Source organism: Lolium rigidum, unplaced genomic scaffold, assembly GCF_022539505.1.
Source record: "Lolium rigidum isolate FL_2022 unplaced genomic scaffold, APGP_CSIRO_Lrig_0.1 contig_18504_1, whole genome shotgun sequence".
Classification (NCBI taxonomy): Eukaryota; Viridiplantae; Streptophyta; class Magnoliopsida; order Poales; family Poaceae; genus Lolium; species Lolium rigidum.
This window is the reverse complement of record NW_025899923.1, coordinates 237,436-307,782: the sequence shown is the minus strand read 5'-3', so window position 1 is coordinate 307,782 and position 70,347 is coordinate 237,436. Positions and strand designations below refer to the sequence as shown.

The 70,347-nt window shown below is 44.9% G+C and overlaps 2 protein-coding genes across 2 annotated transcripts; both read left to right on the top strand.

Moving 5' to 3' along the window:
- The first annotated feature begins 12,555 nt into the window (after window positions 1-12,555).
- Window positions 12,556-22,288, top strand: LOC124680518 (cysteine-rich receptor-like protein kinase 36). The gene is made up of 7 exons (XM_047215565.1): window positions 12,556-12,604; window positions 12,750-12,892; window positions 12,991-13,243; window positions 17,965-18,187; window positions 18,998-19,142; window positions 19,571-19,662; window positions 21,970-22,288. The coding sequence occupies exons 1-7, from the start codon at window positions 12,556-12,558 to the stop codon at window positions 22,286-22,288; spliced, it is 1,224 nt and encodes a 407-aa protein (XP_047071521.1).
- A 31,366-nt stretch (window positions 22,289-53,654) lies between these two features.
- On the top strand, window positions 53,655-55,108 carry LOC124680521 (protein PHLOEM PROTEIN 2-LIKE A10-like). Its single transcript, XM_047215567.1, has one exon. It carries the CDS (start codon window positions 53,670-53,672, stop codon window positions 54,792-54,794), a length of 1,125 nt encoding a protein of 374 aa, XP_047071523.1. The 5' UTR covers window positions 53,655-53,669; the 3' UTR covers window positions 54,795-55,108.
- Window positions 55,109-70,347: the final 15,239 nt, after the last annotated feature.

Below are 70,347 nucleotides of genomic sequence, written 5' to 3'. Positions count from 1 at the left end.
TATATATATATATATATATATATATATATATATATATATATATATATAAAAGCTTTTCTATTTTGTGTCTCCATGGAGGTGGCAATCATCACTCTTGAGGTTGCTTTGAGATTCGTTTTGGTGCCATGTGCCACTTCCTCCAACATATGTTTCTTGTGTTTAGTTGTGGCATTGGGTATTTCCTCTTTGGGTTGGGTTAGGTCCACACCATGACAACTTTTTAGACATAGGCCTGCCCCCCTAGTAGCTCTCTACCCGAGTAAAAATGTCATGCAGCCTCGATTTTCGACCCAATCAAGTGCTATTGTTACATAAGGTGCTGCACTCTTCTTCAAAATCCCGTTCCATAGTTAGAGAGTTCTCAACGTTCCTCGCTTCCTCCGTTTTGCATTCCGATTGTGGGGAACCGGTAGTTAGGAGATTTTCTACCGATCCAAGAGATCATGGGCGCCCTTTCCTTCGCTGTCCAGTGGGGTACGTGAGAGGGAACGAGGAAGATCTCGGTGGACGAGGATCCCATGGCGGAGAGTGTTAGTTCATCTCTTCTCGATCCGCATGATTTTTTCTCGCAAAACCACGTCCAAGTTCATCCTTCTTCCTTTCCGTGTTCTCAACCGCAACACATGGATGTTCGAGGAATCGCTCATCCGATATGCTCGCGAGGTCGAGCGGCTGTGCATCATGCAATCCGTCACCGAGGTCCATGACCCAATCGGACATGGAGAGAGCTCGTCATCGTTTTCCGGGCGTCTCCGCATTGAGAAGAGCATGAACACACCGCCCCGCAGGGTCCGTGCTCTCTACGCGATGCCGTTTGTCGCAGGAGTTGGTGCCTGAAGCATTATAGCTGCCCTCATAGCTTTGGCGTTCTTGTAGTTGTGTCCACCCAGAGCTGGATCACAGCCTGTATGTCACGGGTTGTTGTGTCCACCCAGAGCTGGCAGGAGCAAACATGGAGGTATATTTACTGCAGAGACGGAGTTGAATGTAGTTTTGAGTTTTACTACTCACAGGAAACGCAGCAAACATGGAGGTATATTTACTCTAGGCTTTATCACCCAGCTCCGAGTAGTTTTACTACTCTAGGCTTTATCCGCGTTGGACTCCGAGGGGGACGACCTCGGTGTCGTCGTCCTCACATTCTTAGTCTTTGGCGCCATGATATTCCTCCACGACGCCGCACTCTCCGCACACCTTCATCATCCTGAAGCGCGAGGTGAAGGAGGAGGCGCCCTCTCCTCCCAGGAGCCATGACCGCACTGGCAGCATCTTCATCCGTAGGGCGGCGCAGAAGCTATTGCCGTCTTGCTACCACATTCTCTTCCGCCAACCGAAGTAGGAGGTTCCAGTGAATACATAGTCTATTCTTGTTTACCAAATACAGTTGCCATGGTGTGTGATTTTTTTAGTGTTTCATGCATAGTCCAAAAATGTCACCTATGTGGCAACATTTTTTGCCACCGAGGTACATACGAGGTCATGTTTCAAGGGGGGTCTGTAACATTCAGGCAATTAGTAGGCAAGCCACTCAGCGAAACAGGCGGCTCCTTTAAATCCTACGCGTGGAACCATTCACATACAATAGAACGCACTCTTTGCTTAGACGCGCGGCTCTCGATTAAATTGCTTCGAAGCTCCCGCACTATAGATATCGGGCGATGTTTTTTGTTACGAATACGTCGTATTTTTTTCCAATGAACTAATTCGATGTAATGATTTGGGGGAGTAACCCCGATGTTCCCTATTTGTTGTTGTTAATTCCAGACAAATCGATGTCGTGTGAGTTTCCTTGCCGCATGCACCTGGCCAAATCATGCGTCCGTGGTTGGGAAATAATCATACAAATTAGTCCGCGATACAGGAGACCTTAAACTTACAGATACAAGAAATTCAAGCGAGGTGTAATTTATTAGTCTATGTCGCATGCCTGCAGGCCTTTTGGCTGGCAACACTCTGGTGCTGTGATGCACCCGTCAGCCAAACCCTGCATGTAAAACCCTACATCTGTGCTGTCCAAGGTTATACTGACTGCACACCGATACCAGCTGGAATTCAGTATCAGGCACACAAAGTGCAAACAGGCGTCAGCCAGTGCTCGAGGTCACAGCGTTCGTCTTCACCCCTCATGACCTTCCAACCGCGTGCTCTGCAACAGGCTTTTATCTGACGAACGGCGAAATCACCTCCACGGCGCAACGATTTGGAGAGACGAACGGCTGCAGCAAAGGTTAGAACATTGAACCATCACTTAGGGGAAGTTTTTTCAGTTTTCAATACTCATTGTCTAGGGGTAGAATCTCACCCATCCTTACCTCGCAGCACTATGAACTCGATCTCTCGGATGCTCGATCTCCACGACGACATCGCGCTGCGCATCCTCGTCCGCGTTTCGGAACACATCTGTCATATAGATACCATAGATCAATGCAGTACCATCTCCAAAAATAGGCATAATCAATGCATAGATCTTGCACGGTGGAAGAAAACGAGGCACTAAATGGAAGTTCCCGTTACGGTTATGAGAGAGAAGAAGAGGTCCGGCACGGGGATGGAACCTAACATAAATTAGCTCGAACCCATCACGTGATTCGAAAAAGGTGGTCACATGTCTCGAAAGAGGTGGTCACATGTCTCGAAAGATGTGAAAAGTTCGAATCCTATAGAGCTAGACTAGGCCAGGCTAGGTTGCCCACAATGATACATGTGTAAGAGGAAAGGTGCCGGTCCCCCTTGCTATTTTGGATTATGGGTGTGTAGAAACCAAACAAAGTGGATCCTTTTAGGTAAAAAAGTGCGGATCTCAATGCGAATGAGTGGTTCCGATTACACCCTCCATTAATTACAAACATAGCAAATCCACACTCTATATATATATATATATATATATATATATATATAGAGACGCGCTATTTAACTCCCTGGGGGCAGAATATTATTCTGCTCCCCGGCCGAACCATGCCCAGTACCGCGTCAGGCGCTGGTCACCAAGCGCGCCCGCGCGCATGCTCTCCGACCGATAGCACTCGACATAACTTCCTTCCATGTGACATAAGTTTCTCCGGCAGTCCGGCCGTGCGTCCGCCCGCGCTGCACACGTAAGAAACTTATGCCAAAGGTAATTTGCAGCCCATCACGCATTGTCAGCCACTCAGCCCTCCTCAAAAACCGATGCACGGATTTTAATATGAAGACACCGTAAAAGCAGAACCATTGCCACTGCCCACTAGCTCATCCCGGACGAGTCATTCAGCCACTATCGATATAAAAACTAATGGAGTGTTCCGAGGTAACAACAGTGACATGCTTATAAGAATCTGCCGGCCTGATAACACACCATAACTTAAGATACATTATGGTCCACAACGTAAGATATATTATGTCACTCAGAGAATTCTAATACATCATATCCAATAAAATTCTGAATACATTATGTCACCAAAAATTTCCAGGTGCCAATCTTGGCAAAAAGAAACATGTTTCTGACAACACGACATAGGAAGTCCAAGTCATGGAAGATAATATACACTGATGCACACACGTGTCTGTAAGAACTACCGTTGCAGCTACATTTGCATAAAGTTTATACTAGAATAAATTTGTGTAACAAAGTATACTCTCCCAATGGCATAATCATATGTGCAGTGAAAAACACTGACGTTTATACTATTAACCACTGACAACTTGCTAGTTCCTTTCATTTTGCCCTAAATGCCAGGCTTCCTTAGTTGAGAGCAGAAGCTATGCCTTTCTGCTTGCAATGGTGAGTAGTTGCCGCCTTCATGCCTGAATGGCAGAAAAATTATGTAAGAAGTATCTAAAATGGTACTGAATAAATGATTAAGATGAAAAGTCAAGCTTTAGTTAGAACATCTGGTCATGTAGCATCGATTTGGGGTCTCGCCTGTCAATGGAAAACTTATTCAGTTGCCTTGCCACGTTCACATAGCAACCTCCATATAGTCTTAACTTTTGAGACAAACTTCAATTTAGAATGGAAAGGTCATGCCACCGCCGACCCAAGCCTGGCGCTGGCACCCGTCGCCAAAAAGCCAGCTACAAGCTGAAAAAATAGACATATAATTATGAAGCAAAGTTTCAGAACTATTAACTCGCTTATTGACAATATGACAAAATGGAAGTGATGCATAGCAGATTGGATAAGCAATTTATGAAAAATCTTGGATATAAAAGAGTAGATGAACCAATTAAAAGGACCAAAGAAAAGATGTCTATGGCCATGGTAAATTTTCCGAAATTAGAAACTGACCATACTTGAATGTACAGCTCTACAAGATAGAAAAATGGGATGAAGATGAAAAAACCCAATGCCTTAGAGTACACATGAATCTGAACCAACAATGATATATCGATCTTCCTATATAAGCCATTTCTACGGTTTGTTTCACTAATCTCAAGCTTTAGCAGAATGTGAAAAAATTGACTTCTAGGATTTTGTCTTGCACTATTACTTTCATGTGATCTAAGTCTAGGATATGAACACATTAAAGGTATAATGGTGTCCTTGCTTAGATAACCTTTTGAGCTACAACAGTACAGGTTGTTCTATTAATCTCTTGTCATTTATGTCCTCTGCACTTTACATTTGCATCAGCATATGTACCTGTTATTTGCACAACTAGTTTAAGTCATGATTTTCCGAATAAATGGACATTCATTTCAATTCCAAAATCTATTTATCTCTTAGTCAAAGATTACTTAGCTTCACCTGATTCAAGCAAATAAAAAAGAAAATCAAGTTACATCAAAAGCATGACATAACTTAACCTTCATAGGGGTAAAGCAGTCTTAAACAAAGAAAATGATACAGCACAAAAAAGAAAATCTGAACGTCCAACAAGCAAAGCAGTATATTTCAAAAAAAGAATGTGAATTAATGAGGTATAATTTTCTTTCGATTTGGTATTTTGCATAGAACCTAGTTGAGCATGACCAACTAGCACTAGACTTAAAAAAGATGCAGAAATACTTATCACGGGATTCATTTTCCAAATCGACAAAATTACATCTGTAAAATTGAACAACCGCGGACCAACATGATGCACAATGGGAGAGAAAAATCGAGACTTCCTCGTCCAAATTGGTAGAGATAAGAAATAAGCAGCCGAGACTTTCTCCTTGAATTTAGAATATAAGCTTCAGATTTTTGACATAATCTTATTGGCGACTAGCTGACTAATTGGTTATCTATCATAAGTACTCAACAGTTTGTTTGGCAAACAAAATATCCAGGTAAATCATCCAGCTTGGTACCAACTTCTGTTTTTTCTACAATTTGGAGCAGTGGTTTCACTAATAAATCAAAAGTTGCATCAGAAATATTTAACATGCTTCAAAGCATATGAACTTACTCCTTGCTAGTTCTGAATGAAGAGATGATCAGAAAGGAACGGGCAACGACTGTACCGTACATGCAGTGGTAAACTTATTATACAGATTACTTTCTTCAAGAACATTCAAATTCTCAGTAATTTAATGCTTCTAAGAAGTACATTCAGTGACAAAATAATTATACAGATTACTTTCTTCAAGAACTCACACCACAATTGAATCAACGAATAAATCAACAGCACTAATCCATTTATAAACAGCATGCAAACAAAAGCATCTCATAATTTAAGTAGTACTGTCTACCATTCTAGTCTTAAGAGATCAAGACAACAGATAAATTAAAAGAACGATGATGCAGCTACCAAACAGATTTTCCATGGCAAAATACGCCAGCAGAAGCAAAGCAATCTCTACAAATAAACGACCTAGTGGAAAAGCTAGAGCAGGCAAAGTTTTCGGAATCGATCCAGAAAGTATGGTAACAGGCAAACGGAAAACAATAGAATCGATCCAGTGAAGGAATCCACCCATCGGATTGGGATTAATACAAAAATAAAAGTGAGGAGTGGGGATCCGCTGACCTAAATGCTTGTAGTCCTGGACGAAAATGGAGTCTCGAGGTACCCCTACGGCGGCCGTCCCCGCGCAGCTCGATGGTGGAGTTCGGTAGGGACTCCCACGGCCTTGGCGCCTTGGCGGCGGAGGGGCGCTGGCGACGGACACGGATGTAGTCGATGCAGGGGATCGGGAGAGGGAGCAGGAGGCGGTCGACATCGCCAAGGATACCCGCGCTCGCCGCTCAACACGCAGCCGACCGCCGCATTGTAGCTGCAGCCGCTCGCCGCCGGCCACCGGCCGCCATGTGCAATCGGTCGCCACCAGTATCCCGTCGAAATTCCAGAACCGCACACACACGATGAGATTTTTTTTTAGTGTAGCACACACACGATTAGAGGATGGTGGGGCTAGCTCCTAACCCAGCACCAGCAGCCAACGACCAGAAAAAGAGAGAACCGTCGATGTAAAAGTGGAAAAGAAACTTACGTTAACCGTGATTGGATCATAGGGACTACTTTGTGTTCGGCCGAATCGCTGCAGCGAGGCTGCTCCGGCTCGGTAATACGACTAGGGAGTAGAATTACTTATTCTACACCCAGGGTTCTAATAGAGTTTTCCTATATATATATATATATATATATATATATATAGTAAGAACTAACCCGTCGCACTGTAAGTCATAAGCACTCGGCTAGTTTACCTATATAGGAAGCTCAAATGGGGCACCATGGTGCCCAGGCACTATACATCATGACCGTATAATTACATCGTGGGTGTTAGATTGCATCATAGGTGTATAAAGGATAGAAAATCGCTTTCCAAATATCAGCAGGAGAGAGAATGCACTTTCCAATTATCAGAAACAGAGACAAATCACTTCCCAGTTTGCTTATATATATATATTGAATGAACGTGCACAACTTCTAGTAGCGTACAAATATATGCAACTTCTATTTTCGAACGAAAAAAATGAAATAACAAAGTGCTCGTGGCGGTGGTGTGGGGGAGGGTGTCGCACCCTCAAACCCTAAAGCAACGAGCGTTGTGCGCGCGCCACGTAGAGGGCCTTTTGTCGCGGGTGGTAATACCGCCCGCGACAAAAGGGCCTGTGCCGTGCGCGCCCCGCGGCTGCCACGTGGTGGACCTTATGTCGCGGATCGTAAGCGACCCGCGACAAAAGATGGACCCTTTTGTCGCGCCTCCGTTGTCGCGGCTGGCCGCCCGTGACAAAAGGTCCTTACCACCCGGAACAAAAGGCCTGTTTATCTACTAGTGATAGTTTGTCAGTTTGTATTTCATTTTAGGTATCCCTTGATTTTGTAGTAAGACTGTAAGAGAGAGTAAGTAGTAATGGAGGAGCGATTTCAGGTTTCCTCTTCTCCGGTCGTCTGAGGTTATCGTCCTAGGCATGCACGCACAGGACGCCTCGGCTGGCGGCGCGTCGCGCTTGGCAGAGCCGCAGAGGCTGTATCAAGTATCAACACACTCGACTCGGCCGACGAGTAGGCGCGCGCAGATCTCCACGGTAAGCAGGACGTCGCCTAGGCAGCTGGCGGCACGGGACCTCGATGGAGCAGCTCCCTTCGGCCTCGACCATTTCCTGGTCGGCGCGAGTCGGTTACAGTAATCCTCCTCCTCGCTCGCAGCAGAAGAAACCAGGATGCAGCAACTCCTTTCAGCCGGTCCACTAATCCAGCTCGGCCACGGTACATGATTTGTCTACTATCCTGTACTCCCGGTACATGTTTCAGAGCCGTTACCTCCCGCGTACATCTGGGCGATCTGTACCTGCGTACCAATACAGCCCCTCCCTTTACATGCATTTTCCTGGCATCTTCTAAAAAATGGTATCTCTGACACACGCAGTTCTCCAAGCAACACGATTGGTCTAGAGAGACAGGAGTATTTGGACTCGGGAGCCAAAACTCCAGCCCCAAAATTCTATCACTATATTTTTACATACATGATGTCATCTTAGAAATTATTTAAGAAGATTATTTCGACCATTACCATTCCTGGTGAAGGCTTCGCTGAAGTGCGTCTTGATGCAGCTCTCATCAACACTGTTTTGTACAAGACATAGAGAACAGTTGTCTATCCTTCAAAAAAGAGGCGTGGAGGGATTTTACATCGATGAGGAGGAGCTACAGGTTGTATAAGTTGCGCTTTTCCCAATGAAGACCACAAGGAAACCCAACCTGAACATGATATTCGTGATTCATATCATATAGAGTGGTCTAACTACCGCTCCCCTCCCCTAACCCCACCCGTGGCGCTCCCCAGGGCATCGCTGGGGGCCAATCTCCCTCCTTCCGCCGCCCCTCCCACCGTTTCTCTCCCTCCACCGCTGCCGTCGGCGCTGGCCACTGTGGCGGCGGGCCCCGGCGCCAAAGTGCCCGGGGGGTTGTTGGAGGCGGCGACCAGCGGTGGCGGCTGGGGCGGCGTCCCTGGATGTGCGGCGGTGGCTCCTCCTCCACGGCCTCCGGCGATGGATGGTGGTGGCGGCGGCTGTTAGATCTTGTGCCCGCCGAGATCCATCGTCGGCTTCTGCTGGCGGCGCGAGGAAGAGGGTGGCGATGTGCTGGGCGAGGATGGTGTGGTTGCGGCTTCCGCCGTCCACCGAATTCTCCTTCGTCATCGTTGGTCAGCGGATGGCGGCGTGGGGGCTTGTTCGTCTGCTTCGGGTTTGAAGGTGGTGGGCGAGGATGGTGTCGTTCTTCTTCTGTGAAGATGAAGACCTACCGGATGCTGATCCTTTTCATCTAGCCGGAGTGTTGAGTTCCGGAAGGCTACACCGGCAAATGCATCAGCGCATCTTTTGCATGTAGTTTGTTGGATCAGGTGGTATTCGGTCGCGCGCACCCATGCTTTTATTCCGACCGTTTGGTTCTGGAGGGAGCGACGCGAAGCTCTTTTTCTGTGTTGACATCAAGTGACTATGGATCCATGATGAAGGTCGGAAGAAGAGAATTTCATGAAGGCCGGATGGGAGGACTAGCTAAGGGAGGTTCAAGTCTCCGCGCTGTTGAGGGACTTGCTTGGTGTTCCGGGCTTCACAGCTGCGGTATGAAAGTGGGGGCGACAACATAGGTGAAGTTCAGAGTCCTACCTTTCAGGGTGAAAACCCAAGGTCTGGTCTTAACTGGTTGTGCCTGGCAATGACCTTGTTGAAGGCATTGTTTTGAGAGCGGGGACTATCTTCAGGGTGAAAACCTAAGATCTTTGATCGGGCGACGACGGTGTTAGAGCATTGTTCCCTTTTTGAAGGCGTCGTTTTTGGAGAGTCTGTATTTCAGGTTTTGTATGGGTGGTGAATGTATTGCTGTTATTAGGCCCGAGATACTGTAGCGGGACTTTTATTTCTTAGTTTTCTTTTCTATTTTTTGGCTTTGTGCATCCGTAGTGCCATTAGGGTGGTACGTTGTTGCAGAGGCTGGGTGTAATTGGTATCTTTTGATATTAATATATTTGCTTTATCGAAAAATATAGAGTGGTCTAGTTATTTTATGTCAATAAGATTTTTATGCATATTAGTTGCTGGATACATACGGCGAATGGGAGTGGTGTTTTGGAACATGGGAGCATATGCTCCCTATATTTTGAAATGCATCTTACACATATTTTAAATTTTAAAAAAATTGAAACAAAAAATTCACACGTACATCTTCATGTGCTACGCGCTCACAAAGTTGTTTCATAAAAAATGAACTTATCATGTGACGTGTGTAAAAAGACAAAATTCAGTGCTGAAAACAATGCTTTTCAGAGGATAAGTTTTCTCTTTTTTACATAGGCCACAAAAAATATTATTTTTTCGTGAAACTTGACGCATGCACATATATTATGGAGATGTACATGTAGAATTTTTTGTCAAAATTTTTCCACACTTCAAAATATATTTTGTTGGTAGAGGGAGCATACGCACCCAGGAGCCGAATTGAATTTCGGCGAATTATTCGGCAATTCTATCTAGTATCCACTTGCCTACCACAAAGTTACTATCCCAAAGTGTGTTAACACACTTATGAAACTAGGTTGTAACTTCTAAGATAAAAAAAAATCGAAGAAGAAGAAACAAAAGTGACATCTATTCTTGACCTGCAACTAATCTTTTTTAGGGTGGATAAGTTATGATCGACATCATAGATACCTCACGTGTTATAGGTGGGTAACTTTTATGCCCGGAAAAAGTCACTGTAACATAGCAATATTGGATCTATTTACCAATATCTCATTCGTAAATAAGGTAAATGGTTCGTCCTACATTTTTCGAAAAAAAAATCGAAGTTCACATTTTTTTTGAGAACACAGTACAACGCAGACGCTCACAAACACGCACGTGCAAACACCCCTATGAACGCACGCACACCCTACTCTTATGAGCACCTCCGAGGGACTGAGCCGACATATTTTGAGGTTGACGAAGTCACCACTGGCGCCTCGTTGTTGACGGGCACGTCACCTACCACTGAAAGTATAGCGCCGGTTAAATCCTGGAATAAATCCAGGTAAATGCAAACACCCATGTCAAGTCTAGGACTTGAATCTGGGTGGGCTGGTTCCACCACAAGGGACCTACCCACCAGAGCCAAGCTCTGTTTGCCGAAGTTCACATTTAATGCATATGAAATTAGCTTTTAAAAAAAATTGCATGCATGGGAAATGCATCCATCCAACCCGAGTATGTACGTGATGGGTAACTTATGTATTACAAGATGGGTAACTTACGTAGTACGGCCTGGATAACTCACATGTTTTTTTTTTTTGAACAACAAAAGATTTTATTACTTTAGCAACACTTTACAGAAAGGAGTGTGAAAGGTTCCACACTTGAGACAGCGAGACAGTTCCGCTCAGTACATGGACCTGTATCAGAAGAGAGGCATCTAAGAGCTACATGTCTATTTGAAATTTTAGTAGCTAACTTTGCTTTATGATGTGCCTTGATGTTGTAGCACCTGTTGATATGACTAACCCTGTTTCTCTTGAAGGAGGATGACGCCTGGATTGAAGCTATAATGGGCCTGATGTTCCAATGACCTGGTTCTTTGAAGATGGATGTTGATGCTGCTGCTGAAGCTAGGACCAAACAATCTGTGTAGAAGTGCGGTTGCTGGATGCGAAGTGAGTCTGCAAGCTTCGTAGCAAGAAGAAGACCATATGCCTCAGCTTGTAGAGGAGACGACGCTAGAGGAGACATAGCTGCTACATGTATCTGACGGCAGTGCTGATTGCCGTCGAGCTGTATAATAACTCCTATACCTGCCGGAGAGGATTGCATGTTGTCTTGTTTTGTCCAGGTTGCGTCACATAAGATTAGATGTCCTGTAGAGCATGGTGGTTCCTGTAAAGATATCTTGTGATGAGCTATGGCTCCCGATGATTGTTCTTGTCCTTCCATTATTTCTTCAATCTTGGAGCCTTGTAAGATTGCATTGGCCGCCAGGTATACCTGCGAAGGCTTACAAAATTTGCTACCAAACAGGGCATCATTTCTAGCTTTCCACATGCACCACAAGAATGTATATATTCTGGTTATATTCATGTGAGGGTGATTTGAATCTAGCAAAGCTTTAATCATTTGAGGGATAGTATGGTTGTGCATAGCAATCATTTCAGTTCTAATGTGCCAGGGAGATGAAAACCAAGCAGCCTTATAGAGGTGAGTAACTCTTGGGACGAAAAACTTCGTCAAAATATATCAACATGGAGTAGTTTCGAAGATCTGTCGATACTAGTCCAACATTGAAAATGGATCTAAATCAAATAGACAATTTAAGCTATAAAACTTTTTGAATTATCAGAATTTTTTGCATTTAGTGCTAATTATGTTATCAGTTTTATCATTTAGTTTCCTGCGTAGTTTTCAACAAGTTCATATGCGCGCTTGCACGAGAGTGGGGTCATTCTAACTAGATCATTATTGTAATGTTCGCTGGATTTGACCAGATCAGTCTTGGAACGTTTGCTTGATTTTGCAAACCGGCGGTGATAGGTCAGATTCATCGAAAACACTTGTTACCCGGGTCGTACTATGTATGCGTTATCTACTTGTCTTTTTGTTTTATCTTTCTTGGGGAATCCTTTCATTTCTGGTGATGTTGTGCATCTCTGTGCGTGGACCTCGGTATTTTTTTTTTGTTCATGGGACTGACTCATGAAGCCGTGTGTGCCTTGTTGCTTTTTGTATATGCTGGGTGTGGGGGGAAACTTCCAAGAAGCTGCTCGTTTCCGCTAGAAAAAAATAGAGGAGAGAAGCGCTCTTAATTAGATGAGCAGCTGGCTGCATGTATGCAGTGCATCAAAATCGATCGACGAGTAACCACATCTTTTATATATACTGATGATGCAGACAAGAGCCAAGCTGCCGTTATTTTAACAAAAATAAGTCTTCGGTCAACTCTAGGCCTATTTCATTCAAAATTAGTTACATGTTTGAGTTTGTGCAAGTTGGCAATTTGCAATGCAACCATTGAGAAATCCATGGCTTTATATAGATGCAATGTAGAAAAGGAAATCCCATACATGCAAACAAGCACCACCTTCTCCTCAAGTTTGCACGATTGATCTGTGCATATATCGGAGCAATATTCTCCAATCTACATCATCTTCCTAGCGATAATTTTTGGAAAAGGAAACTCCAGAGATATGTCTGACCGTGTACCGCCTAAGGGCAAGGGTCATGGATCTACATCAGGTCAGTTAAATCTCATTCCTTTCTGTTTTACTCATTCTTTTTGGTGTGTGCATGCTTGATCCGTGCAAATTAAGACCATCGAAAAAAAATCGATGCCTGTGTTCACCATGCATGATACGCTTTTCTCTTTCATTTTTGTGGCAAGATGCTTCAAGTGAAGCGCCAAGTCACTGGACTAAGCTAAGTGAAATACCAAGGAAATTGCCATTTGCATGGTTAGCGGACATCACGGATTATTTCGCCGATGAGCGAAAACTTGGAAATGGTTCGTTTGGTGTTGTCTACAAGGTATGGTGCATGGGCATTTGGTATTGTCTATCCTTCGTGCTCCTACTAGTTTTCTCTTTCCCTATTTTTATTTTAAAAAAGCACATTTTTATCAACAGGGAATACTTCCGAGTGGTCAGATTGTAGCTGTGAAGAGACTTATGAACATACTGGGACCGCAAGATGTGCAATTTGAGAATGAGGTGAATCATCTTATGATGCTCGAGCACAAACATATTGTAGGGCTAGTTGGTTATTGTCATGAAATACAAGTGAGGGAACACCGAGGAAGGTATATTCCAGCGGTAGCAGCTGAAAAGATTCTCTGTTATGAGTATATGGCCAATGGAAGTCTTGACAGCATGATCTACGGTATGACATGTCAAATTTAACTCGTATGTATCTTTCTCCGATTAGGAGTATATAATAGAAACGCTATTCAACACCTACGATGTAGAAAAGTTACTTTGCACCCATCATACTTTTATGTTGTTACATTTATAAATTTATGTTTTATATACTAATAATTATGTTTATATTGACTCAACAAAAAATATGACATAAAAAACACAGTGTAGGTGTTACTAGAATCTAAAATACATGATAAATACTCGTATGTATTTTACATCGTATTCTTATATGTCACGTAAACAAACAAAAAATCATATTTTGTTTCCGACTTTCTAAGTAAGAGAAATTTACGTGACATAAAAACCATGTATGGTTGTAAAGATAGAGGGTGGGGTGGAATAACTATCGCTTCCCTATTAATATTAGTTAGTACATTACACTTTATCGGAAAAATATATTTCTCCCTTCATTTAGTATTAACCTCTCAGGTAAATGTGGTAAGCCATCCAGTGTACCCTCGTCCGTCTTTACTCTAGTATATTTATCCTCTCAAGCAAATACATTTCTCTCTTCACTTAGGATCCATGAAGGTGGATTTAGAGCATCTCCAGTCGCGTCCCCCAAAGGGATTTGGGGCACCGGACGAAAAATGCGTTTCAGCCGAGTCTCCCAAAGCCCTTTTTTGTTCGGCGCGTCCCTATACGGTGTCCGGCGCCCCGAGCCCGTCCCCGTCCCACAGGGGACGCACCAGGGACGCCGGACACAACGAAAAGCGAGGCGTGGAGTGGCGGGGCCGACCCGTCAGCGGCACAGGAAGGCTAAAACCCCGTCGCCTACCTTTGGTCAAGCGACGTTAATGGCGTCCCTGTTTTCCCAGGTGACGCAGGGACGCGTCTCGTCGTGCATGGCCGTCCGCGCCGGAGTTATTGTGTGCAACCACCCGCTGCCGCCGCTGTTTTAAGACGCCCTGCAGTTCTCGCCGCTCATAATCCTTATCGTCGCCGCCGCCTCCCCCTCCCGCATCTTCTCCTCGCCGCTCAAAAATGTCGAGCTCGTCCTCCCGCAAGATCGCCGCGGCGAACGGCTTCGGCCGCGGCAGCCTCACCGTGGCGGAGGCGTGGGCGCCGTACCACGCCCGGTATCCAGCCCCGCCGGACATGCGGCCGCCAAGCGGCCGACGGCCGGAAGATGGCCGTGAACGGCATTGGCATCCCGCCGCCGCCGAAGCCGGACACGGATCAATGGAGGGACGCCATCAAGGCCCGGCGGGCTCAACTCACCGCCGCGAGCGGTTGGATCCAACGTGGGCGGTCACCAACAACGACGCTCGTGGACGACGTACTTCAAGGCGAAGTGCACGACGTCGAGATGCACAGCACCGACAACCTCGTCGGCGGCCCCAACAGCTCGGAACAGGGAAGGCCGCGCCCTGTTCTGGGGCGTTTCGGGGCGCACCCTCGAGAACGTCATCCGCGGCCTCCGCAATGGCGCTCCAAGGCTGGAGATGCCGTCGTCGCCGCCGCCGTCTCCTCAATGGCAGCCGAGGAGGACGACGTACTCGTCCTCCTCGCACTCTTCTTCCTCGGGACCGGCGCGATCGACGCCGTCCTCGTCGTACCGGTCGGCGCCCTACACCGTCCCCAAACGGGAGGTCAAGGAGGAGCCGGCGACGCCCGCCAACACGAGGCGTGGCGGCAGCAGCAGCGGCAGCCGGCGGCAGCAAGGGAGGAGCGGCGGCGCCCTCCTCATCCCGAAGCCGGAGGTGAAGGAGGAGCCGGAGGAAGCGTCGAAGGCGGCGCTGCTGGCGGACTACGAGCGGCAGCAGCGGCTCATCGCCAGCAGCGACGACCCCGAGGACTGCCCAGGGCTGCGGGCGGCGTTCTTGCCGTCCATGGACGACAAGGACGCCTGGAGGGGCGACCTGGACGCGGCGACCGCCATGTCCATCCGCGACTCCGACAAGCCGCTGGTGGACCTCACCGACGACGGCGAGGCAGGACCAAGCGGCTTGGTGAAGGACGAGCCCGTCGACGAGCCCGTCGACGAGCGCGTCAGCAGTGAGGTCGTCACCGACGACATGTACAACTTCCAGCAGTACTACGACGCCTCCGGCCGCCGCAAGTGGTTCTAGATTAGGTTTAATTTAAAGTTAGTAAAATTTCGTTCGAATCTATGTAAATTTGGACGAATCTAATCGAATCTAGTTAAGTTTAAAATTTGCGAAATTTTGTTTGGGGGACGCGACTGGGGAGCGACGTCCCCCAAACGCGGCACGAACGAAACACGTCCCCCAAACACTCAATCCGGCGCCGTTTGGGGGCTTAGACTGCCTTTGCGTTATGGTGGATCAAAAAATTGTATTTTACCAACTACTCCTAATTTATGTATTATAATATGCTCTAGCCTGTTTCTAAGTTAGAGATAGTGTAATAATATCAACAAAACCAAATAAGTAGTTGATGAAGAAAAAAATACTCATCTACGAAACCAAATAAGTATTTGATGAAGAAAAAGTACTAACATCTACAGAAGTAAATAAGGGACTAGGTGCTGGGATATACATTTCGGCTTACGGGTGCATATGAACCTACTATGTAAAAACACATTTCAAAATATAAAAAAATTCTGGAATAAAATTGCGCATGTACATCTAGACATCTATGTTCACACACAAGTTTTCGGGAAAAAATAACATTTTTTGTGTCATGTGCAAAAAGACAATTGTTTATGTTCAAAATATGATTATTCACATGACATTTTTTGTCTTTTTATATAGACCACATAAATGTTTGTTTCCCTGAAAATTTATGTGCGAATATAGAATGTCCATATGTACATGCTAAATTTTATCTCAGAATTTTTTGATATTTTCGAATTATATTTATTCTGTATTTTATATAATAAGTTTATATGCACCTATGTGTATGGTTTTAGAAAAGTCAAACTTGGTTTTTGTTGACCAATTCTCTAAAATAATATCAGCATTCACAATACAAAATAAGTACTACTTAGAGTATATGGTTGTATTTATTTATTTATTATTTTAGGTATCTATATTTTTCCTATAAATTTGGTCAAAGATAAATCAACTTTGACTTTTGAAAAAAATAAACTATACAAGAAGGAAAGGAGGGAGTATTATTTGAGACTGAGTGGTACATACATTGCCTAAAATAGTTCCACTAATATGTGAAATTATGAAACACGAAGCAAAATTTACAGCTAGTCTATACCAAGTTCAAAGTTTATGATGGGCTATTTTTTTTATAAAAGTTATCGTTAACATATATTGCTCATATGGAATCGAGCCAGTGGCAGATCCAGTAACTAGACTTAGAAAATGTACACTGATATCTAGTCAACTGTCTGTAATATAGGCCACGTAGAAAATTAGATGGCGAGAGGGAGAGAAAACAAAATACTGCGGAGTCTGTCTACAAATAAAGACGGTACCCTGAAAGTCGCCGCTTACAACGGACTATTTCCCATTTTATGAAGAGCGCGTCACTAATCATGGCTTAGATGTGATCTCCTCTTCCTCGCATGATTTACACAGATGGTTGATGTTCACAGACAGCTGAATAGACTCATTGGTGTACATTGTGTCCCTAGGCTATCTATACGCGTGGGAAGCTATTACAGACAACTATTGTGGAAAGGTTGCACATACCCTTAGGACATGTACAATGGTGATGATTTAGCTGTCTATAAGAAGCAGTTATTGGTGATTTTGGTGATGTGGAGGAAAGAGAATGAGGAGAGAGAAGGAGACTATTCTATAGGCTTCTTAGAGACAGCCTTCAGACAACATTTTTGTTGTTGTATAGATGGTGTCTATAATTTTACTCACATATAGCTATAGCCAAAAATAGACAACTTGCAAACAGACTATTGTATACACTATCTATATCATTGACTATATATAACGTGAGTAGTATTCCTCCGACACTGTAACCACTACACCCACGTTTGATGATTTGCCACCACAACTGCTCACTAGTTTAATCATTTAGATTAGAGCAAATTTCACAAAACCACAACTATTGGGTCTAACGTTTCAGAGAGCCGCAACCGAATGATATTTTATCAGAAACCATAACTTTTTGGGGTAAATTGTTTTATAGTATCCATGTGTCACAATTTAGTAAGTGTTCCACGGTTTATGATAACTCAGGTTCACAAGTTAGACACCATGTGGTAGAGGAGGCGGTTGTCTCTGGTATAGCAGACCAGACATGAACTAAACCGTACTTGAATGAACAAACTATTTCCTCTTTCCTTTTTTTTACTTTTGACAAAAAAAAGTTAAAAGTTCAAAATTATGGATTCAATTTTTCGGAAATGCCTCCTCTCCCATGTGCCACCTAAGTTGTGGGCCCATTATGTCAAACATACAAAATCATGAGATTTGGGTTCCCCAGAACAACTTACCCAAAAGTTTTGGTTTTCTGATGATTTTTTTACAGTCGTGGTTATGTGAAACCCTTACCACAATAGTTGTGGTTTTGAGAAACTTGCTCTTTAGATTACCTCATTGATGTACAAAACTTAATAAGTTGATTGAGCAACGTAAATATGAGTGATGGATTTAAAATAAACTATCTAGATCTATAAGATTACATCATTTTCTGTAGATTTTTGGAATCTGAACTTACGGTTTTACTCTATCTTTTTTCGTGCAAGTATAACAAGGGTTTTGAAGTTTCCACTTCTAACAGCTGTCTCCTTGGTGCTTCTTGCAGATGCATCTCTCAGGCCTGATTGGAACATGTATTGCCGGATAATTACGGGGATCTGCTTAGGCTTATATTACCTCCATGAGGCTCGCATTATTCATCTGGATTTAAAACCTAGTAACGTCCTGTTGGATGGTAGCATGCAACCCAAACTTGCAGACTTCGGTTTGTCGAGACTCTTTGGTGAAGATCAAACCATGAAACAAACGACAACTGTCGTGGGAACCATGTTAGCATACTTCATACTTCCTCCTTTGTCGAAATATAGTGCATGTAATTTTTAAGTAAAATGATATTTTTTTATCAAGTATGTAGATAAAAATATCAATATATGGATTATCGAATCAATATAATTAGATTACTTGGGATGTATATTTTAATATGGTATACATTCGACATTGTAGATATAGATAGTTTTCTTTTTAAGAGTGAATTCCACTTTTTACCCTGTAATTGTGCATTTGTGACACATATTACCCCGTTTATTGGAACTTTTACCAAAATATCTTATTTAGGAAACTTTAAACACGGTTTAGACCCAATTTATTATTTTACTTATTATTGTTAGATAGAATAGGTATGATACGTCGATATGGAGCAATAAAATATGTAAATATAGAAGGGCCTCATGGACGATTTATGCCCAAACTTTTTTAATTCATATGTTCCCTTCATCACTAAGGTTTGGATATTTTTGGACCCCGATCATCACCTAACACATTGCCCAATGGACACACACGGAAAAATAAGGGTACACAGCCTTTAAAATGGGTAATCTACACAAATTTTCACTCGGCGGGGTAATTAGTGTCATAAATACAAAACTACAGGGTAAAAAGTGAAATTCACTCTTTTCTTAATACATTTGGTCAAACTTTACATCGTTTGACTTCAGAAAAATTACTTGCACTACATTGTGGAAAGATGAGAGTATAATGAAACCCCTTGTTTTATCAGATCCCTACTGAAGAAAATTCTGTTGGTTTCAGCCTCATGGAGAACACCCGGAAGTAATGCATTTCATGTTGTTGTGTTGTAGAGGTTACATGGCACCAGAATACATCGGCGCTGGGGAAATCACAACCAAATCAGATATATATAGTTTAGGTGTGCTAATCCTTGAGATCGTCACAGGAGAGAAGAACCTCTCAAGGGATGTGTCCGGCCTCCAGTACATCAATAATGTAAGGGCAAGATGATCATCAGAGAGAGGATCATATTCCCTTATTCTGAAGTACATAGGTATTTATGCAGGGGCTAGTATATATATACTTGGCATGGCTCATTGTTCTAACTCCATAGGTACGTCAAAATTGGAAGAAGTCACGACAGGCATCAAGGTACCCATTACTGGGAAATGATCGCCTGAAGGAAGTAGAAGGGTGTGTTACACTCGGGCTACTATGTGTGGAGACGAATCCTTTAAGAAGACCAACAGCGCGCCAAGTAATCCGTATGCTCACGGAATTGAAGATTGCACAGGTAGAAATAACATAAAGTATAGATGCCATCCATCCTATACAATGGGAGGGCTACTTGAACTTGTTGTATATATCAAACCTTTTCAGCTGTAAGGATGGGAAATTGACTAGGTTTTCAATTGTGCATGCAGGACAATAATTACACGCTGCCAGCTAGGTCACTGGAGATCACCTGGTCGAACAATAGCAGCTACTGGAGATGGATCCGTATTCCGAACAATAGGTTGGTCGAAATTATGTTCACATGTTAAAATCTTTACAAACCTTGTGAAGCAAACTTAGTAGGTCTGCACTCTGCACTAAGATTTATGGTCAGCTTATGAGTTCACAAGATACCCACGGGTAAAATAGACATTTCGTGCAGATAAGTAGTTTTTTGGTTGATGGAGGTTAACGCATGGACCTTTCACTGTCATGCAAATTATTTTAGTTAGTGAATTGCCAATAGAGGCTAGTCCTCCTTAATGGGTTGATGGTCTACACAGTATTTCCACACATAACACATCATGCTTTTGAGAGGGGGACGAGCTCTTATTTTTCTATGATTTTTTAAGCATGTTACATGTTTTGTTCATAAATTTGGGGCACCGACGTGCGGGGTCCAATGTAAATGGTGGATTAGACTTTTCTGCGACTACTTTTTTCGATAAAGAGAATATATTAATATTAAAAGATACCAAATACACCCAGCCTCTGCAACAACGCATCACCCTAGTGGCACTACGGATGCATACAGCCAAAAATAGAAAAGAAAACTAAAAAAACAAAAGTCCCGCTACAGTATCTCGGGCCTAACAACAGCAGTACATCCACCACCTAGATAACACCTGAAATACAGACTCTCTAAAAGCGACGCCTTCAAGAAGGGAACAATGCTCTAACACCGTCGTCGCCCGATCAAAGATCTTAGGTTTTCACCCTGAAGATTGTCTCCGCTCTCAAAACAATGCCTCCAACAAGGTCATTGCCAGACACAACCAGTTAAGGCCAGACCTTGGGTTTTCACCCTAAAAGGTAAGACTCTGAACTTCACATGTGTTGTCGTCCCACTTTCATACCGCTGCTGTGAAGCCCGGAACACCAAGAAAGTCCCTCAACAGCGCGGAGACTTGATCCTCCCTTAGCTAGTCCTCCCATCCGACCTTCATGAAATTCTCTTCTTCCGACTTTCATCATGGATCCCTAGTCACTTGATGTCAACATTGAAAAAGAGCTTCGCGTCGCTCCCTCCAGAACCAAACGGTCGGAATAAAAGCATGGGTGCGCGCGACCGAATACCACCCGATCCAGCAAACTACAGCCAAAAGGTGCGCTGATGCATTCGCCGGCGGAGCCTTCTGGAATTCAACAATCCGGCTAGATGAAAAGGATCAGCATCCGGTAGGTCTTCATCTTCGCAGAAGAAGAACCCTAGGACCACCACCTTCAAATCCGAAGAAGACGAACATGCCCCCACGCCGCCATCCGCTGACCAACGATGATGAAGGAGAATTCGGTGGACGATGGAAGCCGCAACCACACCATCCTCGCCCCGCACATCGCCGCCCCCTTCCTCGCGCCGCCAGCAGAAGCCGACGATGGATCTCGGCGGGCACAAGATCCAACAGCCGCCGCCACCACCATCCATTGCCGGAGGCCGTGGAGGAGGAGCCGCCGCCGCACATCCAGGGACGCCGCCCTAGACACGGAGCACGCCGAAGCCGGAGGTCGCCGCCCCAGCCGCCACCGCCGGTCGCCGCCTCCAACAACCCCCCGGGCACTTTGGCGTCGGGGCCTGCCGCCACCGTGGCCAGCGCCGACGGCAGCGGCGGAGGGAGAGAAATGGAGGGAGGGGGCGGCGGAAGGAGTGAGGGAGCTGCTATGTATAGGAGGTCCTCATACCGCGACTACTTAGACGAAGAACTGGTGAAATATACTACAAGAATACTTAGACGAAGAACTGGTGAAATATACTACAAGAATATAGAGACTGGTAATATCAGGGTGGAGCTGCTATATATAGGAGGGTTGGGTTCAACTGAACCCAATGAAGTTTACCTAAACCCTTCTCAATTTAGTCTTTGACATGACTCATTAGTGGAAGATTACAACATCACTAGTGTAGCTGACTCCAACGATTTCTTACTCCAGCTTCGCTACTCATGTGCGAAAGAGGGACCAAACCGAGTGGAATGTGTAATTTCCTCTGGTTGTAACCCCTCTGGCTGAATTCCCCAACCAAACGCACCCTTATATTTACTTAAACAAGGTTACAATAGGCATATCCGGTCTAGAACACCTTTACCCGAGTAATTAATCATATTGTACATTTTTCATCATTTTTGAATAAACTTATTGTCGCCATTGAAGATCTCATTTGACACACACACACACACATGAATTGCCTGTTTTTGCCTGCAAGGTAGCCCAAGAAAAATGAAATGACTTTTGCCCTATGTATCTTCACCAGGTCTGGAGAATGCGCCGAGCTCTTAGATGTGTGTTGGCTGCACATCTGTGGCAGGATTCGCATGAATTCCACATTTTGCAGTGCGCCCTGCAAGGCATACCTTGTGTACAAGCTATCAAATCACACATATGGTCTCGACAAGAGGCTGGTGGCGAAGATCAGTATTGGCGGCACAGTCGTCTCGACCCATGCGGCATATCTGAAGTCTCCAGATGGCGCCCGTAGACGCGATGTGATTTACCCAGTTACCAGGGCCGATGGCTGGATGGAGGTCAAGCTGGGGGAGTTTGTGAACAGTAGTGGCGAAGATAAGGATTTGACCGCAATCATCAGTAACACTGACGGCTCTTGGAAAAGTGGGCTCATCGTTGAGTGCATGGAAATCAGACCTGTCAATTAACCAGAATGTGTCAATACTCACCTCAAACTTGCGGTGGCGGAGTGAAGGGCTCTACTTCAAGCTACACTGCTCCTTCAGTATAAACCTTTTATATTTTCTACCAAGAGTGTGTTACGTACTATAAACTATCTTATTTTGTTAATGTAATACAATTTCTTCTTTTTAAACAAGTTATTACGCGGGAACCAACTCTTCATTATCCAAAGATTAATTTTTTTTGAGAATTCGGCAGGTGAGCTGCTCGATATATTAATAGAAGATATAGCTTGTCGCAAGTACATCCGGCTACAACAACGATCCAAACAGGTTTAGCCAAACCCTGCCGGTGGGAAACTAAAACAGCCCAAGACGACTACTCGCGGGGTCTGAAGATCTTCGCGCCCACCAAGTCCCAAGCAGCAGCCTCGTCAGTGATCTTCGCCACCGTGGATTCCACCGTAGAGGTGTGATGCCTGAACGTGCGGGCGTTTCTTTCGAGCCAGATCTGCCAGAGGACCAGGAGCGAACACGAGATGCCTCCGCCGCCGGGAGCCCCGCGGAGAGGCTTGCAAGCCAATCCACGGATCTAGGGAACACACCCCAGCTGAGGGGATCCAGGGAGGGAGCCACGGCGACCGAGGCTGCCCTCGCCCAAATCCGGCGGGCGTGCGGGCAGTCGATGAAGAGGTGCATGCTAGTCTCCAGGTTGCGCATGCAAAGGGGGCAGAAGTACCCATTAGGCCATTGCCTAGCGAGCAACCTGTCCGCCATCATCAGGCGGTTCTGCACAAAGAGCCAGGCGAAGAAACGGCAACGCGGCGTGGCCCACGGCTTCCAGATAAGCGGGACAAAAGGGGAGTCCACCGCGCAACAAATTGGAGCAGGTAAGCCGAGGCCGCGGAGTAGGCACCATCGCTGGAGAACCTCCAGGTGAACCTGTCCGCCACCTCCGGGGAGAGCTGGGCGAGGCCCAACAAAGCGTGGAAGGTGACGAAGAGGTCAAGCAGGTCGGAGGGTACTCTACCTCGTAGGTCATGGACCCAAGCGCCGCCCCGCAGAGCATCACAGACGGACCTTGTGCTTACGCGCCGAGAGCTTGTAGAGAGCCGGAGCAAGGGACTTTGGGGTAGCCCCAAACAGCCAAGAAATCGTGCCAGAAGCTGGCGGTGGTTCTTGGCTGTTTGGGGCTACCCAAAGTCCCTCGCTCCGGCGACATAGGTGGGACTCTAGCGCTCGCTGGGCTCACTGGTAGAAAAAAGGGCTTTAGTCCCGGTTCGCAACTGCCATTAGTCGCGGTTGCGCAACTGGGACTAACTAAGCGCGACTAAAGCCCCCTCCCCTCCCTTTAGTCGCGGTTGCTTACGAACCGCGACTAAAGGTCCGTCCACGTGGGCGGCTAGCGTGCGCCTGGGCGAATGACCTTTAGTCCCGGTTTGTGTCCCCAACCGGGACTAAAGGCTATTTCGTTAAAAAAAAATTAATTCATTTGGGTTTCTAATTTTTTTTTCACTCCGTTTTTTTCTATTTTTTTCAGAATTTCTATTATTTCAGTTATTTGCATAGCTTAGTCTCTATCTACACTTATCTCTAGTCAAATTACTTACTCGTGGTCAAACTTCCCGCTCGGTCACCCATCCTCCCACTACTCCACCTCTAGGACGCTTAACTTCCGAGTTCCATTCCGTCCCGCATCCAAGTGCTACGCGCACATGTATGTGATACTAGTATCATATCAATCCTATTAACATTTTGGTCGATGTCACATTTTTTTATTGTTTGAATTTCAAAAAATTTGTTTTCATAAACAAAAATAATGATGTAATAATAATCGTGAATAAATAAATAAACATTAACTTTTTAATTTTTTTATTTTTTATTTTTTTAATTTTTTAAATATTTTTTTTGCCAAACCTAAAACCTAAAAATTTGAAAATCTTAAAATTGGGTAAAAGTAATAGTAATCTTTATGCTGGATCCAATTATTAATTTTTTTTTTTGAAAAATTTAAAAAATATAAAATCCATAATTTATAGGAAAAACTAAAATCTTCCTGCTTTCATATTTTCATTTGGAATTTTGAGAATCTAAAAATTGGCTAACCGGGTAAACCGGGTAAAATCTTCCAGGATTTTTTTGATATATTATACGTTTTTTTCCGACGTCGTATGCAAAAGTTATTGCGGTTTTACCATTTTTTTAACTGTTTTTGCAAAAAAAAGTGAAAATTCGAATTTCTTAATTTTTCTCCGAATAGTAGGTTGCATAACATACAAGAATATGAAACAATTTTTTTTGAATTTTCTATCATTTTCTTTTGTATTTTACAAACAAAAAAAAGGCGATCCACTGGGGGGGTGCAGGGTGCGTGGGAGTAAAAAAACTCGGAAAAACCTTTAGTCCCGGTTGGGGACACCAACCACCCTTTAGTCCCGGTTGGTGTCCCCAACCGGGACTAAAGGTTTTTTCGCCGGCCGCATCCCTCCATAGCCCTTTAGTCCCGGTTGGTGTTACCAACCGCGACTAAAGGGGTACCCTTTCGTCTCGGATGGAGCATTAGTCGCGGGTCGCCTCACGAACCGCGACTAAAGCCCCTTTAGTCGCGGTTCGAATATTTCCGGGACTAATGGGGGTGGACGGAAGCCTCTTTTTCTACTAGTGGCTCTCGTACAAGACTGTAGCAGGGTACTGCGGCACTAGCCCACCGATATACAAGGAGGCCACCCCACCCCACCCCCACCAGAAGCGGTCTAAACTCCAACCAAACCCATCGACATCTTCCTAAACCAATCAGCCCCGCACCTGATCCTCCAGTGATGTCTGCCATTACAGCGTCCGTGACACTGTGTGTAAGGTCTCCGTGTTAGCACGATCCGTTGGGCGGCATGAGCCCCGGGGACAAGTTGACGTCGCTGTGGAGGGCGCTGGTGCGGGCGCTGAGCCGTGCGTGCGGATACTGTAGCGGGATTTTTGTTTTTTAGTTTTCTTTTCTATTTTTTTTGTTGTGTGCATCTGTAGTGTCATTAGGGTGGTGTGTTGTTGCAGAGGTTGGGTGTAATTGGTATCTTTTGATATTAATATATTCTCTTTATCGAAAAATGTGCGGAGTATCACGGGCTGCGCGTGCTACGTCCCGGCCGACGCAGCCTTCGGCGCCTACCCGGTGCTCGTGCCCATCGCGCCGCTGCCCAGGAGCCATAGCCGTGCTCCAGTGCTCCACCCTCCCTAAACTTAAAATTGTAATTTAGTCTTTTATTATTAATTATTATTTTCTAATACTATTTTAGTTAGATTGGCACCCTCAGATCCAGATTCAAGCCGGTAAGATCCAAGTATTCATATACATGGATACGTGGATTGATCTAACCCTCCTCACACAAGGAGAGGCCAGCGAAGCCGAGCTGGCCATAGATGATAGATGCCAAACCAGAGCTTCGTTCCGTCGGCAAGAGAACCACCGGCTAAAAGATTTGTGTCGTCGGCAGGGCCCCTTTGCTAGACTGCAGCTTGGTGAGGTCTATGTCAGTGCCTCGTTCCGTACGTTCCGCACTGAAGTCTGTGTGGACTGCAGCACCTCACACAGCATACATGGAGGGCGGAGCTATGGTGATGATAAATGATGCGTGTAGTTGACACGTCCGTTGGGAACCCCAAGAGGAAGGTGTGATGCGCACATCGGCAAGTTTCCCTCAGTAAGAAACCAAGGTTTAATCGAACCAGTAGGAGTCAAGAAGCACGTTGAAGATTGATGGCGGCGGGATGTAGTGCGGCGCAACACCAGAAATTCCGGCGCCAACGTGGAACCTGCACAACACAACCAAAGTACTTTGCCCCAACGAAACAAGTGAGGTTGTCAATCTCACCGGCTTGCTGTAACAAAGGGTTAACCGTATTGTGTGGAAGATGATTGTTTGCAGAGAAAACAGTAAAAACAAGTATTGCAAGCAGATTTGTATTTCAAGTATTAAAGAATGGACCGGGGTCCACAGTTCACTAGAGGTGTCTCTCCCATAAGATAAAAGCATGTTGGGTGAACAAATTACAGTCGGGCAATTGACAAATAGAGAGAGCATAACAATGCACATACATGGCATGATAAGTATAGTGAGATTTAATTGGGCATTACGACAAAGTACATAGACCGCCATCCAACTGCATTTATGCCTAAAAAGTCCACCTTCAGGTTATCGTCCGAACCCCCTCCAGTATTAAGTTGCAAAGCAACAGACAATTGCATTAAGTATGGTGCGTAATGTAATCAACAACTACATCCTCGGACATAGCGCCAATGTTTTATCCCTAGTGGCAACAAGCACAACACAACCTTAGAACTTTCTGTCACTCGTCCCGGTGTCAATGCGGGCATGAACCCACTATCGAGCATAAATACTCCCTCTTGGAGTTAAAAGCAAAAACTTGGCCGAGCCTCTACTAGTAACGGAGAGCATGCAAGATCATAAACAACACATATGTAATAACTTGATAATTAACATAACATGGTATTCTCTATCCATCGGATCCCGACAAACACAACATAGAGTATTACGGATAGATGATCTTGATCATGTTAGGCAGCTCACAAGATCCAACAATGAAGCACAATGAGGAGAAGACAACCATCTAGCTACTGCTATGGACCCATAGTCCAGGGGTGAACTACTCACTCATCACTCCGGAGGCGACCATGGCGGTGTAGAGTCCTCCGGGAGATGAATCCCCTCTCCGGCAGGGTGCCGGAGGAGATCTCCGAATCCCCCGAGATGGGATCGGCGGCGGCGGCGTCTCGGTAAGGTTTTCCGTATCGTGGTTTTTCGCCTCGGGGGTTTCGCGACGGAGGCTTTAAGTAGGCGGAAGGGCAGAGTCGGGGGCCGACGAGGGGCCCACACCATAGGGCGGCGCGGGCCCCTCCTTGGCCGCGCCGCCTTGTGGTGTCGCCACCTCGTGGCCCCACTTCGTATGCTCTTCGGTCTTCCGGAAGCTCCGTGGAAAAATAGGCCCCCGGGTCTTCGTTTCGTCCAATTCCGAGAATATTTCGTTACTAGGATTTCGAAACCAAAAACGAGCAGAAAACGAGAACCGGCACTTCGGCATCTTGTTAATAGGTTAGTTCCGGAAAATGCACGAATATGACATAAAGTGTGCATAAAACATGTAGGTATCATCAATAATATGGCATAGAACATAAGAAATTATCGATACGTCGGAGACGTATCAAGCATCCCCAAGCTTAGTTCTGCTCGTCCCGAGCAGGTAAAACGATAACAAAGATAATTTCTGAAGTGACATGCCATCATAACCTTGATCATACTATTTGTAAACATATGTAGTGGATGCAGCGATCAAAACAATGGTAATGACATGAGTAAACAAGTGAATCATAAAGCAAAGACTTTTCATGAATAGTACTTCAAGACAAGTATTAATAAGTCTTGCATAAGAGTTAACTCATAAAGCAATAAATCAAAGTAAAGGCATTGAAGCAACACAAAGGAAGATTAAGTTTCAGCGGTTGCTTTCAACTTGTAACATGTATATCTCATGGATAATTGTCAACATAGAGTAATATAACAAGTACAATATGCAAGTATGTAGGAATCAATGCACAGTTCACACAAGTGTTTGCTTCTTGAGGTGGAGAGAGATAGGTGAACTGACTCAACATAAAAGTAAAAAGAATGGTCCTTCAAAGAGGAAAGCATCGATTGCTATATTTGTGCTAGAGCTTTTATTTTGAAAACATGAAACAATTTTGTCAACGGTAGTAATAAAGCATATGAGTTATGTACATTATATGTTACAAGTTGCAAGTCTCATGCATAGTATACTAATAGTGCCCGCACCTTGTCCTAATTAGCTTGGACTACCGGATCTTTGCAATGCACATGTTTTAACCAAGTGTCACAATGGGGTACCTCCATGCCGCCTGTACAAAGGTCTAAGGAGAAAGCTCGCATTTTGGATTTCTCGCTTTTGATTATTCTCAACTTAGACATCCATACCGGGACAACATGGACAACAGATAATGGACTCCTCTTTAATGCATAAGCATGTGGCAACAATTATTATTCTCATATGAGATTGAGGATATATGTCCAAACTGAAACTTCCACCATGAATCATGGCTTTAGTTAGCGGCCCAAAGTTCTTCTCTAACAATATGCATGCTCCAACCATAAAGGTGGTAGATCTCTCTTACTTCGGACAAGACGGACATGCATAGCAACTCACATGATATTCAACAAAGAATAGTTGATGGCGTCCCCGAAGCATGGTTATCGCACAACAAGCAACTTAATAAGAGATAAAGTGCATAAGTACATATTCAATACCACAATAGTTTTTAAGCTATTTGTCCCATGAGCTATATATTGCAAAGGTGAATGATGGAATTTTAAAGGTAGCACTCAAGCAATTTACTTTGGAATGGCGGATAAATACCATGTAGTAGGTAGGTATGGTGGACACAAATGGCATAGTGGTTGGCTCAAGTATTTTGGATGCATGAGAAGTATTCCCTCTCGATACAAGGTTTAGGCTAGCAAGGTTATTTGAAACAAACACAAGGATGAACGGTACAGCAAAACTCACATAAAAGACATATGGTAAACATTATAAGACTCCATACCGTCTTCCTTGTTGTTCAAAACTCAATACTAGATGTTATCTAGACTCTAGAGAAACCAAATATGCAAACCAAATTAGCAAGCTCAAAGTATTTCTTCATTAATGGGTGCAAAGTATATGATGCAAGAGCTTAAACATGAGCACAACAATTGCCAAGTATCAAATTATCCAAGACATTTTAGAGTTACTACATGTAGTATTTTCCAATTCCAACCATATAACAATTTAACGAAGAAGAAACTTCGCCATGAATACTATGAGTAGAGCCTAAGGACATATTTGTCCATATGCTACAGCGGAGCGTGTCTCTCTCCCATAAAGTGAATGCTAGGATCCATTTTATTCAAACAAAACAAAAAACAAAAACAAACCGACGCTCCAAGCAAAGTGCATAAGATGTGACGGAATAAAAATATAGTTTCTGGGGAGGAACCTGATAATGTTGTCGATGAAGAAGGGGATGCCTTGGGCATCCCCAAGCTTAGACGCTTGAGTCTTCTTAAAATATGCAGGGGTGAACCACCGGGGCATCCCCAAGCTTAGAGCTTTCACTCTCCTTGATCATATTGCATCATACTCCTCTCTTGATCCTTGAAAACTTCCTCCACACCAAACTCGAAACAACTCATTAGAGGGTTAGTGCATAATAAAAATTAACATGTTCAGAGGTGACACAATCATTCTTAACACTTCTGGACATTGCATAAAGCTACTGGACATTAATGGATCAAAGAAATTCATCCAACATAGCAAAAGAGGCAATGCAAAATAAAAGGCAGAATCTGTCAAAACAGAACAGTCCGTAAAGATGGATTTTATTAGGCCACCAGACTTGCTCAAATGAAAATTCTCAAATTGAATGAAAGTTGCGTACATATCTGAGGATCATGCACGTAAATTGGCTTAATTTTATGAGCTTCCTACAGGGAGGTAGACCCAGATTCGTGACAAGCAAAGAAATCTGGAACTGCGCAGTAATCCAAATCTAGTACTTACTTTACTATCAAAGACTTTACTTGGCACAACAAAACTCAAAACTAAGATAAGGAGAGGTTGCTACAGTAGTAAACAACTTCCAAGACACAAATATAAAACAAAAATACTGGAGTAAAAACATGGGTTGTCTCCCATAAGCGCTTTTCTTTAACGCCTTTCGGCTAGGCGCGTAAAGTGTAACTCAAGTAACATCGAGAGACGAAGCATCAACATCATAATTTGTTCTAATAATAGAATCATAAGGTACCTTCATTCTCTTTCTAGGGAAGTGTTCCATACCTTTCTTGAGAGGAAATTGATATTTAATATTACCTTCCTTCATATCAATAGTAGCACCAACGGTTCGAAGAAAAGGTCTTCCCAATATAATGGGGCAAGATGCATTGCATTCAATATCCAAGACAACAAAATCAACGGGGACAAGGTTATTGTTAACCATAATATGAACATTATCAACTTTCCCCAAAGGTTTCTTTTTAGCATTATCAGCGAGATTAACATCCAAATAACAATTCTTCAATGGTGGCAAGTCAAGCATATCATAGACTTTTTTAGGCATAACGAAATACTTGCACCAAGATCACATAAAGCATTACAATCAAAATCTTTGACTCTCATTTTAATGATGGGCTCCCAACCATCCTCTAGCTTTCTAGGAATAGAAGTTTCAAGTTTTAGTTTCTCTTCTCTAGCTTTTATGAGAGCATTTGTAGTATGTTTTGTGAAAGCCAAGTTTATAGCACTAGCATTGGGACTCTTAGCAAGTTTTTGCAAGAACTTTATAACTTCAGAGATGTGGCAATCATCAAAATCTAAATCATTACAATCTAAAGCAATGGGATTATCATCCCCAAGGTTGGAAAAAATTTCAGCAGTTTTATCACAAGCGGTTTCAGCAGTTTTAGCAGTTTCGGGTAATTTTGCGCGCTTTGCACTAGGAGTAGAAGCATTGCCAACACCAATTATTTTACCATTGATAGTAGGAGGTGCAGCAACATGTGAATTATTAGCATTGCTAGTGGTGGTAATAGTCCAAACTTTAGCTACATTTTCCTTTTTAGCTAGTTTTTCATTTTCTTCTCTATCCCACCTAGCACGCAGTTCAGCCATTAATCTTATATTCTCATTAATTCTAACTTGGATGGCATTTGCTGTAGTAACAATTTTATTTTCAATATCCTCAGGTTTAGCAGCCATTTTATTAATTAAAGAAGATTGTGACGCGAGACATGTATGAGATTCGGTCTTCAGCATTTGCAAGTTTAGTTTGCAACCCGTAAATCTCCATATTCAAATTTTCAAGTTGATTTCCTATTTTCTTCAACAAGGTAGATTGCTCATTCATAGTTTTAGTAAACAATTTATTTTGCTCATACTGTGATTGCATAAAGCTCTTGGTGGACCTTTCAATTTCTAACATCTTTTCCTCATTAGGTGAAACATATCTACCATAAGAATTACCATTAGCAGGATGTGGTCTAGAATTTTGAGCAACCAATGAAGCTAACGGAACATTATTAGGATCAACATTAGTCCTACCATTAACAAGCATAGACATAATAGCATCAATCTTATCACTCAAGGAAGAGGATTCTTCAACAGAATTTACCTTCTTACCTTGTGGAGCTCTTTCCGTGTGCCATTCGGAGTAATTAACCATCATATTATCAAGAAGCTTTGTTGCTTCACCAAGAGTGATGGACATAAAGGTACCTCCAGCAGCTGAATCCAATAAATTCCGCGAAGAAAAATTTAGTCCTGCATAGAAGGTTTGGATGATCATCCAAGTAGTCGATCCATGGGTTGGGCAATTTTTAACCAGAGATTTCATTCTTTCCCAAGCTTGAGCAACATGTTCATTATCCAATTGTTTAAAATTCATTATGCTACTCCTCAAAGATATAATTTTAGCAGGGGGATAATATCTACCAATAAAAGCATCCTTGCATTTAGTCCATGAATCAATACTATTCTTAGGCGAGAGATAGCAACCAATCTTTAGCTCTTCCTCTTAATGAGAAAGGGAACAATTTTAATTTTATAATGTCACCATCTACATCTTTATATTTTTGCATTTCACATAGTTCAACAAAATTATTGAGATGGGCAGCAGCATCATCGGAACTAACACCAGAAAATTGCTCTCTCATGACAAGATTAAGTAAAGCGAGGTTTAATTTCAAAGAATTCCGTTGTAGTAGCAGGTGGAGCAATAGGTGTGCATAAGAAATCATTATTATTTGTGCTAGTGAAGTCACACAACTTAGTATTTTCAGGGTTGGCCATTTTAGCAGTAGTAAATAAAACAAACTAGATAAAGTAAATGCAAGTAAACTAAAAAAATTTGTGTTTTTGATATAGCAAACAAGACAGTAAATAAAGTAAAACTAGCAACTAATTTTTTTGTGTTTTGATATAATGCAGCAAACAAAGTAGTAAATAAAATAAAGCAAGACAAAAACAAAGTAAAGAGATTGAGAAGTGGAGACTCCCCTTGCGAGCGTGTCTTGATCTCCCGGCAACGGCGCCAGAAATTTGCTTGATGCGTGTAGTTGACACGTCCGTTGGGAACCCCAAGAGGAAGGTGTGATGCGCACAGCGGCAAGTTTCCCTCGATAAGAAACCAAGGTTTAATCGAACCGAGTAGGAGTCAAGAAGCACGTTGAAGGTTGATGGCGGCGGGATGTAGTGCGGCGCAACACCGGAGATTCCGGCGCCAACGTGGAACCTGCACAACACAACCAAAGTACTTTGCCCCAACGAAACAGATGAGGTTGTCAATCTCACCGGCTTGCTGTAACAAAGGGTTAACCGTATTGTGTGGAAGATGATTGTTTGCAGAGAAAATAGTAAAAACAAGTATTGCAAGCAGATTTGTATTTCAGTATTAAAAGAATGGACCGGGGTCCACAGTTCACTAGAGGTGTCTCTCCCATAAGATAAAAGCATGTTGGGTGAACAAATTACAGTCGGGCAATTGACAAATAGAGAGGGCATAACAATGCACATACATGGCATGATAAGTATAGTGAGATTTAATTGGGCATTACGACAAAGTACATAGACCGCCATCCAACTGCATCTATGCCTAAAAAGTCCACCTTCGGGTTATCGTCCGAACCCCCTCCAGTATTAAGTTGCAAAGCAACAGACAATTGCATTAAGTATGGTGCGTAATGTAATCAACAACTACATCCTCGGACATAGCGCCAATGTTTTATCCCTAGTGGCAACAAGCACAACACAACCTTAGAACTTTCTGTCACTCGTCCCGGTGTCAATGCGGGCATGAACCCACTATCGAGCATAAATACTCCCTCTTGGAGTTAAAAGCAAAAACTTGGCCAGAGCCTCTACTAGTAACGGAGAGCATGCAAGATCATAAACAACACATATGTAATAACTTGATAATTAACATAACATGGTATTCTCTATCCATCGGATCCCGACAAACACAACATAGAGTATTACGGATAGATGATCTTGATCATGTTAGGCAGCTCACAAGATCCAACAATGAAGCACAATGAGGAGAAGACAACCATCTAGCTACTGCTATGGACCCATAGTCCAGGGGTGAACTACTCACTCATCACTCCGGAGGCGACCATGGCGGTGTAGAGTCCTCCGGGAGATGAATCCCCTCTCCGGCAGGGTGCCGGAGGAGATCTCCGGAATCCCCCGAGATGGGATCGGCGGCGGCGGCGTCTCGGTAAGGTTTTCCGTATCGTGGTTTTTCGCCTCGGGGGTTTCGCGACGGAGGCTTTAAGTAGGCGGAAGGGCGAGTCGGGGGCCCGACGAGGGGCCCACACCATAGGGCGGCGCGGGCCCCTCCTTGGCCGCGCCGCCTTGTGGTGTCGCCACCTCGTGGCCCCACTTCGTATGCTCTTCGGTCTTCCGGAAGCTCCGTGGAAAAATAGGCCCCCGGGTCTTCGTTTCGTCCAATTCCGAGAATATTTCGTTACTAGGATTTCTGAAACCAAAAACAGCAGAAAACGAGAACCGGCACTTCGGCATCTTGTTAATAGGTTAGTTCCGGAAAATGCACGAATATGACATAAAGTGTGCATAAAACATGTAGGTATACGATACGTCCAATTTGCATCACTATTTTATATCATAATTTGCTTGTTATTCATTGATATATTTCATATTGGGACACAATACTTATGTTATTTCATCTATTTTGCATGTTTCATCATTATTGGAGGATCGAACACGGAGCCGAGATTACTGCTGGAAAAAGCACCGTCGAACGCAATATTTCGGAAGATCAAGCTGTGGAAGGAAATTATACCAAAAATCCTATTTTTCAAGATGACGAAGGAAGCCGGAAGGAGGAGCCGGGGAGGAGCCGGGGTGGGCCCACACCCTAGGGCGGCGCGGCCCGAGGCCACGGCCGCGCCGCCATGTGGTGTGAGGGGCCCACGACCCCTTTCGCCTCCTTTTCTTCGCCAAACCCTTCGTCCCGAAGACCTAAGCCACGAGAGGAATCCTCACGAAGGGTTACGGCCGCCTCGCGGGGCGGAGAACACCGAGAGAGAAAAGAGCTCTCCGGAGGGCGGGAATCCGCCGGGGAAATTCCCTCCCGGAGGGGGAAATCGACGCCATCGTCACCGCCATCGAGCTGGACATCATCTCCATCACCATCATCATCATCTCCACCATCATCACCGCCATCTCCTCCGCAGCACCTCGTCACCGCCGTAGCAATTTGGGTTTGATCTTGATTGTTTGATAGGGGAAACTCTCCCGGTATCTATTAATACTTGTTGTTGATGCTATTGAGTGAAACCATTGAACCAAGTTCATGTTCAGTTTGTTATTCATCACCATATCACCTCGGATCATGTTCCATATGATGTCTCGTGAGTAGTTCGTTTAGTTCTTGAGGACATGGGTGAAGTCTAATTGTTAGTAGTGAACTATGGTTGAGTAATATTCAATGTTATGATATTTAAGTTGTGGTGTTATTCTTCTAGTGGTGTCGTGTGAACGTCGACTACACGACACTTCACCATTTATGGGCCTAGGGGAATGCATCTTGTACTCGTTTGCCAATTGCGGGGTTGCCGGAGTGACGAAACCTAAACCCCCGTTGGTATATCGATGCGAGGAGGGATCGCGGGATCTCGAGTTTAAGGCTGTGGTTAGATTTATCTTAATTACTTTCTTGTAGTTGCGGATGCTTGCAAGGGGTATAATCACAAGTATGTATTAGTCCTAGGAAGGGCGGTACATTAGCACGGGTTCACCCACACAACACTTATCAAAACAATGAAGATTAATCTAGCCGTATGTAGCGAAAGCACTAGACTAAAATCCCGTGTGTCCTCGAGAACGTCTGGTCATTATAAGTAAACAAACCGGCTTGTCCTTTGTGCTAAAAAGGATTGGGCCACTCGCTGCAATTATTTCTCTCGCATTTTACTTACTCGTACTTATTTCATCTGTTACATCAAAACCCCCTGAATACTTGTCTGTGAGCATTTACGGTGAAACCTTCATCGAAGCTGCTTGTCAACACCTTCGCTCCTCGTTGGGATCGACATTCTTACTTATCGAAGATACTACGATACACCCCCTATACTTGTGGGTCATCAAGACTATTTTACGGCGCCGTTGCCGGGGAGTGAAGCGCTATTGGTAAGTGGAATTGGTAAGGAAAACCTTTCTTGTTTGTGCTGATTTTATTTCTGCTGGCTGCTATAAGTCATTATGGAGAGATCTTCTCTTTGATTTCTATTTGGGAAATCTACTACTACTGCAACGGTAGTGGATGAGGCGCCAGGTGAGGAAGTAATACCATATAAAATACCTACGAAAATTATTGAACATGTTATGGATAACCGCTATGAAGGGGATGGAACCTGTCCATCCTGGTGATCATTTACTTGTTTTTGCATGAATTATGCGGGTTATTCAAATGTGCAGGTATTGCTATGAATGAAGTTAGGAAGAAGCTATTCTCTATATCGTCTGTCTGGTAAAGCGGCGCATTGGTATAAATTGCTGAAGAATGGTGATTCTCTTGATTGGGAGGACATTGTGCCTTTATTCTATTCCAAATTTTATCCTCCAAGTGAAATTCACAAAGATCGAAACCGCATATATAATTTCTGGCCTCATGATGGAGAGAGTATTGCCCAAGCTTGGGGGAGATTGAAGTCTTTAATGCTCAAATGCCCCATTCATGAGCTTCCTGGTAATATTATTATTGATAATTTCTATGCAAGACTTTCTTTTCAAGACAAGACCTTGCTGGATACTTCTTGTTCCGGATCATTTACACGCAACAAAGAAGAGTTTAAAAGGGACCTTCTTGATCGGATCCAAGAAAATGCTGAAGGATGGGAGAACGACAAAGATAGAGAATCGGGTATAATTTATGATTATAAATGCATTGAAGCTTTTATGGATACTGATACATTTCGTAATATTAGTGCTACATATGGTCTTGATTCTCAAGTTGCTGCAAACCTTTATAAAGCTTTTGCCTCTCATTATGAATTGCCTAAGAAGAATTTTGATAAGTATCATGAACCGTATAAAGATAAAATTGATTCATCTATTAATAAGTGTGTTGTAGTTGAAGCTGCTGATCGCGTTATTCCTGAAGCTTATATTGAAAAAACTCCTTTTCCTGCTAAAATGAAAGAGTACTCTGTTATAAATAGTGCGGTTCATAAAAGTGAAAAGAAACCTAGAGAACTCGAAGAACAAATAAAAGTTGAACCTCGCTATTGCCATAGTTAAAGATCTTGTGATCTGAAAATGTAGAGGATGGTCATATTATTTTACGTGAAGATGCTTCTAATATTGTTTCACATCCTAATAAACCCAAACAAGCTAGTGTTCCTATGCTATACTGTTAAAATTGGTGATCATTGCTATTATGGTTTATGTGATATTGGTGCAAGTGTTAGTGCTATACCTTATGAGCTTTACACGGAGATTATGCACGAAATTGATTCTTGTGAACTTGAAGAAATTGATGTGGTTATTCAGTTGGCTAATAGAGAAACTATTTCACCAATTGGTATTGTTCGAGATGTGGAAGTTCTATGTGGTAAGATTAAATATCCTGCTGACTTTTTGGTACTTGGTTCTGCTTGCTAGTGATTATTGTCCTATCATTTTTGGTAGACCTTTTCTAAATACCTGTGGAGCTATTATAGATTGCAAGAAAGAGAAAATTTTGACTAAATTTGCTGGTGAATCTTATGAGTTTAACTTCTCTAAATTTACTAAAACTCCTTATAAAGCTGATTTGCCTAGTAATGATTTTAAAATGGAGCAGTGTGCATCTATTGTTCTTGTTCCTAACAATCCTTTGCAGCAACATTTGGAGGATAGCGAGAGTGAAATTTTTAGGAAAGAAAGAGAGGAGCTTGAGGAGATTTTTCTTCGCCAACCTATTCTCAAACATGATTTACCGGTGGAAGATTTGGGTACAACACCGCCACCAAAGGAAGATCCTGTTTTTGATTTAAAACCTTTACCTGATAATCTTAAATATGCTCATATTGATGATAAGAAGATATATCCTGTTATTATTAGTTCTAAACTTACAGAGTTTGAAGAAGAAAGATTATTGCAAATATTGAAGAAACACCGAGGTGCTATTGGCTATACTCTTGATGACTTGAAGGGGATTTCTCCCTCTATATACCAACACGCCATTAATATGGAAGATGATGCGAAGCCTGTTGTTGAACCTCAGCGTCGTCTAATTCCTAAGATGAAGGATGTGGTAAGAAAAATGAGGTATTACGACTTCTTGAAGCTGGTATTATATATCCTATTGCTGATAGTAGATGGGTTAGTCATGTGCATTGCGTTCCTAAGAAAGGAGGAATAACTGTTGTTCCTAATGATAATGATGAGCTCATACCTCAAAGAGTAGTTGTAGGTTATAGAATGTGCATTGATTTTCGAAAAGTTAATAAGGTTACTAAGAAAGATCATTATCCTTTACCATTTATTGATCAAATGTTAGAAAGATTGTCTAAAAATACTCATTTTTGCTTTCTTGATGGTTATTACGGGTTTTCACAAATTGCTGTTAAAGCTAAAGATCAAGAGAAAACCACTTTCACTTGTCCCTATGGAACTTATGCTTATAGACGTATGCCTTTTGGTTTGTGTAATGCTCCTGCTACTTTTCAAAGATGCATGTCTGCTATTTTTCATGGTTTTTGTGAGAGTATTGTGGAAGTATTCATGGATGATTTTTCTGTCTACGGGAATTCTTTTGATAGTTGCTTGCGAAACCTTGATAAAGTTTTGCAGAGATGTGAAGAAACTAACCTTGTTCTTAATTGGGAGAAATGTCACTTTATGGTTAATGAAGGAATTGTATTGGGACATAAAATTTCCGAGAGAGGTATCGAAGTTGATAGAGCTAAAGTTGAAGCTATTGAGAAGATGCCCTATCCAAGGGATGTTAAAGGTATTCGTAGTGTTCTTGGACATGCTGGGTTTTATAGGAGGTTTATTAAAGATTTCTCCAAGATTTCAAAGCCTCTTACTAATCTTCTTCAAAAAGATGTACCATTTGTTTTTGATGATGATTGTAAGGAAGCTTTTGAAACTCTTAAGAAAGCCTTAACAACTGCTCCTATAGTTGAACCTCCTGATTGGAATTTACCATTTGAAATTATGTGTGATGCTAGTGATTTTGCTGTAGGCGTTTGTTCTTGGACAGCGAGTAGATAAAAAATTGAATGTTATTCATTATGCTAGTAAAACTCCTGATGCTTGCTCAAAGAAATTATGCTACAACTGAAAAGGAATTATTAGTCTGTAGTCTTTGCTTGTGATAAATTTAGATCTTATATTGTTGATTCAAAAGTTACAATTCATACTGATCATGCTTGCAATTAGATACCTTATGACAAAGAAAGATGCTAAGCCGAGGCTTATTAGATGGGTACTTCTTTTGCAAGAATTTGATTTACATATTGTAGATAGGAAAGGTGCTTGATAATCCTGTTGCTGATAATTTGTCTAGATTGGAAAATATTGCTTATGATCCTGTTCCTGTTAATGATAGTTTTCCAAATGAACAATTGGCTGTAATAAAGGTGAGCTCGCGAGACAGGTCCTTGGTGTGCTGATTATGCTAACTTTATTGTTTCCAAGTACTTGCCTCCAACCTTTTCAGCTCAACGAAAGGAGGAAATTCTTTTATGATTTGAGGCATTATTTCTGGGATGACCCACACTTATATAAAGAAGGAGTGGATGGTATTATGCGAAGATGTGTTCCTGAATATGAACAACAAGAGATATTGAGTAAATGTCATGGTGGTGCTTATGGAGGACATCACGCCGGAGATAGAACCGCGCAAAAGGTTCTACAATCAGGTTTTTATTGGCCAACTCTCTTCAAGGATGCGAGAAAGTTTATTTTATCTTGTGATGAATGCCAAAGAGTTGGTAATATCTCCAGACGCAATGAAATGCCTATGAATTATACTCTTGTTATTGAACCGTTTGATTGTTGGGGATTTGACTTCATGGGACCTTTTCCCTCTTCAAAAGGTAACACTCATATACTTGTTGCTGTTGATTATGTTACTAAATGGGTGGAAGCCATACCTACAAAAAGTGCTGATGGTGAGACCTCTTTAAAAATGCTTTTAGATATTATTTTTCCTAGATTTGGAGTACCTAGATATATTATGACTGATGGAGGTTCTCATTTTATTCATGGAGGTTTTAGAAAAACTCTTGCTAAGTATGGTAGTAATCATAGAATTGCTTCCGCTTATCACCCTCAAAGTAGTGGCCAAGTAGAACTATCAAATAGAGAAATTAAATCTATTTTGGGAAAGACTGTTAATAAATCTAGAAAGAATTGGGCCAGTAAATTGAAAGATGCACTATGGGCTTATAGAACTGCTTATAAAAACCCCATGGGAATGTCACCTTATAAAATGGTTTATGGAAAAGCTTGTCATTTACCTTTAGAACTAGAACACAAAGCTTATCGAGTCGTTAGAGAATTAAATAGAGATCCTAAACTTGCCGGTGATAAGAGGTTGTTACAATTAAGTTCTCTAGATGAATGGAGAAGTGAAGCTTATGAAAATGCTAAACTCTTTAAAGAAAAAGTTAAAAAATGGCATGATAGGAGGATCATCAAAAGAGAGTTTAATATTGGGGATAAAGTCCTATTGTATCGGTCTCGTCTCGGATTCTTTGCGGGGAAATTACTCTCGAAATGGGAAGGACCATATGTTGTTGAGGAGGTGTATCGTTCGGGAGCAATTAAAATTAGCTCTCTCCAAGGCAATGCTACGCAAGTGGTGAATGGACAAAGACTCAAGCATTATATCTCGGGTGATTCTTATAATGTTGATGTTGATATTATTCAAGTGGAAACACCGGAAGCTTTCATCAAAGGACAAATTGACGAGTCCGCCGGAACTCGACTTTGAATAGGTAACAGATCTTGGTAATGAAAAGTACGCAATTTACTTTCCGAACAATATTTTCGCTGTTTTTGGAAAATATGAGAAATTACGAGTTCGAAACGGAGTGGAAAGGACGCACGAGGGCGTGGCACCATAGGCCGGCGCGGCCTAGCCAGGGCCCGCGCCGACCTAGGGTTTGGCCGCCCCGTCGACCCTTTCCGACTCTGGTTCGATCTGGTACTTTCCTTTTGTCGAGAAATTTTTTGCTATATAATCCCCGGACCCCTGGAGGTCCGTATATCGTGTTTTCGACGTGTTTTGTTTCGAGTTGTTTCGCCGGGATTTGCTTCGGATCTAGAGCCACCATGTCTTCGTCGGAAGCTCCGAAGGACAACTCCGGCAAGGATGTTGGCAACTTGTACATGGAGGAGCTGAAGATGCACCCCAAGGAGTTGCTGCTCGTTGAAGGAGAAGCTGCAGGTCAAGGATGTCCGGGGTCCTAAAGGAGAAGGAAGCACTGGAAGACAGGATGGAGAAGCTAGAACAAGAGGTTTTCAAGTACAAGAAGATGGCTGAGCGTGAGGTGGATATCTTCCACGGGATTGTGTCCGAACTCATTGCTTGAACATGAGAAGGAAGCTGGAAAGCTTTGGAGCGACATCCTCTCACTTCACGACACCACCAACAAGCTCCAAGCACAACTCTATGACGTTCAGAATCAAAACTGTGAGTATGAAAACAGGTTTAACTACATAAGCCGTGCTGCCGGTTTCAGGATTCCCGAGACCAAGATGTCGTTTCTTGATGGAGAGCCTCTTCCTTGGAAGTCTGATGACGGGAATTTATCACCACCATCGCCTAAGGAGTAATCCATCATCGGTATTGGCATCCCCTTGGTTTGTTCCAAGCTTGGGGGAGTGCCGCGGTATCACATTATCACTACCTTTTACTTTTATTGTCAAGTAGTGTCATATCATGAATAGGGAAGTTATCGTATAAGATGGGTTGCGTTTGGAAGTATCTCTCCTTTAGTTGTCTATGTATCCCTTGGTGTGAGTTATCGATATGGAATATTAATGAGAAGTCTTATCATTTACATATTGCACATCTTATTTTAGTTTGCAATCTCTATGATTCATCTTGTTGTTAGTATTGGTATCACTTTGGGAGCATTGAATAAATCTATTTGGTTTTGGCAAACTTAGCATTGGTCAATAGCAACAACACTTTGAGGTTTAAATAGAAAAGAGAAATACATGCAGATGTTTCATTGTCTTTCTTGTTAGCTCATAGCTCATTATTCTGAAGTTAAAATTGTTTGTGCTTACAAGGAAGATGCATGATTGTTTCTATCATATGTATATTTGTTTGTTTCCCTCGACTCTTATGCTTGCTAATTAACCTTGCTAGCCAAAGACCTGTACTTGAGAGGGAATACTTCTCGTGCATCCAAACCTTCAACCAAACCTATGTTATTTGTGTCCACCATACCTACCTATTACATGGTATTTTCTGCCATTCCAAGTAAATACTTCATGTGCTACCTTTAAACAATTCAAAACTTAGTATCTCTTATTTGTGTCAATGTTTCATAGCTCATGAGGAAGTATGTGGTGTTTTATCTTTCAATCTTGTTGGGCAATTTCCACTAATGGACTAGTGGCTTCATCCGCTTATCCAATAATTTTGCAAAAAGAGCTGGCAATGGGATTCCCAGTCCCAAATTAATTAAACTAAATAGACACTCCTCCATGGTATGTGATTGTTGGACGGCACCCGAAGGATTCGGTTAGCCATGGCTTGTGTAAGCAAAGGTTGGGGGGAGTGTCATCATCATCATAAAGCTAAAATAAAAAGGCACTCCTTCATGGTATGAGATTGTTGGCGGGCACCGAGGATTCGGTTAGCCATGGTTTGTGAAAGAAAGGTTGGAAGGAGTGCCACACAAAATGAAAATATTATGGGAGCCGCTCTTAGGAAGTTGTCCGGCAAGGGGGTTAGAGTACCCGCTACCAGTCGTTGACAACAACAAACACCTCTCAAAATGTTACTTTTATTATCTCTATATGATTTCAAAGCTGAAAGAGCTCTAGCACATGATTTAATCCCTGCTTCCCTCTGCGAAGGGCCTGTCTTTTACTTTATGTTGAGTCGAGTAAACCTATTTCTCTCCATCTCAAGCAAGCATTTGAGTAGTTGTGATCAAACCATTATATTGTGATTTGCTACATCATGTCTTTTATTCTTCCTTGTTTAGTACAAGTTTTATCTGAATGAATATAGCTTTGCAAGTTATCAATGATTATGAAGAGACCATTATGATTGAGTATGCAAGTTGTGCATTATAAACTTTAACATGAGAGCGCTGCTCAATAAGATAAATATAATCTATTAATTGTTCTCTGACCAAGAACGAAGTTTGCCATCACCAATTAGGATTTCTCATGCACCTTTACTTGTGATTACCTTATACTTGTTTCAATATGAGTTATAAGAGGTTGTTTACTATAATGTCCTGTGTGAATGAATATGATGCTTCTTGTCCGTATTCTATTTATCGACTCTTCACTCCATAAACATGTGGTCATGTTTATCAAGTTCAGTTTCGCTTGGGGACAAGCGAAGTCTAAGCTTGGGGGGAGTTGATACGTCCAATTTGCATCACTATTTTATATCATAATTTGTCTGTTATTCATTGATATATTTCATATTGGGACACAATACTTATGTTATTTCATCTATTTTGCATGTTTCATCATTATTGGAGGATCGAACACCGGAGCCGGGATTCTCGCTGGAAAAAGCACCGTCGAACGCAATATTTCGGAAGATCAACTCGTGGAAAGAAATTATACCAAAAATCCTATTTTTCAAGATGACGAAGGAAGCCGAAGGAGGAGCCGGGAGGAGCCGGGGTGGGCCCACACCCTAGGGCGGCGCGGCCCGAGGCCCCGGCCGCGCCGCCATGTGGTGTGAGGGGCCCACGACCCCTTTCGCCTCCTTTTCTTCGCCAAACCCTTCGTCCCGAAGACCTAAGCCACGAGAGGAATCCTCACGAAGGGTTACGGCCGCCTCGCGCGGGCGGAGAACACCAGAGAGAAAAGAGCTCTCCGGCGGGCGGGAATCCGCCGGGGAAATTCCCTCCCGGAGGGGGAAATCGACGCCATCGTCACCGCCATCGAGCTGGACATCATCTCCATCACCATCATCATCATCTCCACCATCATCACCGCCATCTCCTCCGCAGCACCTCGTCACCGCCTGTTATCACCAGATTTTGGCTAAATCAGGAGGTGGGCCGCGATCAGGATGGGCTTGAAGAAATATACATGGAGGATTACGTGAATCGGCCTGTTATACCAAGTTGGGTTTAATTGCCCGTGTATCTGTAACATTTTAGATCGTATCTTAGTTTAGAAAGTAGAATCTTACTCGTGCACGGTTTAGTGCACGCCCACATTAGAAAGTCCGCTGGACTATAAATATGTACCTAGGGTTTATGGAATAAACAACAACTCACGTTCAACCCCAAACAAACCAATCTCGGCGCATCGCCAACTCCTTCGTCTCGAGGGTTTCTATCGGGTAAGCGACATGCTGCCTAGATCGCATCTTGCGATCTAGGCAGCACAAGCCCCACGTTGTTCATGCGTTGCTCGTACTCGAAGCGCTTTTGATGGCGAGCAACGTAGTTATCATTAGATGTGTTAGGGTTAGCATTGTTCTTCGTTTAAGCATGCTTACGTAGTGCAACCCTTGCATATCTAGCCGCCCTCACGGCTATCTCGGGTGTGGGGCGGCACCCCGCTTGCTCATTATTTAGTAGATCTGATCCGTTACGATTGCTCCTTGTTCTACAAGGATTAGTTTAATATCTCGCAATAGTTAGGCCTTACAAAGGGGGAGGATCCGGTGGCACGTAGGGTGGCGTTCGCAAGTCCTAAACAGGATGTTCCGATGATCAACTTCATGTTGGTTTTTAGGCCTTGTTTAGGATCGGCTTACGAGCACCGTGCGTGGCCGCGAGGCCCAACCCGGAGTAGGATGATCCGATTATGCGGTGAAAACCCTAAATCGTCGTAGATCTAATTATCTCTATCTTGATCAAGCAGGACCACCAAGTATTCGTGCACCCCGTACGAATCATGGGTGGATCGGCTCTTTGAGCCGATTCACGGGATAACCCGAGAGCCGATCGAGGCTCGTATTTAACGTTTACATGTATGCCCCTGCAGAAACTAAGCGAGGCATCCCCATCACCTTCCCGGCCGGTATAGGTCAGGTGGCACGCCCTTGCACTTCGCATCGCCGCGTGTGACCGGAAGAGCATTGCGGGCCGTCGCTCGGAGGGGTCTCGGCCAGCCGCAGCTCTAGGCTCTTCCCGGCTCTACGGTGTTGACAAGGCCGCTGCCCGCCGGTGGGTTTTGGCGATCAACACATTCTCGGCACGCCCGGTGGGACAATCGTCTACATCAACCACATCGCCATCTACATCCGAGATGGCGGGCGGCACGCCAGTCACGTACGATGAGATCAAAGCCATCCTCGAAGCCGAACTCATCGGCTCTTCCCACCGGACCCACTCCCATGGCGTCAGGTGGAGGAGTTCTACGCCTGAAGACGCACTCGATGGAGTGGACCTGTCCACCCCGTCAGAAGAGCGCATCAGGTCGTTGAAGCACGGGGATCTGCCCAAGGAGCTCAGAAGGAAACATGACGGGGTCAAGACAACCCCTGGAGCCGAACTCATCGGCTCCTCTGAGAAGACCCGGCCGCACGATATCAAGCTCGGTAGAGACCCGCGTCCGGGGCCCGGTGTCGACACGGTGGATCTCAGCCACTCCATAGGTCGGCCAAAGTTTTCCTTTGGTGTCAATATGGCAGGGTCTGCAAGCCGCCATGACAAAGAGGAAACGAAAGCAGCCACTCCCGTGGCAAGGATGAAGAGGGAGCCGGTCCGCGCGACCAACCCCAAGATGAGGACAGGCGGTACACGGCAAGGGAGGGAATAAGAAGCATGCGGTATCAACGCCCACTCTCCAAGCACCCCCTCAACAAATACGAGCAACACCACGACCGACGTCGGCGCTACGACGTAGATGATGAAAGGAATTTTCGGTCTGATGCCGAGGTCGGAAGGTACCGCCAACATGGTAGAAGCAACGGCGGGTACGATCGTCGCGCCGAAGGAAGGCCAAGGGGGCAGGGTGACATGGATAGGCACTGGGACTGCCCGTTTTTCAAACATTGCCGGGACTCGGGAATGAGCCGATTGCCAACGATCGAGGATTGCCCAGAATGCAAACAAAGGAAGAAGGGTGCCGCTAACGTATCTGTGTTCAGCCGTCTAAGGCCTTTCCCGCCTCGGAACAAGCATGCTGAGTCCGCTCAGGTGGAAGATCTCGAGGAGCTAGAGGACGGTGGTGAAGAATACAAACATCATCAGCCCAGGTGGTGCCCCGATGGGCTCGGCCGTTCCCGAAGCGAAGAGTTCAGCGTCCGCGTGGGTTGGAAGAAGCTGAAAGATTATACTCGCGCACGCTAAGGAAGGCACGGCCTGATCCGGCCGCCAAAATTCTGCGAACCCTGGGCAAGGAAGGTCAGCCACAAAGAAAAGAGTGGCGCCCCGAACAGAGAAAAGCCGATGGTGAAACATCGGCTGGCACAAATATGGTGTTTATCCTCCCTTCGGAGTTCAGTGCTCCAGGATTAGATGAGACATCCGTGGCACAACTTGACTGCGGCCCACGGCCGGTTATCTTTGAGAAACCACGGGAAAGGAGCTACAGGCATCCGAAGGCCCCGTACTTACGAGGATATATCGATGGGAGGCTCCGTAAATAAGATGCTTGGTGGACACCGGAGCGGCAGTCAACATCATGCCGTACTCTATGCTACGTCGGCTAGGACGCTCGAGTTCTGATCTAATCAAGACTAACGTAACGTTGAGCGACTTCAACGGCCAAGCGTCTGAGGCACAAGGAGTTCTGAACGTGGATCTGACCGTAGGAAGAAAAACTATCCCTACAACGTTCTTCATCGTCGATAGCACGAGCAGTCATGCTGTGTTGCTGGGAAGAGATTGGATCCACGCCAACTGCTGCATTCCCTCCACGATGCACCAATGCATAATACAGTGGGATGGTGATGAGGTAGAGGTCGTCCAAGCTGATGACTCGGCCGAAGTTTCAACGGCTGGCATGAACGCATGGGAAGCAGCAGGCCAAGAACCCCTCTCAGGCATCAACTTGGACGACTGCGAGCGCATCGATGTGACGAAGGGAAGGGTTAAGCTAGTTTTATCCACTGGCCTGACCATGTAATTGAAGCCGAGCGATGAGCAAACCAGGCGAGGCTGATCCTTGTGATCGGCCCCAAAATTTTATGAAGGGAACTTACAAAACCTTCACCGAGCAAACAACGTGGAGGCCGATTCCAGTAATCGGCCGTGAATATCCTCACCATCCATACTGCCTGGGTTCAACACATTCATGATCCAACAGAGCCGATACCATCAATTCTCTTGACGAGAATCGGCTCGGGGGCGCCCAAGTGGATAAAACACGAGGATATACAGTAGAAGTGTCCCATCCTGTGGCGATGGGTATTGGAGTATGGGGGCCGATACACGAATCGGCCGGAAATTCAAAATTTTTTAAGCATAGCCGATGTGCAGACATCGACTTAAGGATCAATGAAGCGTGATTGGCAAGCCTTCAAGATCAGCGGCATTAGCAGGTTTGAGGGTCGTGGCTCTGATCAAACGGCAAGTCAGGGTAGGGATGAGCCTTCCTAAGACTGCGAGAACAGCCGATGACGAAGCAATCGGCTGCGACGTTTTGACCAAGATGGTGACTTAGTAGTCTGTCACTTCTAGGGGGTGTTGCGTCCGGGATTTGGAGGGCATCGGAGATTCAAAGACACCCCCACCGGGAGGCGTCCCGGCCTGCTAGTAACGAAGAGCCGATAGTTGTTGGAGTCGGCTGACGCTGCATTACAAGTTGGAAGCCGAGGGTGACCGATGTGGTGGGCTCATTGTTGTTCTCGCCCGACCGAGGCCCGGGGGCAGCTGGCCCCGAAGGATCCTTTGCTACGCGGACCAATTTCGTTGGAATCGGCTAACTTTGCATCACAACGGGCCTGAGGAATGGTGCTGATGTTGCGGAATTATCAGTTTCAATATGCAAGACGATTCAGCGACCTGAATCGGCTGTGAAGACTGTCAGCGGATGAAAGGTGGTCCACTCTCGGACGTGGTCGAGCCCAGGCCTGTTTGCCTGAATTACTGGTCTTCATCATTGTCGCTACCCCGGCTGAGGCTCGGGGGGCAACTTGCCGCGAGAGGTCCTTTGCTATAAGAAGGCCGAGTTCGCTAAAATCGTTTGGCTCTGCGTCTCAGTTTGATTTGGAGCAATGGTTGCTCGAAAGAGAACGAGAGCGAGGTTATAAAACGTTACTACGGAGGTAATGCCCGTCCTGCGAAGTGGCGGCTTCGGCGTTTAAATTGATCCGGCAACGATCTTAGGGCGCTTCTAGAGACAAAGAAGATCCGGAAGGGAAGGATGTGGCGGAAGAATGTCCGAAGGCCTAGGGTTTGCACGCTTATGGCTGGGCCTGGTTTGACCAGGAGCTTGGGTCCGGATGAATCTATCACAAAATCTATTGTGAGAGGCCGATGCGATGCCATCGGCTTGCTGGGCATTGTCTAGATTGGCAATCGGCAGAAACAGGGTGGAGGACAATCGGCTAAATTATCATAAAGGGAATCAGCAAAATCGAGTTGGGGAATTTCTTCATTGATGAGCCAGATTTCTTACTTAGAAGAGCTGATTGCTCTCAAAAGGAAAAACTAGGGGGATACATTGCCCCGTCTGCTACTGCTAGCCCTAGGCTAAGACCCTATCTAGGGGCCGCTGCTGCCCTCGTTGTCGTCATCACCGTCATCGCCGCCGCCGGCGCTGCTCCCTACCGGCTCGTCATCGCTGCTCCAGCGGCCGCCGGTAGGACCCTCATCGTCTTCATCCTCTTCGTCGGCGTCGTCGTCGCTGTCGACGTCGCTAAGGTTCCCGGGCCAGAGGTGGCGGCGTTTGGCCGGCGGCTCGTCGGAGGAGCTGTCTTCGTCCTCCTCCTCCTCTTCCTCCTCCTTCACCTCCTCGGAGGTGGTGAAGTCTGCCCAAGAGAGGCGATCGTCTTCGCTCTCCTCCACCGCTTCCTCGTCAGCAAGGAAGCGGAGGTCGCTCTCCCCGTCGGTTAGGGATTTGTCATCCTCGGACCTGACGGAGGAGTCATGGTCCTCTTTGTCCCACTTCGTTGGGGCGAGGATGTCATACGCCGCTTGCGTACCCCACGAGGGCGTCGACTCTCGGATGGGAGAGGACACGTGGGAAAGATCCGACGAAGAAGATGAAGAGGAAGAGGACATGGTTGCAGGGGAGGGTTTTTTGGAGTGCTAATGCGGAAGGGGTGAAGAAGAGAACTGTTCGATGCGGTTAAATAAAAGGAGGTGGGGGTTTTTAATTTTCGAGCAGTTCTCGAGGATATGGTGCCAAAACTGTCAAATCGTGCAGAGAAGTTGGGAAGGCAAGTCGTCATGATGAAGCATGCTGCGACAGTTCTGCTCTGCCGTGGCACGACCCCTCTGAGGAAAAAACAGAGTGGTTTTGAAATTATCATTACCAAAACCAGGGGGGCATGTGTTATCACCAGATTTTGGCTAAATCAGGAGGTGGGCCGCGATCAGGATGGGCTTGAAGAAATATACATGGAGGATTACGTGAATCGGCCTGTTATACCAAGTTGGGTTTAATTGCCCGTGTATCTGTAACATTTTAGATCGTATCTTAGTTTAGAAAGTAGAATCTTACTCGTGCACGGTTTAGTGCACGCCCACATTAGAAAGTCCGCTGGACTATAAATATGTACCTAGGGTTTATGGAATAAACAACAACTCACGTTCAACCCCAAACAAACCAATCTCGGCGCATCGCCAACTCCTTCGTCTCGAGGGTTTCTATCGGGTAAGCGACATGCTGCCTAGATCGCATCTTGCGATCTAGGCAGCACAAGCCCCACGTTGTTCATGCGTTGCTCGTATCGAAGCGCTTTTGATGGCGAGCAACGTAGTTATCATTAGATGTGTTAGGGTTAGCATTGTTCTTCGTTTAAGCATGCTTACGTAGTGCAACCCTTGCATATCTAGCCGCCCTCACGCCTATCTCGGGTGTGGGGCGGCACCCCGCTTGATCATTATTTAGTAGATCTGATCCGTTACGATTGCTCCTTGTTCTACAAGGATTAGTTTAATATCTGCAATAGTTAGGCCTTACAAAGGGGGCGAGGATCCAGTGGCACGTAGGGTGGCGTTCGCAAGTCCTAAACAGGATGTTCCGAGGATCAACTTCATGTTGGTTTTTAGGCCTTGTTTAGGATCGGCTTACGAGCACCGTGCGTGGCCGCGAGGCCCAACCTCGGAGTAGGATGATCCGATTATGCGGTGAAAACCCTAAATCGTCGTAGATCTAATTAGCTCTATCTTGATCAAGCAGGACCACCAAGTATTCGTGCACCCCGTACGAATCATGGGTGGATCGGCTCTTTGAGCCGATTCACGAGATAACCTGAGAGCCGATCGAGGCTCGTATTTAACGTTTACATGTATGCCCTGCAGGAAACTAAGCGAGGCATCCCCATCACCTTCCTGACCAGGTATAGGTCAGGTGGCACGCCCTTGCACTTCGCATCGCCGCGTGTGACCATAAGAGCATTGCGGGCCGTCGCTCGGAGGGGTCTCAGCCAGCCGCAGCTCTAGGCTCTTCCCGGCTCTACGGTGTTGACAAGGCCGCTGCCCGCCGGTGGGTTTTGGCAGTCAACACCGCCGTAGCAATTTGGGTTTGATCTTGATTGTTTGATAGGGGAAACTCTCCCGGTATCTATTAATACTTGTTGTTGATGCTATTGAGTGAAACCATTGAACCAAGTTCATGTTCAGATTGTTATTCATCACCATATCACCTCTGATCATGTTCCATATGATGTCTCGTGAGTAGTTCGTTTAGTTCTTGAGGACATGGGTGAAGTCTAATTGTTAGTAGTGAACTATGGTTGAGTAATATTCAATGTTATGATATTTAAGTTGTGGTGTTATTCTTCTAGTGGTGTCGTGTGAACGTCGACTACACGACACTTCACCATTTATGGGCCCGGGGAATGCATCTTGTACTCGTTTGCCAATTGCGGGGTTGCCGGAGTGACGAAACCTAAACCCCGTTGGTATATCGATGCAGGAGGGATCGCAGGATCTCGCAGTTTAAGGCTGTGGTTAGATTTATCTTAATTACTTTCTTGTAGTTGCGGATGCTTGCAAGGGGTATAATCACAAGTATGTATTAGTCCTAGGAAGGGCGGTACATTAGCACAGGTTCACCCACACAACACTTATCAAAACAATGAAGATTAATCAGTCAGTATGTAGCGAAAGCACTAGACTAAAATCCCGTGTGTCCTCGAGAACGTCTGGACATTATAAGTAAACAAACCGGCTTGTCCTTTGTGCTAAAAAGGATTGGGCCACTCGCTGCAATTATTTCTCTCGCATTTTACTTACTCGTACTTATTTCATCTCGTTACATCAAAACCCCCGAATACTTGTCTGTGAGCATTTACAGTGAAACCTTCATCGAAACTGCTTGTCAACACCTTCTGCTCCTCGTTGGGATCGACATTCTTACTTATCGAAGATACTACGATACACCCCCTATACTTGTGGGTCATCAGTATCATCAATAATATGGCATAGAACATAAGAAATTATCGATACGTCGGAGACGTATCAATAAAGCGTAGGAGCTCCGTCCATGTTCTTTGGCCGCGCTCCCAATCCCCTCTGACACATGATTTTCCCTCTCGATAGGGCTGCCAAGGTCATGGTGGCCACGGTGACGACAAGCTGAAAGTGGAGCACCTCATCGTAGAGCTCCCGCTTGAGGAGGATCATGAGTGCGTCTGCTCAAACTCGATGCTCTCAGGTCGCACACCTCCTGCAGGCTGCAGGGATAGCTGGCGCCACACACCCTCCTCCTCCCCGCCGGCCATGATGCTCTGCTTCGAGCAATGCACGTGGCCCATGTGAAGTACGGCTAAGGACATCAGTTCCGCCGTGCCGATAACCTCTCCTACCCGTGACAACATCCATGGCCGTCTCACCGCTACCCGCCCACGGGGGATGCCGCGCTTGTGCCAACACAACTCGTCGTCGACCGACGAGCCACCGTGAACTGTGCGGGACAAGTACGGACCCACCATGGATGATTACGCGTATGATTCGGTTCTGTATATATTCAATTGAGGCGAATGGGTATATACATGGCCAAATACAACTCAAGTAATCGTTAATAGTTTATTAAGTACCATCATACCCTCAATTATCATACCCTCAATTATGAAAGTGTATGGAACGATCTGAGCCGTTGTTGTGTTTAAGTTTTAAGGAGGGGGAGCACTGGAGCAAAAGTGCAGGAGCCAATTATTGTCATGTTACCATTCTTCTTTGCTCCTCCGATCCCTTCAAAACTGGGATTTTCTTTGCGCTTGTGAATAGTGCGATGTACTCTTAGAGAGGAATACATACATGACTGCATTTCTTGTTTCGTTTTAGTCTCGATGAGTCCATGTTGCTACTGTTGTCGGCTCCTTGGTCGTTGTCCAGTTCTTGCGTACAGAGAATTTCGGAATGATAAGCTCGATTACAATATGGATGAATTTCCGCAAGTTGCTTCAACTACCGGCCGCGTTGGGGCCAACAGATCAAGTACTACTATGGTGGGCGCTTGCAACACCGCCGGCACCGTTTTGTAAATTGCGGACGCTGAATTCGTGGACCATGTGCGAACATCGCCTCTTTTTTTTTTTTTGAACAGGCGAACATCGCCTTGCCTTGACCTTATCTTCGTATTGCCGTATCCAAAAGTCATTTTAACCTTATCTATTTTATATTTCTTCGGGTCAAGCATTAACGGCTAAGCCGCACACACTACGGCAGGCAGATGAGGCCTCTCCAACGCGGCCACTCAATAAGACATTGGGACATTGGGTTGTTAGTTGCGCCCAAAGGAGGGACCCAATTTTTTTCACCCAAATTTCGATAAACCTGATTTTGATTTTTAAAACACGATTTGTATATGCCCTAAACGAACGATATTGCACTAATATATGCCCTAAATGGGCGACATTGAACCTAAACCCTAGATTAGGGTTTAGGTTGGCCGTCGGTCGCCATTGGGGTTCTAGGCATGCTTGTCATCGCTCTCGAGCTTGATGACGATGATCACACGGCTAGCCGCCCTTGACATGTGCAGGGCCGCCGGTGACTCCGGCCACAATGATCACTACACCTCCTGCCTAGGCGACCACAGATTCGAAGGGTGGGGTCAAAGTAAACATCGAGGAAGGCTAAAAAATCTATAGGAACATGTCGATCCGATCTCAACTGGACATCTTCAATCATATCCAATTTCATGCATCCCAAATATTTTTTACATGCCATAGAAGTCACCTGTTTCTGAAGACCGGATAACATTTATACCCACCGGATCGTGAAATGCAAACGACTACTATCCCAAGAACAAGAAAATGACTATTATCTCAAGAACAAGAGATGTGTGCGGGGCATGTCCCACATTTAAGACCGCCGCCAAATGTCGCCAAAGAAGACATGTGAATCTGCTCGACACATATTAATAGACACCACATTTGTCTCTGGCGAGATTATTTATAGGACCATCGCACCACTTGTTGGAGTAGAAGGGTCGAATGCCCTTGTAACTTTGGAGCATGTCCCATTAGAGCGGGCCCGTCTTATTCCAACGTAGAATACAGCCGCTGCCTCACCGTCCTCGTGAAGACAACCTAACATACATAAAGTAGCACGAGCCCATAGTGAAGACCACGCATCCCCAAAGACCACAACACAATTGCCTCTAGATATGGGGCATACACGACAACACGAAGGCACCTCTGTGAAGCGCACCCAAGAATTCTTGGTGGCTATTGAGAAGAGGGGAGTTTAGAGAAGTGAGCTATGAACTATTGTACATGGCATTTAAATTCTAAAAAAAAAAATCTCAGATAGAAAAGGAAGGTCAGATATTCCGTGTGATTTCCGACGACGAGTGAAAAAATAATCGCAAAACGTGTGGAATTCGTGCGGAGCATAAAAACCCGAAGAAAGAGTAGTCGGCCTGCGGCCCCACAGACCCCATCTTCTTTATCGGCGACTCCGCCGCGTAACGACCCCTCTCTCTCTCCCCAGCTCACCAATCCCCCCGAACCCTACCGCCGTTGACCAGCGCCCCTCAGGCCGCAGCCCCCATGGACAGCCTGCTCGCCTTCTCCCGCCGCCGGCGCCGCTGGATCCTGCTCGCCGCGCTGGGCACGGCGTCCGCCTACGGCGCGTACAAGATCTACCACCTCCCATCCGTCGCCGCCCGCCGCCGCCGCCTCGCCCGCCTCGCCGCGGCGCTCGCGGCCTTCCTCGACGCCGCCGCGTCCTCCGCCGACGCGGCCGCCCTCGTCTCCTCCGACCTCGCCGCCTTCGTCCGCTCCGACGCCGACCACCTCCCCCGCAGCGTCGCGCAGCTCGCCAAGCTCGCCGCCTCGCCCGAGGCCTCCTCCACCGTCTCCGCGCTCTCCCAGGCCGTCGCGGCGGGGGTCCTCCGCGCCGTCGGGTCCACCCCCGACTCCGACCCCGGCTCGCCCGACAAAATCCCCCTCGCCGATCGCCTCGTCGACAAGCTCTTCTCCGAGTCCGGAGAGCGCCTCATGTCCGCCGTCGCCGGGAGCTTCGCGCGGCAACTCGTGATCGGCTTCTACTCCGCCCCGTCCCCTCCCGGGGAGACCTCCTCGCCGCCGAATTGGGTCAACGTGGTTGCCACCGGGAAGGGGCAGAAAGCCATAAGCAGCTGGCTCGAGGTCCTCGTCGGCACCGCCGTGGGGGTGTTCATCGAGAAGACCATACACATCAACACCTACCAGCAGCTCTTCGAAGGGCTCACCAATCCAGCCCACGACGCCAAGGTCAGGGAATTGCTCGTTTCGGTGTGCAACGGGGCGGTGGAGACCGTGGTGAAGACCTCTCACCAAGTCATGTCCAACGCCAAACTGGATGACAAGGGTAATGGCAGTAGCAAAGGCAGTGGCAGTAGTGGAGGTGGCGAAGGCTGGGTGGACACGGTCTCGACCACCTTGGCGGTGCCAAGCAACAGGAAGCTTGTGCTTGATGTTACCGGGAGGGTCACGTTTGAGACGGTGAGGTCGTTTCTCGAGTTTGTGCTGTGGAAGCTGCACGACGGGGCCAGGAAGAGCGGGGACACTATGTTTGACAGCGGGCTGCGCGCCATGAGGTATATGAGCGATAAGTCCATGCTTGTCGCCACTATCTGCATATCACTCTGCTTGCATGTGTTGAATGGATCTCGACTCTTGGTTACGGCTTGAACACGCACGCAACAGAGTGGGGGGATTTTTTTTTGGCTTGTGTCACGCTGTTGATGTATGATGTAGGTAAAAGAATTACTGAAAATGTATATTACAAAAAAAACAAAAAAAAAGAGCTGAAGGGAGGTGACCTGGTTGCAAGGTTCAATCGTGCCATGTGTTTGTGGCTGTTATTCATGGCTGTAGTGCGAGTGGTTGATTGTTGTTGTGCCTTTGGGAATTGCGGGATTATTTGGATGGAAATGTGTTGTATTGGAATTTGTACCACTGTAGCATTTTTTATCAACATGAAATTGCTGGTATCATCAAGGTCAGAAGATATTCTGGCTGGTCCACCAAATTGACTTGTATAGTATCACTCTCTTTGTCTACTGCTTATGGTCTCTTGTCTTCAGTTAATTGTCTTTTCCACATATTTTGTTATCTATGATGTCAAACATAGCTTTACTTCCTCTTGTCAAGCGTCAACATTGGATCTGTGAACGTATTGCTTTTGGTTTGAAGGTTTGTAGGCAAAGTTATGCTCAAAGCAGGTAACTTGGTTGCAAGGTTTTATTGTGCCATATGCTTGTGGCTTTTATTCATGTCTAGTGTGAGTGGTTGATTTGTTGTGACCTCGGGAAACTGTATTTGCGGGATTGTTTACAATGGAGTGTTGAACTTGAATTTTTATATCATCCATATGACATTGCTGCTCATATCATCATAAAGATTTTCTTGTTGGTTCACCATATTGTCTGGTTTGTATCTCTGTTGTTCGACAACTTTTGTTGTCTATGATGTCAAAACATAACCTTCCTCATGTTAATATTTGATCTGTGAATGACTTACTTTTGGTTCAAAGGTTTTTAGTAAGCTTAACACTAGTGCTACAGAGGTTTGGGATGGCGACTTACCTTCATAAGTTCCTAGAATTCGTACATGTAGCACTAAGTGTCATGTATTGAATGATCAGTACCCAAGTAATAGTGATGCATTGCTCCAAAGAAGTGCATCCAAGTAGAAAAGATAAATGTATTGGAGTTCAGTTCATGTTAGTTCACAACTTCACATGATACAGCTGTGGAAACAGTTTTTGGCATCCTGGTGTTAGATTCAGCTGCTATGTTTAGTATAACTGCATATGGTTTCTCCTACTTCCATTTTAAAGTTGTCCCTTTTGGATTTGGCTTCATGATACAAAAAAAAAACTAAGAAAAGAAACTGTGCAATAACCATTGAGGTATGTGGCCATTTATGCATTACTCTATTGTTTCTGTGTGGCAAAGTACAGTATTTCAGACACAAGAAATACAGACTTCGCATCAGTGTTTTTCGTTGATTCCCTTCCTGATTATGCCATTTGGTATAATTACGCAATTAAATATGGGGAGTATTAACTATTAAGAGATATGGTGCGGTCAGTTAGGCAAGGATTAAGTTGCTTTAATTATTTATTCTTGATGAAAACATGTTTGTTCAAGTTACTACTATTGCTTAACTGTGTTGCCATTTTCCACTGAATCTGGTCAATTTATGCTTATTCATAACCTTGTAAGATACTCCTTCCGTTCACTAATATAAGATGTTTTAGCTTTTTGTAAATTCATCTACTTTGGTATGTATCTAGTCTACTTTTAGTGTATAGATTCACTTTGGTGTGTATCTAGTTCATTTAAAAATGTCTAGAACTTCTTATATTTCTGAACAGAGAGAGTATTTTCCCTCAAAGAGAATAAGTAAATTTCCAGCAATCTCATGGTAAACATGCCAATGGCAAATGTGTCATTCCAAAAATATCCAGATTTTATTTAGACCGGAGTCTGTTCAGATATCTTGGTGATTCTGATCAATCCTTGACGTGTCTTCCTTTTTTTAGCCATGCACAGTATGAATTGGACCTTTTCCTCCAATAGCTGCATTCGATTGTATTATATCCATTTGAAAATTGTAATATGGCTTCGTAAAAAGGCTTATATTTCGGAATGGAGGTAATAGCATTCTCACTTAGATTTGAAGATGCTTCATAAAAAGGATTCTAAACTAGCAGCTATTGCAAAACTCAGCTGTTCAGTAGTACAAAATTTGGGAGTACTTATTATGCAACTTATGCTTTTTTGGTCTATTTTCCGATGCTTTGTTCCATTCACATCATAACCAACATGTGGATTTACCGTATGGATGCTTTTTTATTACCATTCTCTCGGCTTAGAAAAGGTAATCCATGATTGTGTTTCCAACCTATAACTGGGACATACACTAGATGGTGATGTTGTGTTTGGCATATAAAAAAGCACCTAATGTGAGAGTTATTTTTGCGCCTTGTGCAACTAGTGAATTTCCATCCAGTTTCCGCAAAACCAGGCATTTTTTCTTCACACTTGTAGTTGAATGGCAGCGGTATTTTGAGGTTCTGGAACTTGACAATGCAGTTTCCTCTATGGTTATTCTGCATAAGTTTAAACTCGACAGAGTGACTAGATAACCATGTCAATTTGCTACGGAAATTAGTTATACTGGCCTGGGTCATTTGCTCATGCCGCTTGTTGCAGAGTTCCTGCTTTTTACGAAAATGTCATCCATTTAGACGGTATCAGGTTCCCATCAATTCTGCTACAGAAATACATGGTTACTGCGTGCTGGCATGATTCCTTATCCTGTTAGTTCTCTTGCCGTTTCTGTGATAGTATGTGGCTATGTGCAATTGATCTCATGATTCCCCTCCGATGGTGTTGGTGGTATTTTGCTTTTCCAGCTTTAGTTGAAGATATTTTCTGGTACTCTGTAACGTTGCTCAATTGATTTCTGCGGTGTTTGGTGTGCAGATCTTACGGGCTCAAAAGTTGTCTGTTAGTTTGTTCCGTCTTGAACTCAGAGAGTGAAGGATAGAGCACATGTCCCTTTTTCTCTGGTTCTTCGCTAGTTGGATGATGTAGCTCCATCACAACCGCAATTCTTATCTGGTGCGTTGCTCATTGCTTCATTGCGTCTAGCTCGAATCATTGTTGCAACAATACCACCAATGGTTTCGTTCGTTGCTTCATTACGTTTCGTTCTACTACATCTCGTTAAGAGTTATCATTTTTCACCTTTTCTTCAGACTTCAGACTTCCTACTGCATCTCGCGTTTTTTCTCCTCAGACGTGTGTCGTGGTGCTGATAGCGTGCGGTTAAGCTGTATGTTTTTTCGGCATACGACGGGGCACCATCGAGTTAAACTGTATGAAACGCTCGGCGGCGGAAGCTAAAGCCATTGGCTAATGGTCTTGCTCTCGGACACCGGGACAGATTGCAAGCTCGCCTAGCCGCCGACACTATTTGCAATCTCAAGATCATGAGGACGCCGAGATGAGCTAACAAAGGCACAAAGCTGCTCACACCCTTGCTGATCGTAGTAGGTCGGTTATGCAAAGTGGTGTTATACATTCGTTTGCTACAGCCTGCGTGCATGCTGAAGCAAGTGATTTCTGTTAGATTGATCTCTCTCCCGAGTGGGCCCACCGGCCCACCGGCCCCTTTGACCTGCGTCCTGATCGGGGGCGCCCAACCCGTTATGGTTGGTGGCCCCCTGTCGTCAGCGCTATAAAGAGAGGTGGGAGCCAGCGGTTCGCAGTACGAGGTTCACGTGTTTGCCATGTTTGACGTACGTCCCACCATACCAATCTGATCTAGGGTTAGCAATGTGCCGACGGGAAGTTACACCGCTGTCTCCGCTCACCCACGCCGCTGTCACCATGTCGACGTCGGGAGGCTCGTCTGCCTCCAAGGGAGAAGGTAACTACCCCCGGATCTTGTTCATCCTGGCATAGAGATTATCCTAGTAGATCTCTACGTTTAACAATGGTATCAGAGCGTGTTTTAGCGTAGTAGATCTCGTAGATCTTGTGCTCATGAAAAGTTACAGAAAAGAAAAAACCCTAGTTCATTCCCACTGAATTGAAACCCTATTTGTGCAAAAGGGAAAGAAAAGTGTCATCGGCTAGGGCCTCGGGCCGCCGGCAAAGTAAGCGCCACCGCAAGGCCGCGCCGTTCCTCTCGATCAGGTGCGCATCGGCGAGCCGAGGCACCGGGAAGAAGAACTACCTCCTCTACACTTGCTGCTGCTGCGGCTGTACGGCGTCGCGCAGTGCGTGGTGGGCCGCGGATCGCACCAGTACAATTTTCTCTGTTAATATTTTACAGAGCACAATTTTGCTATTTTTTGAGCAATTTTCACACAGTTTTTTCTATTCAATTTTGTCCAACGAGAATTTGTCTAGAAAATGAAAAAGTGACAGAAATGCTTCTCAAAAGTTCAAATTTAATAGTTTAAATTCAATGTTTCCGCTGCATATAGTAAAAGGAGCATTTTAAATGCAAAAGTGATTATTAAATTTTGAAAGTATGATTAAAAGTGATTATTGTGACAATTATGGTTCTGTTATTTTTTAACCAACGTTATTAATGACATGACCATGTTTTTGTTGCAATGATAAGAAGTGCATTTATGTCTATTTTTGCCCAACGATGATATAGTTTTATTTGCATTCACAGTTGCATGTATTAATTCGGACCAACGTTGGATTATAATATGCAATTGTATTGTTCTCACTCATCTGTGGTTTTCAGGAGGGTACTACTTGATGAGCTGCATCAAGGATGTTCCCACCCTAAGAGGGATAACTACACAGAGTGGAGGAAGAAGGTGGATTTCGCCTTCGTATGAGATGGGGTGGACTGGGCGCTTGAAACACCGCAACCCATAAAGCCTGCTGACCCTATCAGAGATGATAAGGATGATGATGATGCATGGGACAGAAAGAAAAAAAGACCATGCTCCTTTGGAGATGGCCTACACCTTAGAGAACAGAAAGTGGCAGTGGCAGACTGCCAATAAGAAATACATGGCATTTATAAAGAACACAATTGAGAACGCCATCGTGAGCTCAATTGCAGAATGTGCTTCCGTTAGGGAGTACTTGGAAAAGATAAAGAGCCAGTTTACTGGTTCTTCAAAGACATATGCAACCCAGTTGCTGAAGCAGCTGGTGACAGAGAAGTATACTAGAGGTGCACATGGCATCAGGGAGCACATCCTCAGGATGAGCAACCTGGGTGCAAAGCTGAAGCCCATGGATGATGACCTGGATCTGAAACCTGCACTTCTAGTTCACTTGGTCATGGCTACATTGCCATCACAGTTTGACAACTTTGTTGTCAATTACAACATGAACCCTGAAAAATGGGAAATAGTAAAGACCATTGCCATATGTGTGTAGACTCAAGGCACATAATGGAGGTTCTCTAAATTATGTGAAGGACAATAAGAAAATGACCTTCACACAAAGCAACAATGGCTCTCCTTCCAAGCCATATGCAAAAGCTCTAATGCAACATCATCAGAAGTTCCAGCACAAGCCAATGCCAGTGAACAAATTAACATCAGTGTCTTCACTGTCAAAAGACTAGGCACTACAAGAAAGACTGCCCTGATTGGCTGAAATATTTAATGGCAAAGAGAGGTAACATTTTAGTTTTCTTTGTAAATGAATCCATGTATTCATAGTTTTCGAAATCTACTTGGTGGATTGACTCAAGTGTATCTGTTCATGTTGCAAATTCTTTACAGGGATTCATTCGACGTGGACTACGAAAACAAGCGAAGGATGCGTTGAAGTCGCGAATGGAATTCAAGCAGAAGTTGAAGCTTGGCGACGTCTTCTTGGAGCTAGCTGGCTTAACTATTCTGCTTAAAGATGTCTTATTTGTTCCTTCTTTATATAGAAATTTGATTAGTGTATCATGTTTGGATAAAGACAGTTATCAATGTTATTTTGGACATGGCAAGTGCGCCATATGATGTAATAATACTTATGTGGGGGTTGCTTTATTCTACGATGAGCTTTATTTATTGTCCTTGGGTGAAAAAGTATTGTGTGTGTGTAAAGTGAATGAATAGATACCCGCGTCGGAAAAAGAACAAAAGAACATAAAAAAGGACTGACGAATCATCGAAACTATGGCACTGTCGCTTAGGCCATATTTCGAGGGGGAGAATAGAAAGACTTGTCAAAAATGATATTCGTCCTCCATTAGAATTGTCAGACATAGAACAATGCATCGACTGTATTAAAGAAAAATTTGTAAAGCAAATTAAAAAGGGTGCAAATCAAAGCATCGTAACACTAGAAATAATTCACACCAATATATGTGGACCATTTCCTATGAAAAGTGTGGATGACTATGATTCGTTCAAAACATTCACGGATGGTTACTCCCGATATGGTTATATTTATCCAACCAAAGAAAGAACAGAAGTGTTGGATAAATTAAAATATTCAAAGCTGAAGTTGAAAATCAGCATGATAAAAGAATAAAGATATTGAGATCTGGTCGTGAGGGGAGTACTACAGTCGACATACTCCATAGGGCCAAGTCCCTGGACCTTTTGCAAGGTTCTTACAGGAGACTGGAATAGTTGCCCAATATTCTATGCCGGGCGAACCTTAGCAGTACGGGGTAGCTGAAAGGCCAACCTTATCCTTATGGATATGGTGTGCAGTATGACGAGCTATTCCACCCTACCATTGGGATTGTGGATTGAGGCGTTAAAAACCGCTATTCACATTCTAAACAAAGTACCAAGCAAATCGGGGCCCAAAACACCGTATCAACTATGGAAAGGGAGAGTGCCTTCTCTAAACCACCTGAAAGTGTGGGGGAGCCCTGCTGAGGCCAAAGTATTTAATCCAAATATCGCAAAGTTAGATACCAAAACAGTCAGTTGCCATTTTATTGGCTATCCTGAAAAGTCAAAAGGTTATCGTTTCTACTATCTAGACCAATACACAAAGTTTGTGGAAACGAGACATGCTGTCTTCTTAGATGACTAAATGATGAGGGGGGAGCATGGTAGCTCGGAAAATTGATCTTGAGGAGAAGAGGGTGCATGCACCTAATCCGATGACTCGGGAGCCATTTTTTGCGCTACCATGTGCACGTGGACCGATAATCCCTGCGATTGTGGTGCAAGCGCCTGTTGTGATTCCACTCATGACAACGATGAGTGAAAATTCGGATAGTGGTATCTAAAGTTCAATGAGACAATTAAGAGATTTGGATTTAAAGAAAATATTGAGGACAACTGCATTTAAACAAAGTTAAAAGTGGGAAATATATTTTCCTAATCTTGTATGTGGATGATATTCTGCTTGCCAGCAGTGATGTTAGCCTACTGCAAGAAGCAAAGAAGTTCAAGTCCTCAAATTTTGATATGAAAGATCTTGGTGAAGCATCATATGTTTTGGGCATACAAATTCACCGAGATAGGAAAAATGGAGTATTAGGACTACCGCAAAAGGCTTATTTAGAAAAGATTCTAACTAAGTATAATATGCAGAGCAATACCACACTTGCCCCTATAGTCAAGGGCGACAGTTTTGGGAAATTTCAAAGTCCCCAAAATCAGTACGAGCTTGATCAAATGAAAGCGGTTCCATATTCTTCGGCCATTGAAAGCCTATAGTATGCACAAGTGTGCACACGCCCTGAGTTAGCTTTTATCACCGGAGTTTTCGGTAGATATCAAGAAAATCTAGGTTTTGAACACTAGAAAATGGTAAAGAAGATATTGTGTTATGTGAAAGGCACAAAGAACTACATGCTAACATACAGAAGATCTGATTCCCTAGAAATAAGAGGGTATTCATATGCAGATTTTGCGGGATATAAAGATGATAGAAAATCCACATCTGGATAGTATTCACTCTCGTAGGGGGAGCTATTTCGTGGAGAAGCTCCAAACAGACAATAGTTGCATCATCCACGATGTATGAAGAATTTATAGCATATTATGAAGCCACGGGGCATGCATTATGGTTAAATAAATTTATACCCAACTTGAAAGTGTTAGATTGTATTAAAAACTACTAAAGATGTACTGCCACAATGAACCTGCAGTATTTTATGCTCACAACAACAAGTCGAGTAATGCTACGAAACCGATTGAGGTTAAGTATTATGCTGTGAAACAGAAGATCCTGGATCAACTATAAGTCTCGAGCATATACAGATAAAACATATGTTTGCGGATCCGCTAATGAAAGGCTTACCACCCAGCGTGTTCAACACGTAGCCGGCATGGGTTTAAGGGAAATTCTTACCTATCCTGGATTATAAAAAAGTAAAAAATTTGTTTCAAAAACAGAGAAATGTATTGTGGCTGTCTGATTCTATCAGCAATAGAGCTGTGACGATGAAACATGCCCTATGGACTGATCAAAATGAAACGAATAAAATGAAATTATAAAGTTAAAATTAAAGTTGAGATCAAGGGAGGAATGTTAGATTGATCTCTCTCTCTCGAGTGGGCCCAACGGCCCACCGGGCCCCTTTGACCTGCACCCTGATCAGGGGCGCCCAACCTGTTATGGTTGGTGGGCCCCTGTCGCCAGCGCTATAAAGATAGGTGGGGGCCGGCGGCTCGCAGCACGAGGTTCACCGTGTTTGTCGTACGCCCCACCGACATACCAATCCGATCTAGGGTTAGCGATGTGCCGACGGGAAGCTACACCGCCATCTCCGCTCGCCCACGCCCCCGTCACCATGTCGACATTGGGAGGCTCGTCTTCCTCCAAGGGAAAAGGTAACTACCCGGCATCTTGTTCATCCTGGCACAGAGATTATCCTAGTAGATCTCCACGTTTAACAATTTCAACATCCGTTCAGAAAGAAAACTGTATGTGACACCTTATAATGGCCTGCCAACACTTGGATTACTTAGAGCATCTCCACCGAACGACCCAATATCAACGTTAATAGCCGTTTTAGGGTTTGGTGATGTTTTTTGGCCACAGCGACGTGTCCAATAATGTGTTGGCACCATTTTGATCCCAATAGAAGCGTTGGCTACCTCGTGCTAGCCCCTTAGGACGGGGCGCTGAACGGGTGCGCCACATCAGATGGAAGCCCTCGACCCCGCTTGGCAACCGTTGAATGAGAAGTCAGTGTTTTAAATGACTAGTCAGCCGGCGGACGCGTCGGCCAGGTGGTCAAACACACGTTGTTGATCTATTGCGGTTCAACTTTCGAGGGCGCCGGAGATTAATGGCGTGACTGGCCCACTCACCTATCTTCTGTCGTTGAACTCTTATAAACCGGCTCCCTTGCCAAAAACAAGTTGTCGCACCTCAGAAAACCTTCGCCGATCACCGCTGAGCTATGGGCCGCAACAATCACGAAGCCAGGGAGTGATCCGAAGGTAGCGGTGGTGCGGCTCGCCCGCGAACATCAATATTGATGAGCCCATCGTCTTCGTCGAGGCACGCCTCCTCGTTCCGCCGGATTGGCGCCTCCCTCACGGGTGGACGGTGAGCGCAGAGGGCTACGCCATTCCATCCCTCCATGAGTGGAACGGCGACCTCATGCCCGACATCCGCCGAAGGCGGGCCGCTCTGCAATTGTGGGAGTACGACAATTCCACCTGGGCGGAAGACAACACAATGTGGCACCCAGTCTTCGAGGCTGAGCACGACGCCGAGCTCACGTAAATGTACGCCCCTACGGCGGGCCGCACAACCGCGTCGGCAGCCACACCTTCTAGGTTTGGAAGGACTTCAACGCCACTCTCGCCTCGCACAGCTACGAGCCACCGACGAGGTGGACTCGGCGGCGGCTACCCCCACCGTACAGCGAGCCACAAAGATGGTTGTGTCCGCCTCCTCATCACACTCCTCCACCAACGTCTAGGTTTGCGCCGTCACCCCGAAGTCCACCTCGCTTCCGCGCTGCTTGGGCCGCATCGCCTTCAGGCCTCCTGGGACGACGCACATCCATAGGGACATCTCTCCTTCTGGTGCCGCCATTCCCCGCACCTGCACACCCCCAAGAAGGAGCTAAAGCCGGAGCCATAGACGACGCTAAAGTGGGAGCAGGAATACCTCCCCACATAGGTGCAGCTGCGGGATCCCAACGACCTAGAAAACTCACCAGGGCTAACCAAGGCGCTCCTCTAGTCGGCGGACATGTCGCCCGTTGACGCCGAGTAAGCCAACCGGTGGTCTACCAGCGAGAGCGGCGCCGTCACCCACCTCATCAACGATGACGACAACGACTTCTCCTTCTTGTTCTCGGACGACGACGCCGATGACCACCGCCAGGAAGATGCGGCCGGCGAGGCGAACAACGGCGACTTCGACTTCAACCCCTTCCAGACTGGCGACATCCATAGATTTAGGTTTATTTTAGTTAAGTTTAGTTTAATTTCATTTAAAAAATTATAATATATATAAATTTGAAATAAATTTCCTAGTTTATTAATATTTTTATTCAATTGTATTTGTGGGGTTTCTTACCAGGGTCGTCAGCATGTCCAACCTCTCCCTAAAATAAGGAGCAGGTGCCGATGCGCCCCATAAAACACTATCGTCGTACCAGCCAGCGGAACGCCGTTGAAGATGCTCTTATGAAGGGATAATTAGTTACACAGCACTTGGTGCCACCCTAGCACTAACCAAGCCCTTGAGCAATGGAGAGCATGCAAGAACATAAATAACATATATGATAGATTGATAATCAACTTGATATAGTATTCAATATTCATCGGATCCCAACAAACACAACATGAAGGATTACAAATAGATGATCTTGATCATGATAGGCAGCTCACAAGATCTAACATGATAGCACAATGAGGAGAAGACAACCATCTAGCTACTGCTAAGGACCCATAGTCCAGGGGTGGACTACTCACACATCGATCCGGAGGCGATCATGGCGATGAAGAGACCTCCGAGAGATGATTCCCCTCTCCGGCAGGGTGCCGGAGGCGATCTCCTGAATCCCCCGAGATGGGATTGGCGGCGGCGGCGTCTCTGCAGGTTTTCCGTATCGTGGCTCTCGGTACTGGGGGTTTCGCGACGAAGGCTTTAAGTAGGCGGAAGGGCAGATCAGGAGGCGTCACGGGGGGCCCACACAACAGCGCCCTAGTGTGGCGTTGTTGGCGCCAGCGCCAACCGTGATGGCATCTTTTTGGTGGACATCTCGCTGCAGGCCCAGCCCCCAGCACATCAAGATCGAAGTTCTAGAAGATGATATTGGACTTCTGAAATCCGTGGTGGTTGCCATGCAGATTTAGCGGACAATTCTTCATGTTTATGCAGAATTGATCAGCTGATAAATCAACAGCCAAAGTGCCTAACGTTATGCTTGGTCGCTGACGTGTAATCGCCAGATTCATTAGGGATTCCAGCTTGATGAGCGCATCGGTGCTAATTCAGCTCTCCAGTGACGTTTCTTAGACTACCTTAGTTTCACTTGATCCAAATAGGAAATGTTCAGGATTAAACACGGCACACATGCAAAACTCTGGTTGGTTTCTAGGTATAGAACATGCTGCGCCTAAACCACCATTGGAGAAGCTTGACGCACCGGCACCGGTGGCAACAATATTTCCAGGTTTCTAGGTTGTACAGACAATAAAACTCATGCCAAAAAAACAATAAAACTCATGCTAAAAAATAACACGGACACTTGAAGTGGTTTGTCACGAGGCATCACCCTGATAAGGTGGCGAGAGAAGCAAGAGCAATTTGTCGGAGCATGTGCATGGGAAGAGTTCAACTCGCTTCAACGCAGTCTCTTGGAGGTGCTCATAGGGGTAGGGTGTGCGTGTGTGCGTTCATAGGGGTGAGTGTGTGCGCGTATGTATGAGCGTCTTTGATTGTACTGTGTTTCGCAAAAAAAAAAAAAAAAAAAAAAAAAAAAGCTACAAAGTTGTGTCGCCCGCTGGCCAAATTAATAGGGCAGTTTGTCCTATATCTCGGTGGAGTATAACTGTGGAGTCGTTTCGCTGTGGGAATTTGCACACCTTTTTTGTGTGGAGAAACTGCAGACCTTTTTTTTTTTCTTTGTGGAGAAACTGCAGACCTTTTCAGATTTTTATTTTAAGGGGCAGACATTTTTTTTCTGAGAAATAGGATTTTGCAGAGCGAAAGTTTCCATTCATATTTTGGCTTTTACCGAGCTGAAAATCTATCGAGTGTAAGTGGTCATGTTGTGGCCCAAGCAGTATTTGGGCGACAGGTCGGGCTAGTGTTCCTTGCTGATCCGGACCGGCCTTGCTCGCAATTTTCAACGGTAGAGGTCTCGTGTTGCTGTTTCACGCAGCAGGACGTCATGGGTAGTGACCCTTTTTTTTCCTTTACTTTCCTCTTTCTTATTCCTCCGAATGCGCATAAGGGTGCCCCCGCCTCCGCCGCCTACTGCCGCCACCCACGGCCGGCGGCGCGAGCGTCGCCTCGCCGCCCCTACCTCCGGTCCACCACCGCCCCTGACCTCTCTCTAAATCCCTTCGACCTTCAACTTTGAAGAAACCCCACCCTCCTCACCCTAAACCCTAAGTTCCGCTGACACCCTCACCCCTACACCTTCAACCTAAGTTATAGAGCTCGGGCTTCGCCTCGCTCTTGGCTCGCCGGCTCCTTCTCTGCCTCAGCTCTCTGCCGATCATAGCGGCTCCGTCATCGCCGGCTCGTTGTCCCTAAGATCATTGGCCGGTGACAAGGAAGAGGAAGGCGTTGACCCCCACCCGCGCGTCGTTCCTCACCCCCGCCACGCTAATGGGCCTGGGCCACCATGGCACGGACGGCTAGGAGGGTATGCAGTGCGGTTCGTACAGGTTGCAACGGGTGGTGTATAGGGTTTGCCACTTGCCAGTCGATCGTCAATGGGACGACTGTGACGAGCACGCCATGGTCGTCACTCGTCAGCAGCTTCCCCTCCTGCGCGCTTATCCTCGTGCCATTCAAAAACAGCACGCGTCCGCGGCCGTCTACCGCAGCCTGCCTGTTTTCCTCCTTCTTTCCAAAAAGCTGCTCCTACTGGGATGAAGTCCATGAGGGCCGCCCAAGTGTTACTCCACGTGCTATTGGGCACCAATGCTTTACTCCGTAGCTAGGAGTAGATCGCAGCGCTGGACATTACACGACGCTACGTGGCGTCGACTTTGGTCGATCGTATTCATCACCGGATAACGTGCTTCGGCACACCGCTCGATGAAACGGCCGCTAGAGATGGTACTAAAGCCAGTGACAGAGCATGGAGAGTAGTAGACGGCTAATCTGATGAATCATGAGATTGCTTTGCCAAGCTTTCAGAATTCGGTTAACTTCGAGCAGAATAAGAGTAGGCTTCTCTGAAGGTATTTTGGCTCATGGGAGTATATATATGATTTTGAAATGCATCTTCGTATATTTTGAAATGTAAAAAATATTTCAACAAAAAATTCGAAAGTATGTCTTCACGGGATATTCAAAGTTGTTTCACGGCAAATCGACTTGTCGTCTGAGATGTGTAAAAAAGACAAAATTCGATGCTAAAGATAAGACTTTTCGCAAGATGAATTTTCTCTTTTCTTACATAGACCATAAGAAAGATTGGTTTTTCGCAAAACTTGACGAATGCACATATATTTTGGAGACGTAGACGTAGAATTTTTGTCAAAAATTGTTACACTCTGATTTCTTTTTGGTAGAGGAACTATATGGACCTCGGAGCCGAATTGAATATCCTAATATTTTTTATTGAGAGGGTAAAGAGTATGCATCTTGATAGCCATCATATAGCACTAGGTCCATATTGGCTACATAATTTAGTTCTCAAATAAGAATTAAGCTCCATCCAAGGTAGCTTTTTTTTTTGCGAATGACCATCCAAGGTAGCTAAAACAATGGATATGGACTAATCGTTCAAATTTGAGATTTCCCGTATCAAAATATGTTTGAAGTCATTAAGGCAACATGCAGACATGGATCCATCAATTTGATGCAGAGGATGAGGGTTTCACCCTCTCTTTTTTGTTTTTCAAAAGATGGCACAAAGCCAATATGAAATTAAATATATTTATCTATTTTCTGAATGGTGCTATTATGAAATTCTAGAGCAATGGAATCTCGAAGTAGCTGCGGCATTATTTGTTCTTTCCCTTGCCAAAAACCATCAGTTCGTCTTCTAAGCGCCTTTGTATGTGCCAGTAAAGGCCCTTTTAGTTGTTATACTAGGGTTGTCATACTTTGCCACAAAGTCGGACCGAGTTATTTACCAGCCTGGTAGATACGCTTGTGGCAAGATTCTTTCATACAAGCTAGGATCCACATGTCAATGACAAAGCAACTTACCCCAAGTGTGGCAAAAGGGTGGCGCTCATCTTGATCACAAGCGTTAGTCATCCGCGGCAGAGAATTATTGCAAATATAGGCAACCATAGTAGCAACTAGACACACCCTAAGTCAGTGATATTGACACATCTCTATCAGATTCTATCTCTACGGTCTATTCTTGTTTTGCTAAAGCGAACATGGCTACGTTACATGATGGCCCACCAGAAGATCCGATAAAATGAAAAGGTAAGGTGCATCTTTCAGTTAGCAAAATTTACCGAGCTACTTACCCGTTTGTTTGGCTGCCGCATTTGTGGCAAGATTCTTTCCATGTAACAAAGGACACCCGTTGTCATGTGTCAAAAAGAAAAAAAAGGACACCCGTTGTCACTGAGTCGGGCAAGTGTTGCAAATTTGCCTTAAGCATGACAAACACATGAGTCACTGATACTGTTTTGCAAAACATGGGCAGCATAAGAGCATCTCTAGCCGATTCTCTAAAAGGTTTTAGAGAAATTTGACCTAATTGATCTCTCAATGCTTTCGAGAGTAAACTATTGTATTCTTCGTTGTCTCGAACTCTCAAATATACTCGGCGGTGGCTCGTGTAGTGAAAAACTATGCCTTCTACAGTCTACCCCATGCTAACATGCTTCTCCGCAGACACTGCATGCTCGTTGATGTTGCCCCTAGCAACCACCATTAGGCTCCGCCGAGACCCCGCAGCCTCCACCGCCCTCCTACCAGTAGTGCCTCCTACCCTACTCCAACTCGCTCATTAGTTATTGCTGTAGTCGGAATCGAGCCATAGCTCCGGAGCTGCCGTGTCGATTCCGTTGACCGAAACTCCAACCAGCGAACAACAAGCTTTATCATCTAAGCCCTTGCGTCGACTTCCAACCGTCTTGCAGCACCGCCGCCGCTCGGCCATTTCCGTCACCGCCAAAATCGGGCCATAGGTTCACCGCAGACGTGTTAAAAAATACAACCGGCGACCAACAAGTTTTGTCATTCGGCCCCCTCCGTCGACTTCTGGCTGTCTCGCATCACCGCATGCCTTCTCTCAGCTTCTCAACACCGTTGGCTGACCTTCTCACCTCCTCCGTCCTCGAAGTGTTTGGCGAATTGACTAGGTGAGTTTCTTTGTGCTTTTGTTTTCATTTCCTTTCACCTTTTGGCAATCGAATTCAACCTAGTCAGTTATATGTAGTGTAGATGGAGATATGGAGGGAGATGACAACGGTGACTTGTGGTTTTTATTTAGAGACCTAAATTTACGAGATCGGCTACGAATCGATCTTATTTAGCAGAGCAAATGTAAGATGTTAATTAAAGGATAAAAAGGCATTTGAGAGGCTAAATTATAAGGATCGAGTGGAGATGCTCTAAGTGTAGCAACCAAGCAGAGCCGTAAGTGTGTGATCTATATATCCGTATCA

Excerpts from the sequence above, each read along its gene's own strand:
- LOC124680518 (XM_047215565.1), top strand. The coding sequence starts at position 12,556 with ATGTCTGACCGTGTACCGCCTAAGGGCAAGGGTCATGGATCTACATCA. Across the intron at positions 12,893-12,990 it reads CGTTTGGTGTTGTCTACAAG|GGAATACTTCCGAGTGGTCA; the intron begins GTATGGTGCATG and ends TTTTATCAACAG. Across the intron at positions 19,143-19,570 it reads GCCTCCAGTACATCAATAAT|GACAATAATTACACGCTGCC; the intron begins GTAAGGGCAAGA and ends TTGTGCATGCAG.
- LOC124680521 (XM_047215567.1), top strand. The coding sequence starts at position 53,670 with ATGGACAGCCTGCTCGCCTTCTCCCGCCGCCGGCGCCGCTGGATCCTG.